General features: G+C 46.6%; 1 protein-coding gene across 1 annotated transcript; it reads left to right on the forward strand.

The window, feature by feature from the left end:
* Positions 1-1304: 1304 nt before the first annotated feature.
* ZNF652 (zinc finger protein 652) lies at positions 1305-57942 on the forward strand. The gene is given in 7 exon segments (XM_028521903.2): positions 1305-1612; positions 41265-42425; positions 45091-45238; positions 45560-45675; positions 46117-46261; positions 56932-57203; positions 57205-57942. Coding segments are annotated over 6 exon segments (1821 nt in total). The 5' UTR covers positions 1305-1612; positions 41265-41525; the 3' UTR covers positions 57445-57942.
* The last annotated feature ends 13721 nt before the right edge of the window (positions 57943-71663 follow it).

Below are 71663 nucleotides of genomic sequence, written 5' to 3' on the forward strand. Positions count from 1 at the left end.
TGTCATAAAAACCAAGCATCTGGTTTTGGAAGGAAACTTGAATCCCTTTATTTATAAAGTTTCAATCTCTTCCCTAATCTTGTCCCAGACTCAGATCATTTTTACATCCTACAGTAATTTTTTTTTAGTAGGGAGTGCTATTTTTGGGAGAAGTGGCTGCATCTGTATTAAAAATGTATAGAGAGGTCAGCCTTAGTGCAAGAACACTTGTTAAGTGTGCTTTAATAATGGAAGGAGGATAAGGAGTTGCAATTAGGATAAGCTTTGGAAAACATCAAGGAAGTGTGGATAATGGCGAGAAAAAGTCGTCCAGAGCCTTCAAGTTGCTGTCTTGGGTCTTGTCCCCCCTTGCCTCCTTCATTTCCCCTCTCTGTACTCCAAATGCTTTCAGTTATGGCCACCCTCTCTTGGCTCTGAACTTGGATAAACGCTACCTCGTTAGCTAAGAGTACCACTAATTATATTAGTGATTAATAGCTAATTAGTCATAGAGCTGTAATATTTACAATGGAGGCTTCCTTTCTTGCAGCAGCTCTGCGTGTCAAACGAACACATCCCCTTCCCTATTCCTGGCCACCGAACAAGCGTGGCTCTCAAATTGCTTTTCAGACCACTCTGGTTATCTCCAAATTCTTCCAGTTTTGACTAGCTGTCTCATTCACCTGGCCAGTGACCACACTGCTTGTGTTTTGCCTGCTTTATTTTCGTCCTGTCACTCGCACAGCCCCCCGGTAAGGAGGTGGCCACAGTCAAGACTTTTTTTCTACTCTATTTCATGAACTAAAGGCTCTTTTACTTCTAAATCTCACTTGGGCCCACTTTTCTACTTTGCCCCCCCCCCCTCCCTTCACTTCACCTTTGCCTAACCCCCACCCACAGTCTCGTTTCGTGAAGTCTCACACCCCTCGCCCAAAGCTCCCTCCCACTCGACATTTTGGCTTCCTTTCAGCAACCACGCCCCCAGACCCTGGGAAAGCGGTGCGCACGCGCAGTCCACGCCTTTACCTGTACGCTCCGGAGTGGGCGGAGTGGGGGAGGGCGGGGGTGGGGCGGGAGTCGGCGGTTATCTGGGCGGTGGAGCGCTCTCAATGTGGCAGGAGAGAGAAAAGGTGCACCGGGGCCAGCCCCAGGGGCTGCGCATGCGCCCGCCGCGCCCAGTGGCCGGGATGCCAGGGGGGCGGGCGGAGGGAGGTGTCGGGATCCCTGTAGGGCGGGGGGGCCGGCGAGGGAAGGGGCCGCGGGCACGCGCGCGCTCGCCGCCGCTCTCCCTTCCTCCCTGCCCCCCTCTCCGCACACACATCCACACGCGCACACCCCCTCCCCTCCCTCCCCGCGCGCCGCCCGCCCCGCCGGCCCCGCTCGCCCTCGCGCGCTCGGAAGGGAGTCGCGAGACGTCGGAGCGGCGGCCACGTAGCGCTGCGGCGGCGGCGGCGGCGGCGGCGGCGGCCGAGGCCGGGTCTGCAGAGCGGCCCTGAGTACAGACGTTGGGCGGGGGGGAGGGGCCGGCCCGGCCGGCGGTTGTTACTCGAGCACCGCGGCTACAGGCCCCCCGCCGCAGGATGGACCGCCGAGGCGGCGGTCGGGGCGGCGGAGGCGGAGGCGGCCGGCCCGGGTGAGTAGGGGCCCCAACCCCCCACGCACGCACCACAGTCGCGGTTTCGCCGTCTGCAGCCGCCCGCCTGGCCGGCCGGGATTCTGGGCACCGGGTTAACCCTTCGCGGAGGCAGCTGCGTGCACTAGGCCGAAGCAGCCCCCATCCTGCTGAGAGGCCGGGGCAGCTACGCTCTTCTGGCTCTTCGCTCGGGCCGGGGGCGCCTGCTTCTGCCCCTTCGCTCCCTCCCTCCTGGACCTAGGCTGGGCTGCAGTTTTGGAGTCTGCTGGCCCCGAGGCCTGAGGGGAGTCTGGGTTTGCATTGGTTAGCGGGCCAAGGGGAGGTTTGCACTAGTCCTCTTGCGAACATTCTACTGCCCAGCAGCTGGTGGCTTGCACCTACTGCCTCCCCCGCCCTGCGGTTGCGTCCAAATCTCCAACCTCCGGGGAGTATTGTGCCGCCCGAGATAAAATGCATATAGTATACAGCCGCACAACACTCACCCCAGATGGTAACGCAGACCTTTCTTCATTCCCCACCTCTTCCTCCCCTCCAATCAGGCTTTATAAAGATTCTTAGATGGGAGACGCCGAAGGTAGTGACACCCCTGTTACATGGGCACATAACATGTTCATTGTCGAAGGATATCTCCTGTAGAAATGATAAATGCCCCTGCCTCACCCTCCAAGTCTGCCTTGACAATTTAAGATCCCATATACTCTTTTTTGAAGAGGGCTAGTCTTTGATCACATCTAGTACATCCCTCCCCCACAACGCACACACACTCTCTCTTCCTGATTGCTGAGCAGCCACTGTCATCGCGATCCATTGTCAGGAGTGGCTTGTGCCAATCAAAGGAATGTGCTTTTGCCTTTGGAGAAGGGTGATTTCCACAACCATGTCCCTGCGTGAGTCTATCTTTGACTGTCCCCATGCTCAAGGATCATTATTATAGTGTTTCTCTTATATACAGCTCCTGTAGACCCTCAGTGATACCTGAGTGATGCTTTCCCCAGTTAATTAGATACATGTGGTGTGTGGGAATTTCTTTTATTTTGTTGTAATGTTCAACATCTACTGTCAGGGCACAGTAAATAAATAAGGTACTATTTTGTGAAGAATGTGTATTTTTTCCCCAGAGATGACCAGGCTAGTATTGTTCTGGGAATGGTAACTAGCGCATGCTTTGTTGACAACCTGTGTATGCTTAGGGAATGAAGGGCTGCTGTGGCTGGTGTGTGTGTGTGTGTGTGTATGTGTGTGTGTGCGTGCGCGCGCGCACCGAGTGCAGGTGCTGTTCCCATGTAAAGCTGATTTGAGAGTGGCGAGCTGCACTGTGATCCTCAGAGCGGGCCGGCAGCTTGGTTGGTTGTGTCAGGACTGTGCACATGTATTCAGCTAGATACTGCTTTTAGTATAATTTTGTTTAAAATGTTTACTGCTGAGTTTTAGTGAACCTGGAAATGTCTCCTTCCTTGTTCCTTAACCTTTCTTTGGGATCATTGAAGCCTTTGGGGCCCTCTTAGTGAAGTAGACACATAATTTTGTATGTAATTACAGTCGTCTTGAAGCTAGTCCAGGGACCTCAGGTGAAGATCTGTATTATGCAAAAGTGAAAGGAACTTGAGTTTTGTAGGGGGTTTTTTGTTTGTTTGTTTTTGCATGTTTGTTTTCCGTAAGGGTTGGCATTACTTTGGTCCTGAGCAATAAGCAACAAAGCTGATTATATACTCACGGGTGTCCTTCCTTGTGTTTTGTTATTTTATTACAGTGAGTTAGATATTTATAAGGCATCATTTCTGTCTTATTTCAGAAAAATTAAGACTGGAGTCAAAGTAATTTGTCTAAATTTGATCAATTGATAATGTATGTTCCTTGCACTGTAATCTAAAGGTAGCAGGTCTCACCAGCAAAGTCAGTGGTCTGTTTCATGATGCCAGTCCAGAACCTTTATATGTTGGTGGAGGTTGATCTGATCTTTTCAGAGAAGGCTTTATCATTCCTATAGTAGAGCACCTGCTCCATGAAGATGTTTTCAACTGTATTAAATATAATTTTATATCTTTATTCAGGGTGGCATTGCCATCAGAATCATCCATTTTTAAATTTTGTTTTAATGGAAAGGTTTTAATTATACTTAGGGGGTTCAACCTCCACATTTAAAATATAGAACTAGGGATGAACATTTTGCACCCTTCTGTCAATAAGCAAGGGACAATTGTCAGCTACTCTTGTTTACAACACTCTGCACTGAGACTGCATTTTGATCATATTTCAATCAAAAGACATTTATTCCAGCTTTGTGATAGTGTTGTGATGGGTAATGACATTTAAAAAGCCCCATCTCTAGCTCTCCAGGAGCTTGCGATTTTGACAATATTTTTTTTCTTGAATCCTTTTCACCCTGACTGGTGTGGTTCATTGGGTTGAGCGTCGTCATGCAAAGCAAAAGGTAGCTGGTTGGGTTCCTGGTCCCTGCACATGCCTGGGTGGCAGGTTCCGACCCTGGTCGGGGGTTCCGTTCCTGGTCGGGGTGCGGTTGGGCGAGGATGAGAGGCAACCAATCGAAGTTTCTCTTCCTCTCTTTCTCCCTCCCCACCGCCTCTAAAAATAAATAAAAATTTTTGAAAATCTTTTGAGACCTTAATTTTTTTTTTTTTGCCTTTTGGGGGTCCTGAGAAGCTAAGGAATTCGTGATATTAACAGCTTTTTGGAAGGAAACGGAGCCTTGGAATCTTGCATAGAACCTGTTCCACATAGCTGAAGAGTAGCATTTATTCTAATAATTACGCAGTGTACCCTAAGAAGTTTGAAAGCATGCTGAGATGGCAAATATTGCATTTTTATTACCTAATAAACATGCTTGAAGTGGCTTATATTACAGGTTTTAGTTTGTGTTCATGTCATGCGTCAAGTTTTACTGTCAGAAATTATTTGCCTATCCCGAACGCAAACCATTTCAAAGTTGCAAATATGTCACTTTTCTTTGTCAGCACAGTACAGTGACAGATCATTAAAATCTCGGGACAGTGTGCTTCCTTGTTTTTTAATATGGCAGAACCTCTTCTAACCAGCCACTTACCTAGCTCGACACCCACGCACCACAGAGCAGCTGATCGTGTAACACGTATGGCATTCTTCCCTCTGCCAGATTCGGGGCTCGGAAGCTGGAAAACAATTGCATAGCAGCGAAACACTTACAGAGCAGGGGTGCCAGCAGCCCGCTCATTAATACAAACAGCTCGCTGTAGTTTCTTCAGCACTCTTCCTCAGACACCCTTCCCTGAGGAGGTTTCAGATCAGCAGCTCCTACTCAAGGGAAGCAGCACCTACTCTCTGCAGCCATGGCCCGGAGCTGTGATTCATGACACCCAGAGCGTTTTCATTTCTGCTCTAGGTATGGGAAATAATCTGGTTGTGTGGTAAGAGAATACTTTTCAAGTCTGCAGAAAAAAAAAAGTTGATTAGTAATGCTACTGATGTGATTGTGTTTTTCATGTCTGAAGGCTATGGGAGAAGTCAGCTGTAAGAGTGAACTGTTAAAAGGGTTAAAAGGCCCTTTTAACTAAAAGGGTTTTAGATAATTTGACCAAAAATGTGAACGTACTCTCGAGTTTCATTTCCCTTGTTCTAAAAAGTCAGTGGAGAGACAGCCAACAATGTAACAACAGCAACAACAAACCCCCCCCCCCCACCTGTGGATTATCTTGTATTTGGAACCACAGCCTTCAGAACTCGCTATCCTAAAGGAGGTGACGGCGTTTCCTTGCTGGGTCTGGCGCCACGGTTTCAGGTATGATGATTTTCTCATCTGCTTGTCACTGCTTCCGTCAGCGCTGGAATTGACTTGGATGGAGGTGCACTGGTGTTGTAGTTAGTGAGCCGAAGGGACAGCAGGGAGATGCTTCTTTGGAGCCAGGCAGAGCTGGGTTTGAATCCCAGCTCCACCATTTCCTGGCACTGTGGCCTTGGGCAAGGCACCCTGACCTCTCTGGCCTTAGTGCCCCCCTCAGCAGAGTGGAGTTTGTTAGGATGAGAGAGAGAGAATACGCACAGACTTGTAGTGCAGTCGCTGGCACCTGCGTTAAGGGAGTATTCAGGAATCAATAGATGGTGGGACATGCTGATGCGGAGCAGTCGCTACAGATCATTTTTGGCTCTTAAGATTTAGAAGTCTCGTTGCTGCACTCTGCATACTTTCATTTGTGCAGATTTGGGATGAAAAAATTGCAAATATTTATCTTGGAGCATACCTAAGCCTTGCAGGTGCAGGGTGCTTATTGGAACTTTGATTTGTTGCTCTATGACGGACTGAACTCGGTGGAGACGTTAAAACTTGGCTTCAGATTCTGTAGTGTTACCCACCGGCTGTGCTTGTTTTAAGCCTATTCAGAGCTTATACGGTAAAAGGGGTGTTTTAGGACATTAATGTATCTCAATGAGTTCTGTGTCCAGTGTCAAATCACATGCAAAGCCTTGTGCAAATTTTCATGGTTAATGCAAGCCGTGAAGTGGTTGGTAGAAACAGTGAAGACATCAGATGCTTATTGTAGTTCCTCTGCTTGTTTACGTAGCAGTTATCTTTGATTTTTACAAACACTTGTGAACCTTTTCTCTTAAAGAATTCCTACTGCCCTTCTGAGGTTTTGATTATAAACTGTTATTAGTGCTAGCTATAGGTTTGAGCGTCTTAGGCATTTTTGCTTTGTTGGGAAAAGGAAAGAAAAGCAAGGTCCCCTTACCTATGAAATTTTATCAGCTCTCCACTTTCAGCCTTTTTCTACAGATTGTGTGCGTGGTTCCTAGCCTTGTTTTTAGCTAAAAAGGCAGTTTTTATGGTAAATTATGACATCATTTTTAAAAAACAGCTTAAGAGATTGATTACTTTGAAAAGTAGATTCAAGGGCATGTTTAGAGTTTTGTTCGGTGCACACAGCTTTTAAAAATGGGATTTCTTGGGTTCTATAGAAATAAATTATTCTGTCATTTTTGCAGAATACTATTGTGACAAATCCGTGAGTCCGCAAGAGTTACCTGGAGACTTTTCAGATAAATTAGACACATCAGTGATACATCAAGATTTTCCTCAAGGGAATCTGCTAATCCTTATTTTCATTTATTATTGAGCTGCTTCTAGGGGCTTGCCTGCCCATCAGTGGAATCAGTCACTAGTATTGGATTGCTGATAAAGGACTGGCAAATAATGATCTTAGCCTCTCTCACCTTAGATTTTGCAGAACACTTGAAAAAATTCAGTCTTAGCCAGAATGTTTAATAATAACAGCACTTGTGTTAGGTGAGCCCAGACTGGGCAAACAGATAAAATTTAGATGATTGAGCTACATATTTTTTTCTCAACTGTAATACATTTTTAATGTAAACTTTTCTTGGGAGGAGGGGTGCTTTTTTTTAACTATTCTTTTTTCTGGTTTACTAGAGTGAAATGGCCTAGTAGAGGGCTAGATACTTTGGTCAGTTTCTTGATAAACCAGTCAGTGTGGTGAGAAGGGATGTTGGACAAGAACAGGAATGGAAATGATGCAAAGAACAACTCTGTAGTCAGATTTTTTCGAGTCTTCACTATGCATATGGCATCAGAGGGTTATGGCTCTAACGTGGATTTCACAAAGTTGTATAGTGCTGGGTGATTCCTTTTTGTCTTCAATGCTAGTGAAAGATACAGTCTTTAACATACTTATACTTTCCAGCTTTGAAGTTGGGTTGAGTTTTGGGGATTCATTGGGTTATCAATTCTTAATTACACTGTGATTTACAAAATGAGACTTACACCTAGACCCTTACAAATTGCTTTCACCCTTTTGAATGTATTATTCTAATGTATCTAAAGTATTATCAGTGGCCTGTGGACATTGAAACACATGGTAAAGTGTATTTGTTTTTTGAGGGGTGGCAAGGAGTGTGTTGGTGTTTGTAATTATATGGATAAATCTGTATTTTTTTCTTCAACTCCTCCTCCGACTGTGACCCAGATGCTCAGGGACTTTTCCTGTATTAACGTAATATTAGGGCTGGAGTTTGAAAGTCCTTCTTGTAATGAGCCCTACGATTTCCTCCCTCCCTCCCTTCCTTCCTTCCTTCCTTCCTCTCCCTTCCTCCCTCTCTTTACATATAAAGTAATTTAAATTAACTCAGCAAAAGTTTGGAAAAAACATAAATGCCTATCAGTATGGTTAAATAAATTAGGGTATATTCATGAAACAGAACAAATTTTATATAGCTGCAAAAAGAATGAAACTTTCTTTTTTTAATCCTTATCTGAGGATCATGTTCACTGATTTATAGAAAGAGGGGATGGGAGGGGGAGAGCGAGGGAGAGAAACATCAATGTGAGAGAGAAAACACTGACCTAGTGCCTCCTGCTCACACCCCAACCGGACTGAACCCCGGAAACCTAGGCATGTGCCCTGACCGGGAATTGAACCTGTGACCCTTTGATTTACCTTATGATGCTCCAACCAACTGAGCCACACTAGCCAGAGTTTAGGAAACTCTTTATATATTGCTGTGGAAAATCTCAAAGCTATATTGTTAATGAAAGTAACAAGGCATGTAACAGTAGGTAGAATGTGTTACTGTCTGTATACAAGTTTGGGTGGGAGAGTGATTCTATTTGTGGGTTTTCTTACATATCATAAAATAACTGGAGGAAACTAATAATCCATTTTCTAAAAAAACTAGTATTTTCATTTGGGGGAGTGAACTGGATAACTGAGGGAGTTTGGGTGGAGGGAGATGCTTTGCTGTTTTTTTTTTAAGCAAAATTTTAATTAAAGTCGACAACATAGAAAAGTAGGGAAATCGTAGGTACAACAGAAAATCATAGAATCTTTTCTCTGTAATCAGATTACACAGATTATTTCTAGACCAAGAAATAGATTAGTGTTCCAGAAGCCCCTCCTGTCCTCTCCCAGTTACTGCTGTCCCGGAGGTGCCACTGTTCTGAGTTCTGCCGTCGGAGATACTTCTGCTTGTGTTTGTGAGTTTCATACAAGTGGAGTACAGTGTGTAGTAGTCACTTGTGTGTGTGCTTTCCTTAGCACAAAATTATGTTTATGAAAGTTACCCATGTTGTATAAAGCAGTAGTTCATTTTCATGTAATATTCCATTGTGTGCATATCTTGTCACTTATTTGCTCATTCTGCTGTTGACGGACATTCGGATTGTTCCTGGCTTGGGCCAGTGGGAGGAGTGCTGCGCTCTTTGCTGTGTGTTCTTCTGCAGTTAAGGCTTTTAACCCATGTGAACGTATACCTGTTGGATTTTTTTTTTATTTTAAAAATATCACCCAATGGATCCATAGGAAAATTGTAATGTCCTATTTTAAATTAAATATTAAGGTGCTGAGTGGGGCAAAATCATTTCAAAACATTCCTCTTTTACATTCTCAAAGACCCGGCTTGAGTTTTCATGATGTCAAGAGAGTTTCCAAGCCAACCTAGGAGAAAACTGTGTTCTTTTATCCCTAAATAAAGAGGAGTTACATACGATGGAAGATGTCTTAAAAATTATTACAACTCTTGAAAATTTGTTTTGTAACTCAATTTATTTTACTGTCTCATTTCATAATATTGAAGTCACAATTCTTCCTGAATTGCTAATTATTAAAAATATATTTTACTTAATGGGATTCTTGTAACTGCTGAATATTTAAACTCTTTGGAAACCCAAGGTTTAAAATAAACAGCAACATGAAAAGTTAAATATAGTTAACTTTCTTTTTAATATTTAGAAATGTGGTACCCGTGCACTTTATTTATTTATTTATTATCCTCACCTGAGGACATTTTTTCAGTGCTTTGAGAGAAAGAGAGAAAGAAACATCGATTGGTTGCCTCCTGTGTACACCCTGACTGGGGATCGAACCCCCAACCCAGATCTGTGCCCTGGTGAGTGATTGAACCCACAGCCTCTTGGTGTATGGGACAATGCTCCAACCAAGTGAGCCACACAGGCCAGGGCCTGTACCCATGCACTTTAATAAGTGCTGGGGCATCATCATTTCTATTAAAAACTGCATTTGATCATTTTTTTCTCCAAACATGGAAATAATTAAAATATAAACCTGTAAAACAGTGGTTCTCATCCAAGCGCAGTTTTGCCTCCGGGGGACATTTGGCAATGTCTGACACATCTTTGATTGTCACAAGCGAGGTCGGGTGGGTGCCGTTGGCACCTGGTGGGTGGAGGCCAGGCATGTTGGTACATGTCCTCCAGTGCACGGGGCAGCCCCTCACAGCAAAGAATTGTCTGGTCTAAACTGCCAGCTGTGCTGAGGTTGAGAGACCTTTCTGTAAAGCAGCCACTCACTAAACTGATGATACTGGGCGGGTAGCAATTTCAGCGCTTTGCTAGGTTTTAGTACACGAAACTCTCTAGAGAAGAAATAAGCTAGGTAATTTTCTGAATAATAATAGGATATTAAATATGAAGACTGATTTTAGTGTAAGTTTTAGTGGACAGTCATCTTTTTCTTAATAAGCTATTTATAGTTTCCTAATGGGTAATGCCAGATTATCTTGGAATATAGCTGTTATCTAAAAGGTTATTCACAAAGAGAAAACATGGAGTCTTCATATATATATTACATAGCAAAGACATCTGGGGGGTAAAGTTTTTCAAAAGCAGATACATGTTTACTTTTAAGACCGACAAAATATTTTTAAAGTTTATATAGTATGGTAACCTAAAAATTTTAATATTGCTAAGTGAGAAAATGTTTAACTTACATTTCGAAAATACATACATGATAGAAAAATGATCTAATTTCAAATGGTAATTCCTTCTTGTCCTGTTGTAGTAAAGAATATATACATTTCTGCATCTGCTCTAACTGGTCAGGTATTATCACAAAATCCAAAAGATTGCTTTGGCTTCAAGCTTCTCCTCAAACTTTTGGTCACTTCAAACTGAAAGTTAGGTTTTTTCTTTTCTTTAAAGATGACTTATGTCTCTAAGGGCAGGTGGTACACTGAGTGCTCAAAGACATGTCCACAATTTTTACTGGCATGTCCCCTGGAGCAAGGGATATAAAGGAAAGAATAAACAAATGGAACTTCATCAAAATAAAAAGCTTCTTCATTGCTAAAGAGAACATCAGCAAAATAAAAAGGGAACCAACCGTATGGGAAAATATATTTGCCAATGATAGCTTGGACAAGGGTTTGATCTCCAAAATATATAAAGAACTCACATGTCTCCACTCCAGGAAGACAAACAATCCAATTAAAAAATGGGCCAAGGACCTGAACAGACGCTTCTCCAAGGAGGACATGCAGAGGACCCAGACACATATGAAAGGCTGTTCAGCATCACTAGCCATCTGAGAGATGCAAACTAAAACCACACTGAGATACCACTTCACATGAGTCAGAACGGGGCCATCGTAAACAAATCAACCAAGAACAAGTGCTGTTGAGGATGTGGAGAAAAGGGAACCCCAGTGCACTGTTCGTGGGAACGCAGGCTGGTGCAGCCACTGTGGAAAACAGCATGGAATTCCCCCCCAAAACTAAAAATGGAACTGCCCTTTGACCTGGCAATTTCACTCCAGGGATTATACCCTAAGAATCCTGAATCACCAATTCAAAAGAACCTATGCACCCCAATGTTCATAGCAGTGTTATTTACAATAGCCAAGTGCTGGAAGCAACCTAAGTGCCCATCAGTAAATGAGCAGATCAAAAAACTCGGGTACATTTACACAATGGAATACTACGCAGCGGAAAGAAAGAAGGAGCTCCTACCCTTTGCAACAGCATGGATGGATCTGGAGAGCATTATGCTAAGCAAAACAAGCCAGGCAGTGAAAGACAAATACCATATGATCTCACCTGTAAGTGGAACCTAATCAACAAAGCAAACGAGCAAGCAAAATATAACCAGAGACATTGAGATTAAGAGCAAACCGACAGTAAGCAGAGGGGAGGGGGGGATAGGGATAATCGGGCAAGAAGGGGAAGGGTCGTCAAGGAACATGTGTAATGAACCCAAGGACAAAGCCAAAGGGGAAGGACTGAGGGTGGGAGCTGGGGGTGGGTGGGATGGGGGAAAGTGGTGGTAGGAAAATGGAGACAACTGTACTTGAACAATAATTTAAAAAAAAATAAAAGACATGTCGACAAACGCCACCTGATGTGGGCTTGGACTGCTCTAAATCTAGAACTGTTCTTTTCGTGTAGTGCCATTTCTTAAACGCCGACTGGAATCCACAGTAGGAAGCACCGCGTGAGTGTCCACATGTGTTCACTCCCAGTCACACCCCACCCGCATCTGAAACAGAAGTCTCATGAAACAGTACTTACCCTTCCTGTCTGTGTGGCGGTCTTTTAAAAATTATTATCCTATTTCATTTTTTTAAATTGGGATAGGCAGCTTGAAAATCACTGGCCCATATAGCACCTAACAAAAAGTATTTTCTTGAAGTAGATGCTGAGCAAATTGTTACTAGATTAAATGGGGGTAGGCAGGAGCGATAAAATTAAAATTGGTGCTTAGAAGTATGGGTTTGAAGTAGAAAGCTAAGAAATGGGGCAGAAAGAAGATCATACTTACGACCTTACTCCATATAGAGGGATAATTCTTTTTTAAAAAATTTCTAATTTACTTTTTGAGAGAGAGGAAGGAAGTGAGAAAGAGAGGGAGAGCAACATCAGTTGGCTGCCTCTCGTGCCCCAAACTGAGGACCTGGCCTGTAGCCCAGGCATGTGCCGTGACTGGGAATCGAACCAGCAACCTTTTGCTTTGCAGGCCAGCATCCAAGCCATTGAGCCACACCAGCCGAGGCTAGAGGGATAATTCTTGAAGAACTAAAACTCTGGAAGAGTTACGATTGAGCCCTCATTTTGCCTAGCATTTAAGCTATGGTCTTAGTCTGAGAGGTAGCACACCTACTATTGTTTATTAATGCAGACATGCACACACACACTGTCTGTTTATTCATTAGGTTAGGCCGAACTGAGAGGGTTAATAAATATATAGAAAGATCTTCAAATCTCTAGTGTAATCTCTTTTATCACAGTCTGGTGTAAAGAATAATTTACTTGTGTAGAGTGGTTCCAGAATAAAAATACAGCAATAACGGAGTAGTGAATGTTTGTTTATTTGTCAGAATCAGGCTGCGGGCCTGGGCTGTGTTCCAGGGACGACTCCTCAGCAAAGCAGCCGTCAGAACCTGGTTCTCCAGGGCAGAGTTTAGAAGTTACTTCGTTGGGGTTGCCTTTCATTTCTGTAGCCAAAGTTGTTATATTCTGTGTATATTTCTGTATTTTTTTTTATTTATTGAACAAACCTTTACCATTTAATCCTCATATAAACCTTTGCGGTATATATTATCACCGCAAGAGAAATCAAGACAAAGTGTAATTGACCAAGCTCAACGTGTACTTTTCTTGGCATGAGGTTTTGTAAGAAAAAAAAAACACCATTAAATAATTTTATTTTGCTAGTGGAAGAATTTATTTCAAAAAACAGAATTGCCCTGACTGGTGTGCCGCAGTTGGTTGGGTGCTGCCCCACAAGGCGAGAGTTCGCCAGTTCGATTCCAGTCAGGGCACATGCCCGGGGTGCAGGTTGGGTCCCTGGTTGGAGCGAGTGCGAGAGGCACCTGACTGATGTTTCTCTCTCACATTGGTGTTTGTCTCCCTCCCTCCCTCCCTTCCCCTCTCTCTAAAAGATAAATAAATAAAATCTTTTAAAAAGACAGTTTAAAGTTCATAATTATTGCTGGCTTTTAGGAACCAGAGACTGAGTTGGTTACTTGTTTTCATTTTTAAATTAATGTACAGTGAACTTGACATTTCTGTGTGCACGCACTTCTGTAAATGGCAGTGCATGTGCAGATTCATGTCCCTGCCACCACAGCCAGGATACAGAGCGGTTCCATCCTCCGAAAGCACCCCTCCCGCAGTTCCTTTGCATCCCCACTCGCCCCACCCTCCAACTCGGGCAGCCCTTGTCCATCGCTGTAGTTTTGTCTTTTGGAGACTGTTCTATAAATGGCATCATGCAGTATGTAATCTTTGAGACTCACCTGTTTTACTCATCACAATCCCTTTGAGATTCATCGAAGTTTTTGTGTGTATCAGAACCTTGTTCCTTTTTATTGCCAAGTAATATTCCATTGTGTAGCTGTACCACAAATTGCTATCCATTCACCAGGGGAAAGACATTTGGAGTATTTCCAGATTTTGGTAATTATGAACAGAGGCACTGTGAACATTTATGAGCAGGGTTTGAGGTGAATTTAAGTTTCCTTTTCTCTAGAGGGAATACCTAGGTGTGGGACTGCTGGGCCATATGGTGGGTCCGTTTCACTTTATAAGCAGCTGCCAGGCTGTTTTCCAGAAGGAGTGTGTTCTGTCGCATTCCCGCCAAAAATTTGAAAGTTCTAGCTGTCAGCACTTGGTGTTGTCAATATTGTTTATTTAAGCCATTCTAATAGGTAAAGAGGAATAATTCATTTTGAGCCTTATGACCAGAATCTGGGTGGGAGGCTCAGCTCTGCCACTGACCTCGCTGTTGACCTTAGAAGAGCCATTTCACTTTCCTGAGCCTCCTGTTTTTTTTCTCTCTCTCATATAATAGGGAATATTGAATATGTTGTAAGTTCTCATTCAGTTCCCAAATGCATTGATATGGAAAGATCCTGGGCAAGAGGACAGATTTGTGTTTTCTTGTGTAAAAAAAATCTATCAACTGATCTCAGCTAAAGGACAAACTCTAGCACTATGCATAATCACATAGAGGAGCCATAGAAGATAATTTCATTTGTAACTACAGTTTGTTCTTTGGAGCCGCACATAGTAACACTGGGATGGTGCGCGTCATCTGTAAGCTAAAAAAATGTAGCTGGTGTTGTAGTCAGTACTGACAGCCTGTGGTCTGGCTAATGTCTGATGTTGTTATAATAAAACTTAGCTTTTGAGGGTTAAAGTTTATAGCAAAAACTTTAGTAAAGTTTACTAAAACTTATAGTAAAGTAAAACTTATAGTAAAGTTCAGTAAACTTTACTGTAAACTTACTATAGTAAAGTTTGATAGCAAATATTTTGCCATTTTTTGTCATGAATAAGAGATCACTTTTTTAAAAATTACAGATTCCAGTACTTGTTCTTAATTTCTTATTTGATTGCGTGCGAGACAAATTGTTCCTTGATAGCATTACAAAATGAAAACTTTACTAATTTTCTAAAAAATTATGCATGTTTATTTAAAGCTATTTAAGGATTACAGGAAAATATAAAGAAAAAAATAAAAGTGTCTCCTTCTCCACCTGTATCTCTCCCTATCCTGGGCCTGAGGTTTCTTTCAACCTGAGTGTACATGCGCACACACGTGTGTGCATGGTCACACATCATGAGAGCGCATGATCTCATTCTCACATGTTCTATAGTCTTTTTTAAAATGTGGACATATTATTATGTGAGTTCATATAAATCTGTGGCCTAATTTATTTATTTTTTAAAAGATTTTATTTATTCATTTTTAGAGAGAGGGAGAGAAACATCAATGTGTGGTTGTCTCTCATGCGTCCGACACTGGGGACCTGGCCCACAACCCAGGCATGTGCCCTTACTGGGAATCAAACCAGAGACCCTTTGGTTTGCAGGCCGGCGCTCAATCCACTGAGCCACACCAGCCAGGGCTATCGCATAATTTAGATGTCAGTGTCTATGCACCATTATTTATGTTTCAAGTTTTTTGTTATAATAGTGCTAGATAGTACTCTGTTTAAGGACTTGGAAGAAAAAGAGTAATTATTGTAAGCTTGTTTACTTTTTCATGTAAGATATAAATGAAAATGTTGCTTTTATCAAAAATGAAAGCAAAGATGTTTTAGTTAACAAGGGGATACCTGTTACTCTAAAGAGAAAAGTGTTATTTTACCCCCAAATAAATAAATAAATAAACAGTACTAAATGAATGCCTTTGTATACACATCTTTTTCTACTTACGGCAAGACCTTCTAATGTCATTATCTTCTTTGATGGTTGGGTCCAAAAATATCCACACCTCACACCTAGGAAGATAGTGCTGAGCTGCTCTAAGAAAGGTTACTCCGTATTCACGCAGCATTGTAAGCTGTGGTTGGCCGTTCAGTTAATGTCAGAGGTCAGTCAAGGTATCTTGGCATTAGCCAATTTGGGTTTTAAGTCATAAAAAATATCTACACATGTTTGTTTATGGATCCTGCTGAAAAACCCAGCCCATTTGCTAACTGATAGTCTTTACTGAGTAAATCTGAGAATGTTTAAAAACATCACAGCTTAAACAAACAAAATTCGTTTTTAAAAATCTCATTTCTGAGAATAAACTGGTACAGTAGCCTGCTTTTTTTGATTCAAAGAAAATCTTTTAAGGAAAGTGATTATAACTTGGTTTGTTTGTGTTATCCCAGTAAGTTCTCTTTTTCTAAGTTTTTTTTAAAAAGTTAAAATTTTGGAATCATTTAAGATTTACAGAAAATTTGTGAAGAGAGTACCCGTATCTCTCTCCCTCATGCAATTTCCTTTATTGTTCAAGTCTTACATAACCACGTTAAAGTTACATAAACAAAGAAACCAACGTTGGTACATTGCCATCAACTCCAGGTTTGGTGCAGATTTCACTAGATTCCAACTAATATTCTTTCTATTTGGAGTCATCTTAAATCAAGCTTTTAAACTTAAATAAGTGGATATCTGCTCACAGGTTAATTTCAGTCATACATACATATGCACCACATGTAATATATCTGATCCCTGTGTTCAGAGTTACCGTGGACATCCGTATCTTCGAGGGTTATCCTTCGACATTGATAGACAGGTCTGCCCACGGCCACTTGAGGGCCGAGTGGAAGACGTTTTTCCGCACCCTTTTTGTATTCCGTGCAGAAGCATGATTTACAACATTGGTGAGTGCCGCTCTTGCACAGTGTCCCCTTTTCAGTACAGTCCCAAGTCACTGTCATAGGAGCACGTGGGCAGTAGCCACCTTTCGTCGACTAGGAAGTTAACTTGTCTGTTCATTGACAGTAATAGTCAGGAGTCTCCTATGCCGGACGCTTTCTGTCTGTAATGTCTTGCTCTGAGAGAAGTTAAGGATTAAGTGGTTCTTGAAGACAAGAAAGGTGCTGGTCTTGAGGCAAAATACCGTTATAGGTAGGGCAGTGCTTTGGTGTCTTTTACTCCACGTTTGTTTGCTAATGCAAAGAATCCCTTCTGAGGCAAACCTTGGCATCCAAACTCACTATATTAATTTGAATCGTTGCTTGAAAAGGAAGAGGAGAAAGAAATTGGCAACATGGAGTGGATTTTTAAAAATCACTTTCCTCCCAGCTTAAATGGAACTCTTGAGTGTTCCTTCCATTAGCATACCACATTTTTTTAAAGAAAAAAATCCTCTTAAGCATTCTAAGAAATAAAAATGGCGATTAAGGAAAGCTTCAAGGAGATGCATTTGAGCTAGGTCTTGAAAGATGGCTGGCATTTTGTAGTTTGGGGGGGGCGGTGGCGGTGCTCTGGGTAGGAGAGAATGACGTGGTCCAAGGTGCGGTGGCGGAGAAGGTCACGGTGCGTTTGGGAGACAGCCTGAGGAGGACGGGAGCCCTGATGGAACAGCCCGGTCGGGCCCGGATGGTGCAGGGAGGAGTTGTGCCTCATTCCAAGGCTATGGAGAGCAACAAAGGGTTTGTAGACAGGGAGTTACACGAGCCAGATTCTTTAGTAGTTGAGAAGATCCCTGCGTGAAGCGGTTTGAACGAGGGAGGCAGAAGGGCTCTTACAATCTGTATGTGAAGCGAATGGGGCCTGACCTAGGAGGCGTGAGCCATTGGAACAGGGAGGACAGGGCGATTTTTAAAAACAGGACTTGTTGGTTTATTGGATATTGGGGTAAGGCAGCCAGGGCAGCCAAGCAAGAACGTGGGGTTTGGAAGCGCCTCAGTCTGAGACCACGGCTGCTGCATTTGGATCTTCCACAGGGACCAGAGAGTGAGAACTCAAAGTCAGTGGCATCTAAGACTTGAGGAAAAATAGGGTGCATTCTTTTGTTTTGTTTTTAATTGTTGTTCAAGTGCAGTTGTCTCCATTTTCCTGCGAGGACTTTGCCCCATCCCACCGACCCCCACCTCCCACCCTCAATCCTTACCCCCTTCGGCTTTGTCCTTGGGTCCAGTATACATGTTCCTTGACGACCCTTCCCCTTCTTGCCCTGTTATCCCCATCCCCCCCCCGCCCTGTGCTTACTGTCAGTTTGTTCTTAAAATCAATGTCTCTGGTTATATTTTGCTTGCTTGTTTGTTGTGTTGATTAGGTTCCTATTTCAGAAACAATAAAAGGTATAGCTTAGCTTTGAAGACACATAATATTTGCTGGCTCAGGATGAAGGGAGCAGACAAGGGAAAGAAAAAGGTGGGTTTTTTAAAAAAATCCTCACTCTAGGACATTTTTTTCATTGCTTTCAGAGAGAGAGGAAAGGAGAGAGAGAAACATCGATGCGAGAGAGAAGCATGACGGGTTACCTCCCTCACGCACCTGGACCAGGGTTCGAACCTGCAACCTGGGTGTGTGCCCTGACCGGGAATCGAACCTGCAACCTTTTGGTTATGGGACGATGCTCCAACCAACTGAGCTACACCGGCCAGGGCAGAAGGTGGGTTTTCATTTAATAGTGAGAGCTGTGGTTATGGCCTATGCCTACATCTGATTCTCCTACAGTGAAATGCTTCCAACCATTGTACTCACAGTAACGCTACCATAACACCGACTGACTATACAGAGAATCCTGGCCACCTTGTAGTAGTACAGCACATTTAGGGAACCACCTAAAACAATCCTCTGCTCATCCTTAAGCCTCTCTGCGGACACTCGTATACTTTGGATAACAGTCTCTTGGCTGGACCTGCACATACGAAGGTGGCAGGACATGGTGGGTAGTACAAGTATGGCATCCAGAGAGCACATGCAAAGCAGCTTTAGTACCAGCTCCTACTAAAACACTGGCTGTGCTTTTGAGGGTATAGATGTAAAACCTTCCCTGTAGCGAGATCTGCCTCGAAAGTTCCATGTGAAGAGAAAAGCGGTGTTGGTTCAGTTTTATTGTTCTGTCCTTGAAAAATTCAATGACAGTTACTGTCTGGAACTCAGTGGTGGCTACTGTCTAAGAAAATTGGGTTCTAATCTTGACTGAGTAATAGTCTTACTAGGCAACTTGTTTTGCTTCTGTTTAATTTTTGTATACCTTTTTAGCACTATGTGTTAACATATCCGGAATTAAAGTTTTATTAAATCAGAAACATACCATATTGCTTACAGTATAGTTTTTAGAAATAGGAAATTTAAGTTGTATAAAGAGATAATTAAGTGTAGTCACAATGTGGGAGAGAAAGGGCTAATGCGGATCTAATTGTAGTTGTTAGAAAATACTTCTCCATTGTCAAGCTATAATGTTCTATATGTTTCTGAATTATATTACTTTTGGTCTTTCAAAGCATATAATACTACTTTTGGAAAAAACCTTTTTATGTTGTAGAGATTCTCAAATATAAAAAAAATAAAGAGAAAAGTATGGTGAACCTAATATACCCATCTACCAGCTTCAACACTTGTTAATTTATGGGCCAACCCCTCTCCACTGCCCTCCCTCCACTTGCTTCGAAGCAATTCTAGATGTCATATATTATTATAAGACGTCTTAAAAAAAAAACAAGCACAATACCGTTATTGCACTAAAACACTTCCTGGGCATCACTCAGTGTTCAGCCAGTGCGTATACTTCCCAGTCAACTTGAGATTGTTTTTTCAACATTCGGACACAAGCTGGAATGTCAAATTAGGGTGTAAAGAAGAGTGGTTGGTTAGTATGTCTTTAAACCTATGAGTTCTCTTTTCTTCTCTCTCTCTTTCTGTTTTTCTCCGTGCAGTTTTTTTTGTTGAGGAATCCAGACAGTTTGTTGTATGGTTTCCCATAGTCTGGATTTGGCTGATGGCGTCCACGCAGTTTCATGTAACATGTTCCTCAATTCCTTTTACTTCCTGTGAGTTCACTTTTAGACCAACAGACTTGGACAGGTTAAGGTGTAACCTTTCTTGTGGGTGTTAGACAAGACTACGTAGTAGGTAGCAGCGTGTAGTTCTACCGGGAGGCGGTGCTGACTGCTTCCCTTTGGGTACTGGTGTCAGCCACCTTTGCCTGTGTCTGTTAATTCATTGGGGTTGCAGAATGATGTCTGATGCTATATTTTTTTCTTCAGTTATTAGCTGGAATACTTCTATAAAAAGGACTTCCCCTCAACAAGTATTTAGTTTCCATAAGGTACAGATCTAATTGGGATGGCAGACTAAATGCTTGATTCTTGCCCTTCACTTAACTAGTTTTCCAGAGAATGAGTTGGTTCTTTCAGCATCCTGGAAAGTGACCGGCGGGTGTAAGCACGTGTGATGGGTTTTAACCCACGGCTGGTGCCAACCCTGTGCATATGCAGTTGCCCTATCTTTGTCCATTAGGGCTCATCAGTCTGGCTCCTGAGCCTTTTTTGACTCAACCCTGGTCGTCTTTGCTGGCGCCCTTGCTCCCTAGTGTGACAGCCAGTTCCAGACCCGCCTTGCACACTCCCGGCCCCTGTGTCCCCTTAGTGGGGACATCTAGAAACCCCGGTGTGTTGTCAGTGCTGAGCTAGACAGAGGCCAGAACGTTGAGGTGTAGTTTTTTAAAAGAATCGTGTGCTCTCAACAAGCGTACAATCTTTAAAGATTTTATTCTTCTATTCATTTGATTTATTTGTGTACATTTTAATGTGATAAAATCAGATTTTGATTTCCTCTTGATGAAAGGAAATGTTCTATTTCACGGTATAACCAATATATGTCAAAATGAGATGGATGTCTAAAATAAGTTGTTTTTTATAATTTAAGAAAACTTCATGTGTGTTAAAAATGAGTAAAACGGGTTTAAAAAGATGAAGCCTCGCAATGACAGGTGCTCTGCACACATGCAGCCCGGGAGGGACGGCAGGGACAGCGGGTTCTCACACAGGCGGCAGCTGCAGGGTCCGGCCAGAGTGAGGCCTGAATGCCACCAAGTGTGGGGGGCGTGGGGAACATGAGTGCCTCCCATGGGGCAGACAGCAGTTTGAGCATTTCACCTAAAATGTTATATGCTGTGCTTGAGTGTGGTATTGTTGTGTTACAGAATTGCACGCTTATGATTTTGTAATAAAAAGTGGGGGCGTTATTTGTGCCGGACCCTGTATCTAATTTGTTGTCTGGCCTGGAGGATGTGTGGGAGGGACATTGCTAGTTACTCCGGGGAAAATGGGTAAAAACCATGACTTTGCCCAAAGGAGGACATGTGGGCACCCTATTTAAAAACGAATTGGCAGTACTGTAAGTCCCTGAGGCCACAGGTTTTATCTGTCCTGTTCACAGTTATGTCTGTGGCACTTCGCATATAATAGGTGCTCCATAAATTTGTTGACTGTTACTAAAGGTCTAATGATATTTTAAGGTTGGGTGTAGATTTTGTGTTTTTCATGCTTAGTTACATTATATTTGTGCTTTTTAAAAACTTCCTTTTATTCACCCTTGCATCCAAATGATCTTGTCCAATGAATCTGAATGGGTTTGATAGATTCATTTATTTTTTAAGTTTAGGATTAGTGGTTTTGTTTACTACAGAAATGATCCATGTTAGTTGTGAGCACATTAGAAAACCTAGATAACCTCCTTACTGTAAACCCTCACCTGCACTGCCCTGCCCATGCAAAGTTGCCTGACTTCTGGTTGGATTTGATTTTAAGGGAGAAAAGAGAATTGCAGTTACATACTCCACTAGCTTTTGGTCTCCCACGGTTCTTGTAACTTGCTTTTCAACCAGTGGGCCTTAGTTTCCTCCCTTGATGAAAGAGACCAATACTTATTTGATAGGAACTTTGTGATTCTTAGGTGAGTGCCCCCCACCCCCAGGGAGGAGCTGGGAAGGGAAGGAGTGATTACTTGAACTGCGGTTCTGTGATCAAACCATTTTTGGTTTCCCTGGCCACATTTCTTAGATTTTGCCAAAGTGGTGAAGAAAAAGTATGAAAATTCTTTGGTTCTGGTATTACAGTAAAAACCCACAGTACTAATTTAAATCTTTTCTTCGCCATAAATAGATGAAGGGAGTAAGACTCAGTCACATGGTCCCAGGCTGCTGACGAGGAGCCCGGGTTGGGCCCGTTGCCTTGGTTTTCTCAACTGCTCACTGGGTTCTGTCGTGACCAGAGTCATTTATAAAACAAAACAAAAATAAACAAACAAGTGAATGGACTAATATTCAGGTTTTTGACTGATTACATCTATTTAGAGCATCCTGTTGTAAAGAGCTGTGGTTTTCTTTAGATTAAGAAAGGCATTGTAGCTGAGGGGAGGGAGTATAAGGGGACTCAGTGGTAATGGAAAAATATATAATAAAGATTAAACCACAAACGTAAAGAAAAGAAAACCATTGTAAAAAAAAAAAAAGCTTCCAAATTGGAAAGGAAGAGAAGTAAAACTGTCATTATTTGCAAACCCTAAAGATTCCACCAAGTCCTGGCTGGTGTGGCTCAGTGGATTGAGTGCCAGCCTGTGAACCAAGGATCACCAGTTCGATTCCCAGTCAGGGCACATGCCTGGGTTGCAGACCAGGTCCTCAGTAGGGGGTGTGTGTGAGGCAACCACACATTGATGTTTCTCTCCCTCTCTCCTTCCCTTCTCCTCTCTCTAAAAATAAATAAAATCTTTTAAAAAAAGATTCCACAAAAAAAAACTAGAACTCATAAATGAATTCAGTAGAGTAGCAGGATACAAAATAAATATCCAGAAATCAGTTGCATTTTTATACACTACTAACGATCTGTCAGAAAGGGAAACTAAGAAAACAGTCCCATTTACAACTGCATAAAAAATACCTTCAAATAAATTTAACCAAGGATGTAAAAGATCTGCACTTGGAAAATTATAAGACATTGAGTAAAGAAATTGAAGATGAAAATAAGTGGGAGCATATACTATGTTTATAGATAGGAATAATTAATATCATTAAAATGTCCATACTATCCAAAGCAATCTATAGGTTCATTGCAATTCCTGTCAAGATACCAAAGATGTATTTCACAGAACTAGAACAAACATTCCAAATTTATGTGGAATCACAGGAGACCCTAAATAGCCACAGCAATCTTGAGAAAGAAGAACAAAGTTGGAGGAATCATGCTACCTGATACCAAGCTATAATTACAAGGCAAAAGTAATCAGGACAGCATGGTACTGGCATAAAAACATAGATTAATGGAACAGGACAGAGACCCCAGAAATAAACCCACCCCTTTATGGCAATTAATATTTGACAAAGGAGGCAAGAACATACAATGGGGTAAAGATAGCCTGTTCAATAAATGGCGTTGGGCAAGTTGGACAAATACATAACAAAAAAGATAAAATTAGACCACCTTCTTAGACCACACACAAGAATAAACTCAAAGTGGATCAAAGACTTAAATGTAAGGCTTGAAACCACAAAAACCCTGGAAGAAAACATCGGCAGTAAAATCTTGGACATTTCTCATAGCAATATTTTTTCTAATATATCTCCTCAGGCAAGGGAAGCAAAAGAAAAATAAACAAATGGGACTACATCAAACTAAAAAGTTTTTGTGCAGCAAAGGAGACCATCACCAAAATGAAAAGACAGCCCACAGAATGGGAGAATATATTTGGCAATGGTATATCTGAAAAGCGGTTAATATCCAAAATTTGTAAAGAACTTATACAACTCAACACCAAAAAAACCAAATAATCCAATTTAAAAATGGGCAAAGGACCTGAACAGACACTTCTCCAAAGAGGACATACAGATGACCAATAGACTTATGAAAAGATGCTCAATGTCACTAATCATGGGGGAGATACAAATTAAAACCACAATGAGATACCTCCCCACACTTGTCAGAATGGCCATCATCAATAAATCAAACAGCTAGTGCTGGTGAGGATGGGGAGAAAAGGGAACCCTAGTGCTCTGCCAGTGGGAATGCAGACTGGTGCGGCCGCTGTGGAAAACAGTGTGGAGTTTCCTCAAAAAATTAAAAATGGATCTGCTTTCTGACCCAGAGATTCCATTTCTGGGACTACATCTGCAGAAACCCATAACACTGATATGAAAGAATATATGCATCCCTATGTACATTGCAGAGTTATCTATAAAAGCCAAGATTTGGAGGCTGCCAGAGGGACCCATCAGTAAATGAGTGGACAAAAAAGTTGTGGTACATTTCAGTGAAGTGCTGCTCGGCCATAAAGAAGAAGGAGATACTGGTTTTAGTGACAGCGTGGGTGGGCCTGGGTGGTGGTGTGCTGGTCGAAGCGGGCCGGTCAGAGAAAGGCAGGCAGCCTGTGATTGACTGATGCGTGGGATCGAATGGACAAAATAGGGAGACTTCCGGCAAGATGGAGGAATAGGTGGACGCACCGTACCTCCTCGCACAACCAAGAATAGAACAACAATAATTTACAGGCATAATTTCACTCAGAACTGTCAGAGGATTTATCTGAATGGAAGTCGGGCAGCCAAGAAGTTGAAGTAGACCCGTACATCCAGACTGGTAGGGGACGACGAGCCGGGAGGGCGCGGGGCTGGCGCGGGTCGGCGGCGCACGGAGGTCAGGGGAAATTTGGCACAAAATCGGCGCGACAGCCATCTGGGGTGCAAGAACACAGTGGTGATCCCTGAGTACGCAAACTGCGGCTGGGGGACACAGTGGGGCGGCGATTGTGGACCAGGGCAGAGCTCGAGGCCCATGATCCCAAGCAAGGAAGTGTCTGAGCCCAGGAGAACGGAACTGCCGCCATCGTTCCCTCTCGTCCCCGCTCCCGCCCCCACATATAACGTCACAATCTAGCGACTGGGGCGCCCAGCCCCGGTGAACACCTAAGGCTCCGCCCCCCACTGTAACAAGAGCCGCCAGACCGGAAAAGGGAAAAAAAAATAATAATAATAATAGGAGAGACAAGGAAAGACATAAGACATGTTTCCAGCAGAACAGATCAGCCCCCCAGGACTCATCCTTTTGAGCGACCAAGAAATAGCCAATCTATCAGATGCGCAGTTCAAAACACTGGTGATCAGAAAGCTCGTGGAATTGGTTGACTTTGGGCACAATTTAGATGAAAGGATGCAGGTTACCATAAAAGAGATGCAGGAAGATACTCGGAGGAGAGCCAATAGTGAAAGGAAGGAATCTGAGTCTCAAAACAATACAGTGGACCAGAAGGAAGATAGAATCAACCAAGCAGGAAAGCATGATGAAATAAGAATTCAAAAAATCGAGGAAAAGCTTAAGACCATCGAGGACACCTTTAAACGTTCCAACATCCGAATCATAGGGGTACCAGAAGGGGAGGAGCAACAAGTGGAAAAGTTATTTGAACAAATAATAAAGGAGAACTTCCCCAATCTGGCAAAGGGAACAGTCTTCCAAGAAATCCAAGAAGCTCAGAGAGCCCCAAAGAATTTGGACCCAAGAAGAAACACACCAAGGCACATCATAATTACATTAGCCAAGGTAAAAACAAAGGAGAGAATCCTAGAAGCCGCAAGAGGTAAGGGGACAGTAACCTACAAAGGAGTTCCCATCAGACTGTCAGCTGATTTCTCCAAAGAGACCTTACAGGCAAGAAGGGGCTGGAAAGAAATATTCCAAGTCATGAAAGACAAGGACCTCTATCCCAGATTGCTCTATCCAGCAAAGCTCTCATTTAGAATGGAAGGGAAGATAAAGTGCTTCTCAGATAAGGTCAAATTAAAGGAGTTCATCATCACCAAGCCCTTATTTTATGAAATGCTAAAGGGACTTATCTAAGAAAAGAAGATAAAGAAAAGACATGTATAGTAAAAGGACAGCAAACTCACAATTATTAACAACCACACCTAAAGCAAAACCAAAAGAAACTAAGCAAACAACTAGAACAGGAACAGAACCATAGAAATGGAGAGCACATGGAGGGCTAGCAACAGTGGGGTGGGAGGAGGAAAGAGGGGAAAAAGGTATAGAGAATAAGTAGCATAGAGTGTAGGTTGAAAATAGATAGGGGGAGGGGAAGAATAGTACAGGAAATGCAGAAGCTAAAGAACTCACAAGTGTGACACATGGACATGAACTAAAGGGGGGGAACGTGGGTGGGAGAGGGGGTACAGGGTGGAGGGCAGTGAAGGAGGAAATGGGACAACTGTAATAGCATAATCAATAAAATATATTAAAAAAATAAAAAAAATACACAAAATAGAAACAGGCTCATCGATACAGAAAACAGACTGACAGCTGTTAGAGGGGAGAGGGGAGGGGGAGCTGGGTGAGAAGGGTGCGGGGATTACACAAAAAACAAACTCAAAGACGCAGACAACAGGATGGTGATTACCAGAGGGAAAGGTGGGTGGGGGGAGGTAGAAGAGCGTGGGGGGGAATAGATGGTGCCAGAAGGAGACTTGACTTTGGGTGGTGAACACACAATACAACATGCAGATGATATATTATAGAATCTTACGCCTGAAACCTACATAGTTTATTAACGAATGTCACCCCACTAACTTCAGTAAAAAAATTGTTTTAAGCATTGAAAAAACTCATCTCCCCACAGAAACGTTTTCTCCATCTGCTCCTCTGTCTGCAAGCCAGGAGTCTGTTCACTTCCTCTCGGGCTCAGTGCCTTTTCTCTTTATAGGCTCATTTTTTGGACATTCCAGTGCAGAGAAAATACAAATATCTGAAGTGTGTATTGTTGCTAGTTAATTTATTTTATACCCTAAAAGTAACTTCTCTGGAGTTTATGGGAAGATAGTGTGTTGAAATAGGTTGTCCGAAAAGTAACTTCTCTGGAGTTTATGGGAAGATGGTGTGTTGAAACAGGTTGTCCGTTCAGAAATGTGGTTGCTTAGGAGTGTTGTGTTACTGAAAGGAGCACTGCCATCCTCCATTCAGTGCAGAGATCCGTATTTGGGGAGAAGGCAGTTAATAATTCTACGTGGAAGAAACTGGTATATTCGAACATCTTCTGTCCATGTCCCCTGTTCAGGTTATATTCTTGAAAATTGTTGTGCCAGGGAGCAAACGGCCGAGAATGATTGTGTGTGATGCCGAGGGTTTGTTTGTTTTTTTCCCCTCCCAGATTGTTCAGTTGCCGCATGGTCTTTAGTTCAGCCTTGAGTTAGGCTTTTAGTGTTAGGTGGCAGTAATTAGCAGGTGCTTGCCGATAGGGTACGTGCATTTGTGTGTGTGTCCCTAAGGTCCAAGCCTTTCTCCCCCGAAGCCGAGGAGTTCAGACGCACTGGAGCACGAAGAGGTATTGATTCGCCGCGCCCTGCCCTCGCTTTACCTGTTATCTGGCGCTTAATGAAAAAATCTCGCCCAAAGGTTGCAGATCCCTTGAGGGCAGCAAACACAATATTCAAAGTGAAACTAGGTTACTGCTTCTGCAACGTGCCGTGGTTGGTATCAAAAGCTGTTTTGGTCTTGACTTTGAAATTATCCCTTTTTCTTTGAAGTGGTTATATTTTAATTTGGAGTGGTTTTAAATTTTAGAATTTCCTGAAGTGAACATAAAAATGTTTTAATATTTTCTCAGGTGGTTGCTGTACACACGTTTATACAACAGAAAGCTCTGTCTCCAGACAGCCTGTTTCTTCAGCAAGACCAAAGGGGGAAAAGTGCTTCAGATCTGAGGACGTGCTGACGGCTTGAAAGTGCTTTAGGAGGCTGTTCCGAGTGGTTTGGGGTAGCTGTGTCACGGGCACCCTTGACTTGTGGAGTATGTGGGCCTTTGTGGGGTAGTACTCTGAGTTTGTGTGGTTTTTTTATTTTTATTTTTTATAATTTTTTTTAATTTTATTTTTCAATTTACTATTTTTTTCTTAAGATTTTATTTATTTATTTTTAGAGAGGGAAGGGAGAGAGATAGAGAGAGAGAGAGAAACATCAATGTGCGGTTGCTGGGGGTTATGGCCTGCAACCCAGGCATGTACCCTGGCTGGGAATCGAACCTGGGACACTTTGGTTCCCAGCCTGCGCTCCATCCACTGTGAGTTTGTGTTTTTAATATGGGGATCATCTTTATGGTGTAACCGACAGAAAATTAGGCACTTTTCATTTACTACTACTACTTTTTGAAATGTATCTTTTTTCTTTTGGTTGATATGTTCTGAAATGATACAGAGCTTAATATTGTGGCTTTATCATACCTTTTCTTCTGTATACAGTTTTTTAAAGCTTAATGACTAACCTGCTGTAATTCCAAAAATGCTTCCTTGTAATGGAGTTCTTTTATGATGAGAAGTGTTCCTTCCCATCAGCGTTTGTACATATTCAAGTCTCTCCCATCTGTAAAAATCAGCCCTGAATGGTGTGGCTCAGTGGTTTGGGCCTTGTCCCACAAATCGAAGGGTTTCCAGTTCAATTCCCAGTCAGGGGACGTACCTAGGTCATGGGCCAGGTCCCTGGGCCAGGTGCATGCGAGGGGCAGCTGATTGATGTTTCTCTTGCACATTGATGTTTTTCTCCCCCTTCCTCCCTCCTTCCCCCCACCAAAGATGAATACATAAAATCTTTTTAAAAAATTCATACTCGGGCCTTTTCTCTGTTTTGAGTCCTATTCCAGTTTCTGTTCCTCAGCTGCCATTCCCTCCTCGTCACACTGCGGCCTGCAGGTTGAGTGGGCCTCACAGCTAGTGAGTGAGGGCTCCAGTGCTCAGCCCGGGTCTGAGCCTTGAACCATCCCGCTCACTCAAGACTGCTGTTTTTCCGGGCAGGAGGAGTCTTGTAGAAGGAGAAGGGGCCTTCGTGTTGTGGAATGATGATTCAGTCAGTAAATCCAGTGACTACTTTTCTGCCTTAGCGTTTTAGCAGCATTTGATACAATTGAGTAGTTCTTTCTTGTTTTTTTTTTTTTTTTTTTTTTAATCTCTTAGCACTGCAGTTTAGTGTTTCCATTTTATCTTCCCTCTTTTTTCTTGGCTTTCTCCCCTGCCCTTAGGGTACCCGAGAGCTTTCTTTTCTCTACTTATCCTGTCTTCCCAACCCCCAAATTTAAAGTCTTTCTATAACCAATTGACTATTTGACATCTCAACTTAGATGCCTGATTTGCATCTCACATGTGAGGTAACTGTGTGAATTAGGGTGCCGTGGGACAACGACAGAAGATCCAATTCACAATAATTTGAAAATAAGAAAAATTTACCTTTGTAAGTAACAAGGCGCCTCAGTCTAGGACGGACTCAGTCTGTGGTGTAGCCACATCGCCAGGACCACGTTCTCCCCACCTTCCCGCTCTGCCACCTTGGGCGTGTCTGCTTGGTCCTTTGGCCACGGATGCAGGACGGGTACACGGCTCCAGGTGTCATGTCCAGGCAAGATGACATCCAGCAGAGGGTGACAATTACTGCTTCCTTACGCTTTTTAAGAGTTTGGAAATCTTTCTCGGAAGCCTTCCCAGCTGACTTCCACTTACATCTTACTGTCCGAAGTATGGTCGTGGGCCCCCTTGCAGAGCAGTCATTGACCACGGGAATGGGGGCCCATAAACAATTTTCACACAAAAATAGAACGGAATGAGGTAATGCAGAGGCAGGAGCAGTAGAGAGGAAAGTGCTAGGGGCTGGGGAGTTTCTGAAAGAGTAAGTGGCTGTCGAAGTGAATGCGGAGAGATGGCGAGATTCCGTTTTTAGGGACGGGGCCAAGGGCCGAGGGGCAGCACCACTGATGACCAGTGGAGACAGGCGTGGGGCGCGCTCAGGGAGCACCGAGCGGCCAGCGGCTGGCGTGCAGGGTTCGTGGAGGGACGAGGAGGGAGGTGAGTTAGGAAGGGTCAAGTGTGTGGTCTCGTCGTGAAGATGGTCTGGATTTATTTTTTTGGCAGTGGTTGCCACTGTAAAGGAACTTAACAATATTTAGCGAAAAAGTTATCTAGACACTGCAAAGATGGAAGAAGTAGATACTATCTCTGAATACAAGGCCGATTGTTTTAACAGTAGTAAAAAATTGTGTCTTCTCCTCTCTCCCACCTGTGTTTTACTATTAGCTGTAGGAATGGGAATTTAAATTGTCCAGGTCGTCTTTGAGCCTTCGCTTTCTTTATCATTCACCTGTGGTGAGTAAATCTGTTGACTTCCCCATTCCTGGCTCTCTGGGCCACCTTCAGTGACGCCTGTATTTCTCAGCTCTCCAGTCAGATGCCTCTGTTCTCCGTCCCTGCTCTTTACGTTTGTACCTTCGTCACCTACTGATCCTCCGTAAATGTCCTGTGACGAGGCCTGCGTCGTCCTCACCACCCCTTGAATGCGGTGCTGTGCTCCTTCACCATGGCAGCCTCACTCACAAGGCCTTTCCCCCTGCCTTCCAGGCCCCCTGCCCCCGGGGGCCAGCTCCGGCCATGCTCTGCGCCGGGCCTCCCACAGCCCATCCGCTCTACGTCCTTCTTGTCTTTTTAAGTAATTATATGGCACTTTAAAAAAATACCTTTTGTTTTATTTGACAGTTCTGAATTGTGTGTGTGTGTGTGTGTGTGTGTGTGTGTACTTCTTGCCCCCCAAACAGATTTTAGGCTTGTGAAGGTTAGAGCCAACACAGGAAATATTTGAAGGTGTACGTAAGCCCTTCCCTTACGTTAGACCCCTTGGTACGTTGCACATAGGGGACGGTCAAAGCTAGTGGACAAAGAGGAGCATGCAGGAGTTGGACAGGAGACTCTTAGCATCCCTTCGACCTACAGACTTCACCTGTATAATCAGAAGACAACTAAAAATCTGTTTCTCTCTCTGGAGGAAGAAAAGGCACCTGGGCGTTCGCAGAGAAGCCCCCGCGTTTGCGCAGCGGCGGTTTCGGCCGAGTCCTGCCTCTCCCGAGCCTGAACGCCAGGTGCATTGCATAGGCTGATTGGCTGTATCTCGGCGTGGTTAGGGTGACAGCCTAGACCCCGGTCATCAGCCTCTTTTCTGTGCTCAGCTGTTGTTCTCAACAGGGACGGAGGAGCCATTGGGTGGTTTGCGGGCGCCCACCTGAAGACACGTCTGTCCGCTGTGCTTTTCGCACCCGCAGGGTAGTTGGGTGCTCCTGCCTTGAATTTCGACACAGTCTTGGCATTGTTGCCTGGATTTGCTTCACTCAGCCTACAGCTTACGTTTGTTTTTTAAAAAGGGGCTGTTAAAAAAGCAAAAGTAGCCCTGGCTGGTGTGGCTCAGTGGATTGAGTGCCAGCCTGTGAACTGAAAGGTCCTGGGTTCGATTTCTAGCCAGGGCACATGCCTGGGTTGTGGGCCAGGTCCCCGGCGGGTGCATGTGAGAGGCAACTGATTGATGTATCTCTTGCACATTGATGTTTTTCTCCCTCCCTGTCCCTCTCTTTAAATAAATAAAATCTAAAAAGTGAAAAAGCAAGGGTAGTGGTGGATATGCCAGGTACCAGAGGCTTTGTGTGTGCGTTTCTTTACAAAGCAGTTGGCAGATTTCCTTAAGTGTTTTCTGATGAAGGCGGAGGATTGAATGGAATCATCCGAGGAACAATGTTAAATGTGGTTAAATTTCTCCACCCTGGGAAAGTGTGGTGGGCCAGTGTTTTCTTTGGAAAAACTTATCTGTAGCTCGGGCAGGTGGCGGTCTTGATCCTACCCAATGTCACACTTATTTCAAGACTGTGGGTAATACAGCCCCTTGGACCCGGGCTCCCCCAGCCTGAGATCCATGAGCTAAAATTCATGTTTGAAAAGTCGAATGGAAGTTACAGCAAAACAGGTCAGCCTAACCAAAAAGTTACGACAGGCTATTTTTTATATTTGGCTAGTAAAAAATAAAAATGTATGACCTGAATGCAAAGTCTTACAGTTCTTTAAAACAGTGCTCCATGGGAACATGGCTGAGGGGGTGGGGGAGTGGAGAAGGGTGTACAGGACGGTTCTTAACATTGAAAGGGTGGGAGTGACTGGGCGGCCACAGGCGGCCAGACAAATGAGGCCAGAGGACAGAAACAAGGCATCTGCACACGCAGTAAGTGTCAGGGGTGGAAGGGGACCCCTTCAGTGTGCGGGAGGGCAGGCAAGCTGGTGGCTCAGAAGGCAGAGTCACCTGCCCAGCAGCACGGAGGAGCCCCAAGTGGGGCCCGTCTGGACCCCCGGCCCTCAGCACGGGGGAGCTCTTGTTTTCCACGCCGTGTCATGGCATCACGGCTGCTAGAGCCCGGTTGGTATGGAGTCTGTGGCCTAGTCAGTGGTCAGTAATGTCATATTTATATAAAAAATGATTTTTAGACAATTTTATTGTATCGACCACCTTTGGGTGATTAGTATCCGAATAGTTTATTTCATTTTATTTGTTTATTTTTATTGAGCTATAATTCATCTACCATGTGATTTTCCATTTTAAAGTGTTCAGTTCAGTGGCTTTTAGTATTTTCAGAAGGCTCTGCATCCATCACCGACATCTGTTTCCAAAACATGTTCATCACCCCGGAAGGAACTCGGGGGCCTGTTAGCAGCCCCTCCCTGCACCCAGCTCCCGTCCATACGGATTCAGTCTGTCTCCGCAGGTTCGAGCACTCTGCTCATTTCATACACATGGAATCATACAACGTGTGGCCTTTAGTGTCTGGCTTCTTCCACTCAGCATAACGTTTTCATGGTCCATCTGTGCTGCACCGCGTACCAGCGCTCCGTTCCTTCTCACGGCTGCCAACTAACGCTCCGCTGTGTGGCTCCGTCTTCTCTCTGTGCGTCCGTCAGTTCGTGTGGGTTTGGGCTGTTTCCGTCTCTTAGTTACTGTGAGTGGTGCTGCGGCGAGCGTTTATATACAAGTGTTTGTGTGAACGTATGTTTTCAGTTCTCTTGAGTACATACCTGGGAGTGGAATCGCTGGGTCATATGGTAACTATCTGTTAAGCGTTTTGAGGAACTGCCAAACTGTTCTTGAAAGTGGCCGTACCAGTTTATGTTCCCATCAGTCATACGTGAGGCTTCCAGTTTCTCCACATCCAAGCCAGCACTTGCCGTTTTCCCGGGTTTGATTATAGCCATCACTGGGTGTGAAGTAGTATCTTAGTGCGGTCTGGAGTTGCACTTTTCTAATGACGAGATACTGAGCATTTTTCTCCTGTGCATATTGGTGATTTGTATATCTTTTTGGGGAGAAATGCCTATTCAAATGCTTTGCCCGTTTTAAAATTGCACTTTTGTCTTTTTATTGCTGAGCTGGAGGAGTTCTTTGTATATTCTGGATAATAGACCCTTATCACAACTGTGATTTGCAAATGTCTTTTTCCCATTCTGTGGATCGTGTCCTTTGACACACAAAAGTTTTTGATTGATAAAGTTCAGTGTTATTCTGTCTTTAGTGGTTTATAGCCTGTGTTATTGTTTAAGCTAACTCCCTTCCCAGTCTTTTCCTTTCTCCCATCTTCACTGTCTCATGTTCACTATGGAGAAGTGTATGCACCAAATTCTTAAATTATATAGAACTCTGCTCTGCCTTCCATAATCTGTAACTCCTTTAAGGAAAATCTTCTCTGCCTCAGCTGGAGTGGCTCAGTGGATTGAGTCCCTGTGAACCAAAGGGTTGCCAGTTCGATTCCCAGTCAGGGCACATGCCTGGGTTGTGGGCCAGGTCCCCAGCACGTGAGAGGAAACCACACATTGATGTTTCTCTCCCTATCTTTCTTTCTCCCTTCCCCTCTGTCTAAAGTAAATAAATAAGATATTTTTTAAAAAAGAAAATGGACTAATGCATTAAAATAATTGCTTTCCATGAAACTACCTTTGGTCAGGGTAGACTGAGGTCTCCCAGGATTGTCTTTATTGTGGATAGCACCTTCTGGTTGTTTTTGAGGGCATTGCATTTTATTTGAGCATTTGTGTAGCCAGGACTTGGTCAGATTTTAAGGGAAAAGGCAACAGTAATATAAAACTCTTACCTTTTATTTTTTGTATGTTTTCAAAAAAGTTTATTCATTCACTTTTAGAGAGAGGGCAAGGAAGTGACAAAGAGAGGGAGAGAGACATCAGCGTGCAAGAGATACATGGATTATTTGCCTCTCCCTTGCCTCCAACTGGGGACCTGGCCCGCAACCCAGGCCTGTGCCCTGACTGGGAATCCAACCAGTGACCTTTCAGTTCGCAGGCCAGCACTCAATCCAGTGAGCCACACCAGCCAGGGCTCTTTCCTTCTTTTAAAAATAACCCCTTTCTTGAAATTATATTCTCTCCTGTCTGTCGATGACAGAATTGTGATGGTCAGGTCCTCAAGGGTAGCCTGCTTAGTATTTGATTTCTTCTTTGGCCCTAGGGCGCTGTTGGTGAAAGTTAAGGTTGCTCAAGCCAACTGTGTGATGAGTAATGCACATTGGTTTTATTGTCTTATATGGAAATGTGAGGCTGTTGATGCTTGAAGGTAATTAAATAGTACCTGGGAGGAGAACCTCTCCTTTGTCCTCTCCTCCTAGCTTCTCTTGCATATTATTGAGGAAGCACAATGGCAGTGCCATTTAAATGCATGTCTAAAAAAAACGACAGTGAGATTTTATTTTTATGAAAGCTTTGTCTGGAACTGAAGGTGACGGGCATTTCTCAATCCCATTCCTTACAGATAATGGGTTAGGTGGACTGCTTAAAAATAATTTTTGACATTACATTTTATTAGATGAGGTTGCATTAAATTAATTACATTTTCGGTGATAGAGAACACAGCCACCTGAGAACACGGTATGGTGTTCATCTGACATAGGGCCCGTGTCGCGCGTCAGTGGAGGTTCGTCTGTCGTGAAGGTGGCTTTCGCGTGCTGGTGTGGGCAGCGTTTCTGCCGTGTCCCAGGTTGAGCTGGGAGCATCTTTGGGGCTGAAGGATGTTGATCAGCATCCTGCTGATGCTAAGGTAGAGAACCTTTTTCACTGTAAGTTTTCTATCTGTAACTTTCACATTACACACCAAGTTTGAATTTATTTAGATTTCATCCAGTGGAAACTTAACAATTTTGCTGCAAGAAATTGAACTAAAATATAACTTAAACTTGAATCTCTAGTGTGTCAGAGTGGTCGCTGTGCAACGGAAACTGCAGGTGGACCTCACTGAAAGTTGTGATGTATCGGTGGGAATCAGTCTAAGAGGGCGGGTTCCACCAGCCGAGGATAAAACTTAGGCCTTTAAATACTGGCCTGGAATTTTATATTTTTATTTAGTGTTGTGTAGGTATTTTTTTTGTTCAAGGCCTAAGTGCATCTTCTAAAATAATTGCTGTTTACCATTTAGCTCAATAGGAGACAGTCAGTAAACTGCAACTGGGAATTAGAAACCCAGAATTCCAGCCCTTGCTTTACCACCTACCAGCAGTGACAGTGAGACAGTGAGTAAAGGGAGCCTCAGCTGGGCACTAGGGAATGACAGTCCAAGTCACTGCAGGCGGCGACGCTGACCTGAGAGAAACAAAAACCCGTGTGGTTTCGTCCCCGTCTTTTCCACGCAGCGGTTCTTGTGTGCAGTTTGCCTGCCTCCCTTGCCGCCTCTCCCTGCTGCTGCTGCTCTCAGAGCTGCTCCAGCTGCATCTCGTTTCCGAAACTTTCTCTGACACATTCATTCGTCCCCTTTTCCGCACTGCCACTGTACATTACGTGTATAGGTGAGTGTGTGTATCTAAGAAACACTTGTAAGAGTGCTTATGGTTGCAAAGTACTTTGTAAACATTTATGTATAACTCGTTTAATCCCAGTAACAGTCCCACGAGGGAGATGCTGTTATTATCTCCACTGTACAGATGCAGAATGTGTGAGGCGCAGAGAGGTCAAGTAACGTGCCCAAGGCCGCCCGGCTAGGTGTGAGAGCCAGATTTGTAATGCAGCGTGCCGGCTTCAGAGTCCGTGCTCCTCACCCGCCGTCCTGCCGCGCTGTCTTCTGTACTTGTCCTCATCGCACACCTGTGTCGTGGTTCCTGGCGCTCGCGTCTGTCTCCCCAGGCAGACCTTTGCACACCTTGTTGGCTGCGGCTCCTACAGTGCCCAGCACACAGTAGGCACTTAATAAATATTTAGCAAACATATGCTAATTGTGCCTTATACAGCATCATGTAAATGCAGATTATTATCACTGCCACCATATGCGTTTTGTAGATCAGAGTGTAGAATTTACCCAGCTTTTCAGATCTGCAGTTTGTTTTTCTTGGCTCCCCGTTCTCAGGGTGGCAGACCGGGGGTGAGGGTGGGGGGCGTAGAAGATGGGAAAGTTTGAGGGTGGCTCGAACCAAAAGTGAAGTTAAAACTGAGCGCTAGTTATTTACCTCAGGATCAAGCCTGTTTGGTTACACTTTGTCTTGCCATAATATTACGGCTTATTTTATATAAAAGAACAAGATCAGGGCGTCTAAATGATTGCTACACTTGTTAAGATTACGTAGCAGTTCGGCGTCGTGAGGAGTTCATGTCCTATGCCCACTGTACACCGTAAGTGCGCCGAAAGGGCTCTTATTCCAAGATTATTTTGAAGGAAAAGACAGGACATGGTGAGATTTCATTCATTTCAGGCAAGTACTAAGAAAAAAAATAAAGCTCTTAATGTAGATGTGAGTTTTAAATTGAATTTAATTACTAGGTAAGGAAGTTAAGTAATTACTTCATAAGGAGCCTATTTTTAAAAAGTTATTTGAAGTATAGTTCAAATATTTTAAATTTTGTCTTAGTTAATACTGATATGGGATTTAGTATAACATGATTTGTGCTTTTATTTTGTTTTATCTTAATTTCTGGTATATCTTATTTTCCTACTTTTGTCTTTTTCTATTTAAACTTCCTTATTTTAAATCTCCTCTATCTTGCTTAGTTGTATATTTGTTTTATTTACATATATGTATATTTCAAAGATATACTTAAACATAGGCCTTCAGTCGCCTGCCACCATATAATCTGACTGCTAAAGCACAAGTCTGATTATACTAGACTTTCTCTGAAAACCTTTGATGGCTGTGCCTCGCCTTTCATGCCAGCTTCACCTCGGCCTTCAAGGTCGGCCACAGTCCGGCAGAAACTCACCTTTGTGCCGTCTCTCCCTTCCCGGCGCCCTGTATTCTAGCACAGCCGAACAACTGAAACTGTCTTTTGTTCAGGAATATACCCCACTGCGATCTTCTGTCACTAGAAACGACTTTTTCTACCCTGAAGACTGGCTTTCGTTGCTACCAGTCCCAGCTTGCATGCCTTTTAAGCTTTTCTGAAATGTGCTCTTCTTTGTAAAACTCTTCCCAATTTGCTCAACTGGATGTGATTTATCCCTCCTCTAAAGTTTTAGATCTGCATTTTTTTTCACTCATATTAAACATACAGTAGGTATTAAATAATTATTTGACTGCCCAAAGACTTTAAGATTAGTTGGTATTTGGCAAAAGTCACTAACGTCCTTTCCCGATGAGGAAGAAGTGAGTAGCCTTCTGCAAAAGCAGCAGAGCTCTGAACCAAGTGCCAGGCCATTACGAGGACAGGCCCGAACGTCATCTTGTCCACTCTTCCTGGTGGCTGTTACGTTTTTAAAAAGAACTCTGCCAGTATGCATTTATCTGTCCTCCTTGTTTCCCCCAGTTTTTTGGTAGTTTTACTTTGGGCCTGACCTTCACAGATAGTCTGGGCCTGATCTTCACAGATAGTCCTGTGCTTTAACGAGTCTTCGTTCCCCAGGACCAGGAGCTGGCAGGGGCTGGGTAGAGTGAGCCCTGGACACAGGTCGCTGGAAGGGGCTCTGAAGGAGGAAGAGTAAGCACAGGCCTCATGGGTGTGCCTTTCAAGGTCGCCCTTTCAGCTGGAAAAGACTCACCCCAAATATAAGGAGGGTGCATAGGACCATACTCTAACAGGGGGAAAACCTGTTGAATTTGTCAAAAATTAGCTATTAAAATTTTGCAGGGAACAGAATTGTTTTCATTCTTAAACCAAATTTAAATAAACATTCTTGAAGACTCTGTAAACTTATTCTGTAGTTTTGTTGTCCACCTGGGGAGAAAACGGCATTGAAAATGGCATGCTCAGCACTTTACTTTCTATAACATGCATTCATATTTTCTGATTTTTTAAAAATTGTATTTTTAACGCCAGGACTGGTTGCTTCTTTAAAAACCTTTGCTGGCTCCGTCTTGTATGCCAGCATGCCACGTTTTTTCCTAAGTCGTATACATTTATTGTAGCAAGATGTTAAGGACAGACCCACTGTATCTTGGGATTTATTTTGTGAAACAGTAGAAAATGATCTCTAAACACAGATGAACTTGTGTTATTTTAATATCATAAAAGATTACTTTAAACAGCTTTAAATATCAGTGGGGTTGCCCTGACTGATGTGACTCGGTTGAGAGTCATCCTGCAAAACCAAAGGTCACCAGTTTGATCCCCAGTCAGGGCACATGGCTGGGTTGTGGCCTGGTCCCCAGCTGGGGGCGGGTTTGGGGTGTGAGAAGCAACATTGATGTTTCTCTCCCTCCCTTTCTTCCCCCACTAACTTTCAGGTTCTTAGAACTCACTATATTCACCTAGAGAGTCTGCTGAAAAACTAAGTTAAGATGATTTATACTATAATAAGTACGTTAGAACTGAGGGTACACATTAAGAGTTGGATAATGGAACATGGAAGGTTCTAATTTCCCTAATGTGTTTTTTGGTTTTGTAAAGATTACTTAATTTTGCCCCTAGGAGATATTTTGAGTTTTCTGGAAAGAAAAGAAAGATTAGCACCAGAACTCAAAGGGAAAGGTGCCAGAGTCAAATGAAGAAAGTGCAGTGTGGGCAGAGAGCCCAAGTGTGTTTTCAGATGAACAGGCAGACTCCGTCTCCCGCTGTGACAGTGGCGGGTTGGTGCTTCTGTGAGCTTCCCCGACTGGAACAGTGGCGAGATGTCGCTCACAGGCTCGTACAGAATGCACGCACTCAGATGTGTGCGTCATTTAAAGTAGAATGAAACATTGTCATTCTGATTTTTAAAAGAAAAAGTTGTCTTATTTTCTGAGTTGTAAAAAGAATTTATTGATTGGTTTTAGAGATAGAGAGGAAGGGAAAGAGAGAGGGAAGCACTGATTTGTTGTTCTACTTACTCGTGCATTCTTGTGGTTGTTTCTTGTCTGTGTCCTGACTGGGGGTCGAACCTGCAACCTTGGCGTGTATGGACAACACTCAGACCAGCTGAGCTACCTGGCCAGGGCCAGTTTCTGGGTTATTTTTTTAAGATTTTACTTATTTATTTTTAGATAGAAGGGAAGGGAGGGAGAAAGAGAGGGAGAGAAACATCAATGTGTGGTTGCCTCTCACACCACCACCCCTCCCCTGATGGGATCTGGTCTGCAACCCAGGCATGTGTCCCAACTGGGAATTGAACCAGCAGCCCTTTGGTTCGCAGGCTGCTGCTCAATCCACTGAGCCACACCAGCCAGGGCTCAATGGCTTTTAAAACACACTCTGTATAAAAGTAACTTTATTTAACAAATCCACCACCCTCTGAACATGTCCTGTAAGTCACTTCGGTCACTCAGAGACCCAGGTCGCTAGCAACAACACCAGTCGTCCCCTCAAAGACCGCTGGTCCGTGTGGCAGAGGGTCTCCCGTGGTGAGAAGATGCCCTGGCCCTCTGTGCGTCACATCTACTCACGGTGCGCTGGCCAGAGGTGGTCAGAGGGCCCTGCCCAACCGCAGGGGCAGGGGCAGGGGGCAGAAGGTGCGGGTTTCCCACGTGCCCAGAAGTATCTGGGAAGAGCGCATGAATGACTGCCACAGAGAATGTCTCTTCATCTACTTTTCTTTGTCTCCTTTAATTTCATTTATTTCCCGTTAATAGCTTTTGCTGGTTAGTTGAATTTTACTGTCTCTCCTCCCTTGGTTAATTTGAAGTAATTAATGTGAGTAAGTTTTAATAACAGTACTTGTAGTAGTTTACATTATTTCCATGGGTCAGAAGTTTTGGCACATGCAAAATAAAGCTACTAGGATTTTCCTACTTAAAATATGAGGTATGGAACTGTTTGTTGCAAGAAGATATGTCGTTACAGGAATAACTGATTTTAAATTATTTTGGGGGGTGTCATCTGTCATAGCAGAGATAGACCACAAGCTTTGGGGTCAGGCATGCCTGGGGTCAAACATTGCTTTTGTCGTTGAATAGATATGTGATTTTAGACAATTAGGCTCTCAGGGGCATAGTTTTGTCATTAATAAATACAAAAATGTATAACCATATCTATTCAGATAGCAAATAAAACATGGTAGCATTTATCACCACTCCTTTCTGAAATAGCACTAAAATGAGAGTAAAATAATGTATTAGAGAATAAATCCACAAGGAGAAAGGAGAGTGAAAGAGAAGAATAATTTAAAAACCCACCGCTGAGCTGTGTGGTGGTCACCGAGCCGCAGCAGCAGGGGGCCAGCCCCTCGGCAGTGCACTCGGGGGAGCGGGCCCTCAGCCAACGCTGCTCTGCCCCCCCCCGCCCGCCTGCCTGCCGCCAGGCAGCTGCGTGTTCGTGGCGCCACTCACGCGGCTCAGAGGTTAGGGAGTGGGCCGAGCAGCCCTGTGCGGTGTGTCACAGGGCAAATGGTGTGCCTTTCTGATCTTTTTTTTTTTTTTTATTGATGGTTTTATTTTTCTTGGAACCGTATCAACTTGATGGTTACTGTTTCTTAGAATTTAGATTTCTGTGCAACCGACATGTGAAAAGTCACCCAGTTACTCAGTGGATCTAGTGAGCTCTGCGTGGAACAAATGCGAACATGCTTGGCCGCTTTGAAATTACTCCGATAAATCTGAAAACCATAGTGTCTGCAGTAATATCTATATCTAGATTAAAATTACTTAAAACCAGGGCATTTTCTGTCTCCAACAGCTGTGTTGGTTAACTTTTGTTTTGCTGGCCCGCAGTGCCTGCCCCGCTGCCACCTGTGCTCGCTGGGCTCTCCCTAGGGTGGGCGGTGGTGTCCGACTGCGGACAAAGCCGGCCAGCTCGCTGCCCCGGTGTGCTCCATGCGAGACACGTGTGATAAGATGTAAACTCCTTGCAGACAGGGACCGTATATTTTGGCATATCAGTATGCCCCCTAGCATCTAGGATAATGAATGCTCTGCAACAGGAGCTGTGCATTTAGTTATCAAATATATACCGAACACCTACTAAGTGCTAGGTGCTGTGCTAGGCTCTGAGGATATCTGAGTGAAGGGATAGTGACTCCTGCTGTCTTAGAATTGACTTAGAATCTAATTCTAACAACGTGTGTGTTGAAGGGGCCTGGACCACACAGGTTTGAAACCACTTCGGGCCACGTGACCGGAGTCCCAGCAGTAACGGGGAGTGAAGGGACCTGGCGGCACCGAGGGCCCCTGGGAACCTAGCGCCCAGTGGAGACGATGAACTGTAGGGCCTGCTTGTTTGTGTGTTTATTCAGTTATTTGTTAACTCACATTTTAAGATAAAGATCAGTTATATAGGTTAAAGAAATTTTGTTGAATTCATGTAACTCAGTAAAATAATGGCCCACGCTGAACCATGTAAGCAAGGTAAAGAATCGTGTGTGTAAAGAGTTTAATCATTTTAAGGTGTGTTTGTTGTATGGCATACGTGCATGCTGTACAAAGGAAGTAGTGGTGTCTGACCTTTTTTCTTCTCTGCTTTCCTTTGTAGATAAGATGCTCCAAGCCACCCGCAGCTGTCTTCAAAAGGAAAATCACTAGTGCTCTGCTCTCGCCGTAACACCAAGCCTTTTCACTTGCGCTTTGGTGCTGCAGCACTGGAAGGATTGCTCGCAGGTCCCTGGGTACCTTTTTTGTCGTTCGGATGGTTCTTTGTGGATGGAAAAAGATTTGAGTATTGATAATTGCCCTGTTTTAAAGCTATTTCATTTCTCTACAGTCTGAACTGCTTAACAGATTGGGCCACTTCCCAATGAGCCACACAGCCAGCCCCTGCCAGGAGCTGGCCGAGAACTGCGCTGCGCATGCAGCAGGAATGGCACAGGAAGACGGCTGTCGTGGTCAAGCGCCGTCTGCCTTTTATCATGGTGCCAGCCAGGAACTCGACCTGTCCACCAAAGTGTACAAGAGGGAGTCGGGAAGTCCTTACTCTGCCTTAGTGGACGCCAAGATGAGCAAACCGCACCTGCACGACACCGAGGAACAGCCCTATTTCAGGGAGACAAGGGCCGTGTCTGACGCGCACGCCGTTAAAGAAGACCGGGAGAACTCTGATGACACCGAAGAGGAGGAGGAGGAAGTCTCTTACAAAAGGGAGCAGATCATAGTGGAGGTAAACCTTAATAATCAAACATTAAATGTGTCTAAAGGGGAAAAGGGTGTCTCTTCCCAGTCCAAAGAGACTCCTGCTCTTAAGACAAGCAGTGAGGAGGAAGAGGAAGAGAGTGAGGAAGAGCCCACAGACGACAGCAGCGACTACGGCGAGAACGAGAGGCAGAAGAAAAAGGAGAAGGCGGCGGCGAAGGTCAGCGTCGCCCAGAGGAGGACGCGGAGGGCGGCCTCTGTAGCCGCAGCCGCCGCTTCCCCCGCTCCCCGAGCTACGAGAGGCCGTAGGAAGAGCGTAGAGCCACCTAAGCGTAAGAAGCGGGCTGCAAAGGAGCCCAAAGCGCCAGTCCAGAAAGCTAAGTGTGAAGAGAAAGAGACTCTGACCTGTGAGAAGTGCCCCAGGGTGTTTAATACTCGCTGGTACCTGGAAAAGCACATGAACGTTACTCACAGGCGCATGCAGATTTGCGATAAGTGTGGCAAGAAGTTTGTCCTGGAGAGTGAGCTGTCCCTTCACCAGCAAACAGACTGTGAAAAAAACATTCAGGTAGGTTTCATCACCGAGAGGGCACGCTTTCCAGAATAGAACCTGGCTGTTCAGACTCACCTGGTATTTTTGCCCAAGAGAATAAAATGCAATAGAGGCTGAAGGGACAGATTTCACCAGTTTCTCTCTTTAAAAACTCCCGCGTTGGTCTTTTCAAAACCCAAGCGTAACATTTCATTTCAAAAGCATTAAACGTAACTGATGCTGGACTAGTGGGAACCCAGGCACACTGGAAGGGGGATCTGTGGTGGGTGCTCGCCCAGGAGGTAGAGTCAGCGCCGACCGCGCACTGAGTCGCAGTTGTAGGGCACGTGTTGTGTCCATTCTGGCACCTTCTCTGTCAAGGTGGGAAACACTGAGCAAAGTTCAGGAGTAGAGCGGTCCCTCCCTAGGCTTAAAGGGATGCCAGGTCCTAGTGCAGCCGATGGGGACCAAACCCATAATGACTCGGATGGAGGAACTGGAAGATCTCCAGCAGTGAGTGTGCTCTTACCAGTGGAGAGACGCCAACACTAAATTTGTCAAGAGGCTGAGCCCGCGGGAGTGTGCAGACTTTAAACAGAGGCCAGGCGGGTTGACAGTGTTGCCCACCTGGCAGTGAGGTTACGTAATGCTACTGTGCCATATTGTTAAGGTAACAAAACATGGTGTGCAAACCAGGCCGGTGCCTTCAGAGGACTGTACTGTGATAGGGTGAGAGGTGTGCTGATTACATTGTGTTGAGTGGATTACATTATGTGGAGCCGTATTGGTTTGCACATATGGAATGCATGTTGGTGAATGCTTATGAAAGGTAAGTCTATTAATGTCTCCGTAAAATATGTGAAATAGACATCTTTTGTACCATATTTAAGCCAAATTTCCTTTAAAAGGTGCAATTGAGTGCCTCTTATTTTTCACATCTCCTCTTGCTTTTAACCAACCACTGAGTTCATTGCTTTACTTTAAAGAGTACATTGCTAAACACTCACTGTTGTTGGACTCGTCAGTGGTGGTCTGGTCTCCCCGACGCGGGGCAACCAGGAGGAGGCTGAGTCACCTCGCCCATCCCTTCCAGGGGCTGCCACGGCCTTGCAGGGTGAGGAGGCGGCTGCAGCAGCTCAGGCCAGGGGCAGTGTGGTGCGGTGCTGCACCCTAGGGGCCAGAGTGGGTGTTGTGTGGCTCTCTTGAAGAGCTTTCTGGAGTGGTGGGGGTTTTTTAAACTTAAATTCATTAACTTACAGAAAAGAAAGCATTTAATCTTTTTTTGTGTGACTTTCCTTACTCTTCCCCACCGTAATATGTTTCAGCGTGGGTTTAGGTTTTTGGATGCTGCTAAGTGAGCTCTCTTTACATCCCTTAGGGACACTGCTTTGTTGTTAGCTATGGATCCTAATCATGATGACCTAGGAACAAGTACAAATTAAAACCATGCCCCACCAAATGGTTTATAGGGATTGTCTGTCCTTTTATCGAGCACTGTGCAGCCAGAGGCTTGTGCTTTAACTCTTCGCAGAGGCCTCGTTGCCTGGAGTAACAGCGGTGTTAGAGGATCTTTATTTATTTATGGCGAAGACCGACTTGTTCCCTAAGTGTCCCAGAGTCTGGTGGACACCTAGAACTTTCTACTATTGTTTTGCTTCCACCAGAGCATTTTACTTTCGTACACTTTATGCCCGATAGTCTGGACTGTCAGTGATTCACAGTACACGGAACCAGGCCGTGTTGCGTGCATTTCCTGCAGGGCAGCGACTTTGAGCCCTTTCGTCTCGTGGCACATACACACTGGTTACTGAAATGCTACGGCACGCCAAAAAAATGTATCTCTTGCCGTTATAAAAAAATAACCATCGAGTGTGATTCATTCACATGCGATGGCTGTTGTTGTATTGCTGCTGTCATTTGTTTAATTGGGCAGTCTGCGGGAAAAGAGGCCAGTGTCCCTGACCAGACAGTCAGGTATAGCTCGTTTTAAAAATTCTCGCGGCGCACAGGTTGGAAATCGCTGCTCTGGGCCCTCGGACGAGACATCTGGAGCTGGGCTGGGAAGGGGAAGGGGGAGAATGGCGCCGACAGTGGAGAGGTTCCATTAAACCCCGCCTGTGGGAAATGTTCAATAGAGCAAACCAGATTTGGAAAACTGTAATAAGATCTCAATAATTGGTGTTAACGAAGGCTCCAGATACATTCTCTAAGGTACACAGACATTGCTATACTTCTGCAGATCTATAACCTTTAACGTGTATTTTGCTCTCTCTTGTTTTTATTTATGCTAATTTTAACTTACATTGTATTTTCTGGTAAACACCTGTTAGTGACCCACAAGTAGGAGGCAGCCACTTTAGGTAATTCATACATTTAAAAAAAACTTGGAGGTTCTTTTTTATAGGCACAACACAAACTTGATACAATCAATCAGTTCTCTGATATTAGTGGGACTTCCCGTTTCTTCTTGTCTTACGTCTTGCCCTTGCCGTTCTCCTCCCGGTGCGTCTCTGAAAGGTGCCTCCTGGAACACGACACGCAGACACTGGTGCCGGGACCCAGACTCCGTGGAAGAAAAGCGCTGGTCGGGGCTCTGGCCTGGAGCCGCGGGTCGAAAGTGCAGTGTGTCACCTGCCGGTAGGCAGGCACGGCTTTCTGCGAGCCCTTAGGAGTAAAGATTGTTTTTATTTATCCCGCTCAGTGTGTTTCCTGTAACAAATCATTCAAGAAACTCTGGTCCCTTCACGAGCACATCAAGATCGTCCACGGATATGCAGAGAAGAAATTCTCCTGTGAGATCTGCGAGAAGAAATTCTACACCATGGCTCACGTGCGGAAACACATGGTCGGTAAGTTTTGTCTCGCGCCTGTAACTTGCCCTCGCCCTTCGGGGTGTGCCGGGCTCTGGATCGGGCCGGCTGCGAGGCCGCCGTGCTGTAGTCACTTCTGGCTTGTCGGGACTGAAGGCAGCACGTCCTCCGTGGGTAGCGCCGGGCCGGACGGGCCGCCGTCCACACCCAGCCTCGGCTCGCACTGCCTCGCCGTCCCGGCCTCACGGCGCGAGTGTGGGGAGTTGAGACGGCACGACGCCCGTGCACCAGGACGCCTGTTCTGTTCCGTGTGAGCTTTCGGGTGAACTTACTTTGAATATGGTGCATTCTGTGTTGCAGCACACACAAAAGACATGCCTTTTACATGTGAAACCTGTGGAAAGTCATTCAAACGCAGCATGTCCCTCAAGGTGCACTCCCTGCAGCATTCTGGAGAGAAGCCCTTCAGATGTGAGGTGAGGAGTGTGCGCCCCCAGGCCCCGGCCTGGAGGCCGACTGTGGGTGAGACCAGGGGTGGGGTTGGGGGGGGCGCCAGGCTGCGTTTCTGCAGGGTCTCCAGCCTCGGGCTCTGAGTGTCGCTTGTTCTCTCACTGCTCGGTAGAGAAGTGTCCTTTTAAACACACTGTTAGCTTCTTTGGATTGAGTTAAATTGGGAGTAACACAGGAGTTGTTTTTCTTTTAGTGACTTGCAGGAGTCGGGTATATGTCAGTGGTTGTTGAATGAAAATTTCCCTTTTATTGATGACACAGCCACGGGTTACAGCAGAGGGAAGTAGTTGACAAAAGCAGGTTGTGTCTCGAGTGTGAAAAGCAAACCCGCCCCAGAGGCCGCGGAGGGTGGGCTCAGGTGACGCCGTCTCACGTGGCGTTCAGACGTGCCCACTGTGTCCGTGCAGAACTGTGACGAGAGGTTCCAGTACAAGTACCAGCTCCGCTCCCACATGAGCATCCACATCGGGCACAAGCAGTTCATGTGCCAGTGGTGCGGCAAGGACTTCAACATGAAGCAGTACTTCGACGAGCACATGAAGACGCACACTGGTGAGCTCGCCATGTGGGGGGGCGGGGCTGCGTCGCCGGGACTCGTGGACGGCCCCTGTGGGTCTGCCCACGCAAAGTCTGAACCGCCAGCTTTCATTCCAAGTGGAAATTTCACGTACGTGAACCTGAAATGCAAAAATGTAGGCTTATAATACTGAATAATTGGGCTCTGATAACTCTGTTTTTAAAAAGATTATTCGTCAGTGCCTTTTAACAGCAGGTTCGTTCAAGAGAATGGATTCTGGGGGCACGGGGTCTACTGAAATGGCACGACACTTGTTCTGTGTATATCTTTTCTGAGGAAAGGGTTCTGGGCCTTTAAAAATAGAGGACACTGACCGCTTCAAATAGAAGATCCTCTCAATAGTCTTAAAAGTTCGATTGGTTTAATTTACCAAAATTCGCTGCTTCTCAGGAACACATCCATCCAATGAGGTTAAGTAATATAACTACATTGTGTTCTCAGGGTACGTTCTGCCCAGCGTGGGTTCGGACCTGGGATGCGTCTGACTGTCCCGCTGCCAGGGAACTCGCTAAAGTAGTAGCTCCCCTGGAAAACGCCGTCATTGTTTCTTAGTCTGAACTTGACGTTCTGGGGTCAGCTGTCTTTGCACAAACTGAACAATATGAAGCATTTCTTAGGTCTTTAAATAAAATCTAATACGATTCTAGGCTCTGTTAGTCTACAGCAGTGACTTTTCAAACAGTGTGCCACAAGAATTTTTAAAACATGTAATATCTGTTTAGTCAGGGGCATGGACCTCTGTTCCCTTAGATTGTCAAATAAAAAGTGACGACAGCCAACACAAGCTGTGTGGTGTGAATGAATCAAAATTATACCTGTTTTATTTTTTGGTGCACTGCTGCAGAATTTTAGCAACAAATGCATGTGTGCCATGGTGTGAGAAAGGCTGGAACCGCCGGTCTGCAGAGGAGCAGAGCTGGAAGGAACCTCAAGGCGTCGTGTTGCTTGGCCTGATGTCCTTTTTGCTTCACTAGGGTGAGGCGTTTCTGCCCACGACTGCGTCTCCTTAGGGTCCATTTCTCTGTGTAAGTCCAAAGAAAAATGCCTGCTTGCTGGGCTTCCTTCCCACTCAGAGCAGAGCACCCTCAGATTTTAAGAATTAGGCTAGAATGCAGGGGTGTCAAACTCATTTTCACCAGGGGCCACATTAGCCTCGCGGTTGCCTTCAAAGGGCCGAATGAAACTTGAGGACTGTGCACATGTAACTGCTCCTTAACAAGGAGCTAGGAGCTCAGTGCTGCCGCCAGGTGGGAACTCGGTGCTGGGCCGGATAAAATAAGGTGGAGGGCCTTGTGTTTGCCACCTGTGGGCTAGATGACGAGTTTACTTAAGTAAATTACACCTCCAAAGATAATGATAATTTTGAAGCCTAAATGGAGAGCAGACTATATAGAATATTCAACAAATTCTCTTTTAATTTGATGGCTCTTGGAGAGGCTGTAAGTTTTGAGTCACTTCTAGGACTTGGGTTTGGTTATTCCGCAGGAAACTATGGAACTAGACAGAAAATAGGTTTCTGAAGATGGTGGTTGTGTCACGGTCACGCACAGCGCCCGGCACGTGGCGGTGCCTGGCAGCCCCTGCCGGGCCAGAGGGGACCTGCAGCCGCCGAGGCCTCTGCCCCGCACCCCCCTCGCGTCTCTTCGTGTCTGCCCGCGTGTCTTCCTTCCGTCCCTCCCTCTCCTGCTCCCCGGCCTTTCTTGCTTTTTCTTCCCTTTGCCTTTCTTTTTTCTTCAGACCCCTAAATGTCCACAGCATGACAGTCTGCATATTTTGTGATTAATGTATTTGTTGAATAAAATTTTATGTTAAGTATTCTTGGACCAGCGAGGCAAGCTGAACGTTGCCTGTTTCTTCTAAAGTCACTTAAATTTTTACCTTTCTCATTAAGAGAGTAATACATACCTATTCAACTATATTTGAAAATATGAAAATTGAAAACAACCTGGCTGGCGTAGCTCAGTGGATTGAGCGAGGGCTGCAAACCACAGCATCGCAGGTTCGATTCCCAGTCAGGGCACATGCCTGGGTTGCAGGCCATGGCCCCCAGCAACTGCACATTGATGTTTCTCTGTCTCTCTTTCTCTCTCCCTTCCCTCTCTAAAAATAAATAGATAAAATCTTAAAAAAAAAAAGAAAATTGAAAACAAAATTAAAATGTACCATAATATTATCATTAATAGAGCACTATTGTTAATGATTTGGCCAGCCCTGGCCAGGTAGCTCAGTTGGTTAGAGTGTCGTCCTGATACGCCAAGGTTGTGAGTTTGATCCCCAGTCAGGGCACATCCAAGAATCAACCAGTGAATGCGTAAATAAGTGGACAATAAATCGATGTTTCTCTCTCTTCCTCTCTCTTTCTCTCCCTCCTTCCCCCCTCCTCTCTTAAAATATCAATCAATAAATGAACATTTTGGCATACATTCCTAAGAATTCTTTAGTTTCTTAGTGTAGATACGGATGGACACTGTAAGGGTGCATGTGCTCATGCGTGTAGTGATAGGACAGAGTTGGGGTCTTTCCACTCTGCTGTGACCTGCTCTTCATTGCACTGCATTGTGTCATTCCCAGCAGTAGATAGTCACCATCATTATCAGGCACGTGTATGCCAGGCACTGTCTTAAATGCTTACACACATTGTTCCACTTGGCCGATATAATCAGATTTTTACAATAATCCTATAAAGTAAAGCATATCATCTCCACTTATTTAGCCAGTTCCCATTTAGACATTTAGATGATTTGTTTCCAGCTTTTCTACTGTTATAAATAATACTGTGATAAATAGCATTATTTAGGGTAAATTTCTAGAAATGGGATTATGAGGGCAAAGGGGTAAGCACATTTTTTAAGACTTGGTGGTGTGTTGCAAAATAGCCGGGTCCTTACCGTGCGGGAAAACACCCAGTTCTTCAGCCCATTCCAGAGCTGAATAAATCCCTGCTGATCAGACAGGTGAGAAATGGTTTCTGTTGTATTACCTTGCACTTAATTCATTACTAAGTAAGATTGAACATTTTCTCATATGCTCGTTGGGTATCAGTATATTTTCTTTTCTGAGTTTCTTGTGCCTTTTCTGTATTCCGCTTTCTCTTACAGTGTTTGACTGTCTCATTGTTTATGGTAGCTCTTTATATACATTTATATATACTGGACCGTGTTTGACAGCAACATTAAAGTTCTTTCCCCTGGTTCGCCATCTGCCTTTTAATATTGTGTGTAACGCTCACACTGGGAAAGCAGCTGTGTGGTGCAGCCAGACAGGCCTGGCTGTGCCCCCCGAGAGCGGTGCGGCCGAAAGCAAGTTCCAGCGGCCCTGCAGGCCTCTGGCTCCTCGGGAAGGGTGAGTGAGGGTGAGTGAGGGCGACAGCAGTGCCTGAGGAGACACGGGCAGAAGGGTTAGCTGTAAGGGAGAGAAGGGACAGCTCTCTCGTGCCTGGGTGGCACCACATTAGACTCTGTTCTGGGGGCGCGGAGACCACTGGAGGAGCCCACATTGACTGGGCCGCAGTTAAAGAGAAGTGAGGCGGGTCTTCTGCGGGGACCACGCCCCGCCCTCAGGCAGGGCCTCCCAGGGTGCAGTGCGGCGGCTGAGTTCCCCCCAGAGTGGCTGCGGCTCCTCCGGGACCAGGCACGGCACTAAGGGCCTAGGGACCCAGGGTTGAATTCAGACTCGATTTTTGTTCCCAAGGAGCTTCCAGTTCAGTGACCGCGACAGTAGTGACAATGGCGACAGTGGCAGTGGGGTTAGAATGCAGCGAGTGTCCACTGTGTGCCAGGCACCTGTCTCCTGTTTTCAGCTTATCACGACAACCTGTCATCACTGTCTTCATTTTTTCAGATGAGGAGACTGAGTCTTGGACATTAAATAATTTGTCCAAGGCAGTCTGAGTGCAGAGCCACATACGTAATGACTCTGATACAGATTTGATGTAGCAAGCAATAAAATGGAGAGAATCACAGGGCATCATGAGGGTGGAAAGCACATCCCTGAGCCTGGTTTTCGGCTTCCAGAAGTTGGTGCGCTCAAGCAGATCAGGGATTGGTGTGTGCTGAATAGTCTTAATGATACAGAAATAAAATTGCTGATTTATTTGCAGTGAAAAGGCGGAGTGTCAGTGGTTTAAACTCTTATGTTCTTTGGTAAGCATATTCCTTACCTAAAGAATAATTTATACTAGAAGCTAAATTATAATCAAAAGGCCGTCGGGGACAGAGAATTAGAACAAAGAAAGGTAATTGAATGAACTGAATGGTGAGTGCCACACCTCACTGAATCCAAGAGGCAGTCAGTGTTAGGACAGACTTGGTGTATTCACCACAGGAAGTCCTGCAGTGACACGGTGGGTGTGGGGTGTACGTCAGTTTCATAGACATTCCTGTGTGGGGGGAAGTGTCTGTCCTAGCATTAATAAGCATGGGTGAGAATCTGCTAACCGAGGCTACTATATAATGAACAAGACTGAAATAGTCCCTGGGTTCGCAGAGCTTATAGCCAGGTCGGGCTGACAGACAAGCTAGGCATAGCAGAGGGTTGGGGACGGAAGTATAGTAAGTGCATGGAACGCAGTGGGGTCGGCTAGAGTTTGATGCATTGGGGGGGCAGGGAGTGTGGTAAGACATGATATGGGAGAGCAGTAAGCAAGACCAGATTCATTCCCTCCCTCTTTCCCTCCTTCTCTCTCTCTCTCTCTCTCTCTCTCTCTCTCTCTCTCCCTCTCTCACACACACACACACACACTCATACACACACAAAGCCATAAGCTGTGTAAAAAGTTTGGACTTTATTCTAAAGACAGTGAGAATTTCGGGGAGGCTTTAAGCACAGTCATCTGAGAGCCACAGTGTGGAGAGTGGACGAAAGGTGGGGGGCAAGAAGAGAGACGGTGAGGCCAGCCGGGTGGATATTGGCTGCGATTGGGTGAGTGATTGTGATGGAGGGGACTGTAGGAATAGCAGTGGGCGAAATCAAAGTGACAGACGAGGTACAGCCCAACGAACTTGGAGACGGGTTGGATGTCGGTGGTGTGGGAAGGAAGGGTCGAGTGTTAGTTCCATATTTGGAGCTTACATACCGTCTGTCAAAACAGAGTAGTGCAGGGAGGAGAGGTTTGCTGGTAGGATAATGAATTTAATTTTTCACTTGTTAGTCGTGAGGTGTCTGTGGGATGTTCAGGTGGAAATACCCAGTAGGCTGTTTGTAAAATGGGTTTAAAGCTTGGGAGGACAGACGTCTGGTGCGGCTCACAGGGGTCCATACAGGCCAGCGGGATGCCGGTATCTGCTGGCCGGCTCGCTCTTTCCTCTGAGCCGTGCAGAAGACAGCTCACCGGATTCTTGCTCTTTTCTGTCTTCCCTGCAGATTCTCTGTCTTCATTCTTGTGTTCCTTCTGCAGGCTGCTGTTTGCTGCAGCCTGGGTGGCTCTGTCACATGTGAGAGTGATGTCACATCTTCAGATGCATCGCTAGAGATACACACATGCTCTTCTGGTCCCGTGGATGGAATCAGTTGTTAGTGTATCTTCCGGCCACCCACTGACCAACTGTCCCTTAAAGTGGGACATCGTGCAGGTGGTTGGCTTCAGATACTTCATTTTGGCTTCCTGATTTCAGCCTCACTGGAATCACACCGCGGGGTTTCAGAGGAGTCTTGACGTCAGTCCTTAGCACAGTCAGGAGATGGGCTTCATGCATAGTGAGAAGTAGAGGGAGCAGGATCGTGGGCTTATGTCTGGAACAACAAATGTGGAAAATTTGGTAGAACGTTAAGGAATGAAAATAAAAGATTATAAAGCAGTAAAAATTACCCATTTAATTTGAATCTGTGGGTTTGTGGCAGGAGAGTTCTAACAGTTTTTGGTGTTTCTGTGGCATATCACTTACCCTGGAAGTCTATAGTGAGAGGTGGTTGGTGAGGCCCAGGACCAGAGCAGTGTGAGCACGTAACGAAGTCAGAAGCCAGTCAATTTGCATTAAATGCACGCTGTCTGTGAGTAAAGGGTCTGCTGCACCCAGGAAGTGTTAGAGAATCAAGTAATTCGAAGACTAGGGAGCGAGGACTACTAACTCTGGAGGATCCAGAACGAGCGGGTCCTGGAGTTGGGTAGGCTATGAAGCAGGATTGTTTTAATATATTTTGTAGTACAAGTACATCATATTACTTTAGAAAACCAGAATGTGCATATGAGTTTAAAAATACATAAGATATCACTCATAATCCCATCACCTAGAGACAGTCACTGGTGACATCTGTTGTATTTCTTTCCATATTTTTTCTATATGTACTTTTTGTTTAAAGCAGGTAATAGTCCTGACCGGCGTGGCTCAGTGGGTTGGGCATTGTCCCACAACCCAGAGGGTTGCCAGTTCAGTTCCTAGTTGGGGTACATATCTGGGTTGCGGGTTTGATCCCTGGTTGGTGGTGTGCAAGAGGGAACTGATGGATGTTTCTCTAATACATCGATGTTTCTCTCTTACTCTTTCTCCCTCCCTTCCCCTCTTTCTAGAAATAAATAAAATCGCCCTGGCTGGTGTGGTTTAGTGGATAGAGCGCCAGCCTGCTCACCAAAGGATCACCAGTTTGATTCCCAGACAGGGCACATGCCTGGGTTAAGGGCCAGGTCCCCGGTAGGGGGCGCATGAGAGGCAACCACACATTGATGTTTCTCTCCCTCTCTTTCTCCTTCCCTTCCCCCTCTCTCTAAAAATAAATAAGTAATCTAATAAATAATAAATTAAATCATTTTTTAAAATTTTAAGTAGATAATTGTACTTTTCACAACTTACTTGTTTTACTTAGTATACTATAATCTTTTTTAAATATATTTTATTGATTATGCTATTACAGTTGTCCCATTTTCCCCCCTTCACTCCCCTCCACCCTGTGTACCCTCTCCCACCCACATCCTCCCCTTTAGTCATGTCCATGTGTCATACTTATAATTTCTTTAGCTTCTACATTTCCCATACTATTCTTACCCTCCCCCTATCTATTTTCAGCCTACATTTATGCTACTTATTCTCTGTACCTTTTCTCCCCTCTCTCTTCCTCCCACTCCCTGTTGCTAACTCTCCATGTGATCTCCATTTCTGTGGTTCTGTTCCTGTTCTAGTTGTTTGCTTAGTTTCTTTTGGTTTTGCTTTAGGTGTGGTTGTTAATAATTGTGAGTTTGCTGTCCTTTTACTATACATATTTTTTTCTTTATCTTCTTTTCTTAGATAAGTCCTTTTAACATTTCATAAAATAAGGGCTAGGTGATGATGAACTCCTTTAAGTTGACCTTATCTGAGAAGCACTTTATCTGCCCTTCCATTCTAAATGAGAGCTTTGCTGGATAGAGCAATCTGGGATGTAGGTCCTTGTCTTTCATGACTTGGAATATTTCTTTCCAGCCCCTTCTTGCCTGTAAGGTCTCTTGAGAAATCAGTTGACAGTCCGGTGGGAACTCCTTTGTAGGTTACTGTCCCCTTATCTCTTGTTGCTTCTAGGATTCTCTCCTTCATTTTTACCTTGGCTAATGTAATTATGATGTGCCTTGGTGTGTTTCTTCTTGGGTCCAACTTCTTTGGGGCTCTCTGAGCTTCCTGGATTTCTTGGAAGTCTATTTCCTTTGCCAGAGTGGGGAAGTTCTCCTTTATTATTTGTTCAAATATGTGCTCAATCTGTTGCTTTTCCTCTTCCCCTTCTGGTACCCCTATAATTCGGATGTTGGAACGTTTAAAGACGTCCTGGAGGTTCCTAAGTTTCTCCTTGTTTTTTTGAATTCTTATTTCTTCATTCTCTCCTGTTTGGTTGTTTTTTTCTTTCTTCTGGTCCACTCTGTTGTTTTGAGTCCCAGTTTCCTTCCCTTCACTATTGGTTTTCCGTGCATCTTCCTTCATCTCTTTTATGATAACCTGCATTTTTTCATGTAATTTGCGCCCAAAACCAACCAATTCCATGAGCTTCCTGATCACCAGTGTTTTGAACTGTGCATCTGATAGACTGGCTATTTCTTGGTCGCTCAAAAGGATGAGTCCTGGGCGACTGATCCATTCTTCTGTTGGAGACATGACTCTCTCTCCTTTTTTTTTTTCCCGTCTGGTTGCTCTTGTTCCAGTGAGGGGCAGAGCCTTAGGTGTTCACCTGGGCTGGGCACCCCAGTCCAGTGACGTTGTGACGTTGTATGTGGAGGCGGGGGTGGGAGCAGGAGGGAACAATGGTGGTATCTCCGTTCTCCTGGGATCTCAGTCCCTTCTCTGGGATCCTGGGTTGCGCGCTCTGCCCTGGTCCACAATCACTGCCTCACCGGGTCTGCTAGCTGCCGCTCTCGTACTCAGGGTCCACCGCTGCGTCCCAGAAGGCTTACATGCTCCCAGTTGCCTTATGCACCCAGTTCTCCCCAATTCCGTGCACCATGACCCGCGCCCGTTCCTCCTCTCAGCCCCTCCTACCGGTCTGGATGAACAGGTCTACTTCAACTTCTTGGCTGTCCAACTTCCATTCAGATAAATTCTCTGTCAGTTCTGGGTGTTATTCTGCCTCTAAATTGTTCTGATCTTGGTTGTGCATGGAGGTACGGTGTGTCCACCTATGCCTCCATCTTGCCAGGAGTCCCCAGTATACTATAATCTTAATAGATTATAGATTTTATGTCAGTAATTATATTTCTATACTTTTTTAAAAGATTTTTATTTATTTTTAGAGAGGGAAGGGAGGGAGATAGAGAGAGAGAGAGAGAAACATCAATGTGCGGTTGCTGGGGACCATGGCCTGCAATCCAGGCATGTACCCTGGCTGGGAATCGAACCTGTGACACTTTGGTTCACAGCCCGAGCTCAATCCACTGAGCTACGCCAGCCAGGTATTTCTATACTTGTATAATATTGTTTTTAATGGCACTTTCCCTCAGGTGGGTATATCATAATTGATTAAAATCCCACTCAACATGGAATGTGAAGGACGTGGACGGAGGAGCAGGAACACAGGCTGGGCTCCTCTGGGAAGGTGGCCGGGAGCCACAGGGAGGGCGCGGCATGGCGGCAGCCGGGGGTGGGGGGGCTGGAGGAGGAGAGAGGGGTGGCAGGCGGAAAGTGGAGCCGGCGACCATGGAGCACATGGTCCTCCTGGCCGTTCAGCCCCCTCCCTCGGGGACGGGAGGGAAGTGCTGGTGTGGATGCAGGGGGGCAGCAGGAGAGGGCTTTGAAGGCGGAGAGACGAAACGAGGCCTGCGTGCGGGTGCAGCCATGTTTGCTCCTGGTGCGGGAGCATCCTGGAGTGGAGGGGAGTGAAGGAGAGAACTTTCCGTGGTGTGTGCAGGGGCGCGCAAAGCAGCGGGGCGGGAAGGGCCAGCAACTGCCTCTGGAGCTGGAGTGCAGCTGTAAGTGCCGGCCCTGCACCAGCTATGGACCCGTGGGCGGGTCTCTTCATTTCCGCACAGCGAAACAGGAATGACAGAAGCCTACGCACAGGCCTGTCGGTCTGCTGGCGTGTCACCGCGAGGGACACTGGGGCTGACAGATGTAAACCGAGAGCCGTGCCGAGGGCTTAGTGAGACCCGACACGCAGGAGCATTTACGTGGAGTAGAGTAGGGCTGCTGTGGGTAAGAAGGGGGGCAGCAGTTGAAGTGACAGCAGACTCGCTCGTGGCAGGAGTCACTGGGAGGTACCAGCTGCACACTCTGAGCTTGGATGAGGAACTGATAGGTACAACCACGTCGCTGCCGAGGCCCAGGTGGCCCAGGCATTCCGTCCCCACCTCAGCTTCCGTGTGACGCGGTCGATGGACTTGAACTGTCATTGTGTTTCCCTCAGTAGCCTGGGTCGAGAGGCAGGCAGACACGGCAGGGCCCTAAGCAGTGAGTCCAAAGGAGAGTTAGGAAGCTTAGAAATGGAGCTCTCAGACCCCCAACCTGACTTCTCCCCGGTGCCCTTAGAACCAACTGTGGGGTCCTGTTTCCTGTTTGACTCCTTGGCTCAGTATTTCTCAACCAGGAGCAGTGGTGCACCCACACCCCCATCCCTCCCCGTGTTGCAGACACTTGGAAATGGTGTGGGGACATTTCTGATTGTCAGAGTCCACGGGGGCCTGGAGCAGGCTGACACTGGGACGCCGAGTGCTCCTCGGAGGGTCCAGTGGCACTGCCACGGGGGCCACTGCCCTGCCGGTGCGCGCTGTGGGCTGAGCACAGCCAGCCTCCCCCAGGTCCAGCACTAAAGAGTAAGGCCCACGCTAAGGATTCAGCACAAGTGGACGCCAAGAGACACATTTCCTCACAGGACGTTACCAGCAAAACCTCACTTTTGGATGCAGAGTCAGACGTCGCTGCCAGATCGCAGCAACTTGCCTGGACCTAGAGGAGAGAGTCGTCTGTGGCGGTGGCTCCCCGAGCCCAGAAAGGCCACATGAGCGGTCCTTCCTGTAGGGGTGAGGGGTTGCTGCTGTGGACGCCTTTTCTTTTGAACCAAACCCAGGTGGTAGGATGATAAGTTGTGTGCGAGTTTGACTCATTTCTGCTTGTTGGCTAAGCCCCCACTTAGGGAGACTGTCAGAACACAGTGTGCCGTAAGGGAGAGGAGTGGCCGTCTTTCTTAACCCGAGGAGTAGCTTGAACACCTAATCACCACCAAGGAGCTAATCGTTTTTGTGTGTCTCTGTCCCTCTCAGGAGAGAAACCCTTTATCTGTGAAATCTGTGGCAAGAGCTTCACCAGCCGCCCCAACATGAAGCGGCACCGCCGCACGCACACCGGCGAGAAGCCCTACCCGTGCGACGTGTGCGGCCAGCGGTTCCGCTTCTCCAACATGCTCAAGGCCCACAAGGAGAAGTGCTTCCGGGTCACCAGCCCCGTGAACGTGCCGCCCGCCGTCCAGATCCCACTCACGACCTCCCCCGCCGCCCCCGTGCCGTCCGCAGTGAACACCCCCACCACCCCCGCCCCCCCCGATGAACATGAACCCCGTGAGCACTCTTCCCCCGCGGCCCATCCCCCACCCCTTCTCGCACCTGCACATCCACCCGCACCCCCATCACCCCCACCACCTGCCCATCCCCCCCGTGCCTCACCTGCCCCCGCCCCCGGCGCTCTTTAAGAGCGAGCCTTTAAACCACAGAGGCCAGGGCGAGGACAGCTTTCTGCGGCACCTGGCAGAGAAGAACAGTCCGGCACAGCATCACTAACGGCCGTCTCCTCACGTGCGTTCTCCGCGAGCCGGGCGCCCACGTGCGAGCGCGCAGAGGGAGCTGGTGAGCGTGTCTGTGGCCGGCAGCCCCTCCGCGGCCTCCACCAGGAGCTCTGCCGCCGTCCCCGGGGAATCAGCACCCCCCTGGGCGGGCGAGACCACCCCGAGCTCATGGAGGGGACTGCCACCTAAACCAGGGGAACCACCAAACCGAAGCCCAACTTGCTTGCATTTTCTGGTGACTTTTATAAATTTCAAGTACTCGGACTTGTGGAATTTTATAATTTCATATCAGCCGATGAGGTATGCTTGCTTTTATATCCTGGACTTCTCCTCAAAGAGGGGACAGGCCTGGTTTCCTTTGTACTAATCGGGAAGGCTGTGAGGTTAGCCCAGAGCATTAATTGTATCACTGTGTATCGTAATGAATTCTTTTCAGCTTTCGGTGCTCGCCACGGAGCCGAGCTCGCCCGTCTCACCGCATATCAAGCATTATTGAGAAAGCTGGAAGTTTTCTCCTTTGTGTAGCTCTCCTAACGCACTCTTTATTTTACTACAGAAATTATTTTAGAGTTTTTGTATAGACTTCTTTAGTAGTCTGTTTCTAAAATGAAATGTATTTCAATAAGCGGTGTAATTTTTTCAGTGTAGCTGGACCTATGTTGTAAACTAGAAAAAAATTTTTTATAATCATCAAAATGTGATTCTTAAAGATGCATATAACTTCTATAGTTCAAAGTTATTCTTACACCCGTACAACTCAAAGGTGCTGCAGAGATTAGGGGTGCATGCGAGAGGGTCTCCGGACCAGGTCACTCGAGAGCGAGGTTCGGCTCGCAGATCTCAGCGTCAGTCCTGGGCGGTTTTTTAATCTCTGCCTAACACTCAAGTGTCCTCTGGGCTCCCCGACACGCTCCCGCCCTCCGTGTCTCATGTTCGCAGAGCGCAGGGGGACCCCCCCCAGGGAAGCCGCCAGGGGCTTGCAGGTGTCGCAAGTCCGAGTCGAGCCCTCGCTGTCGGGAGGAGGAAGTGGCGGAGACCGTCTCCCCCGGCCACGGCCGTCTCTCACTTCCCCTGGAACCGCGCTCGTGCTCAGCCCCTGTGGGATGACACATCGGAGTCCCATAGCACACTTCTTGTTTCGAGGTTGCTTTATTTTTCTAGAACCGTTAGGGAAACCAGTACACTAAAGTCGCAGACGCGGCGTCGCTGATAGTGGCTGAGAAACCTGGGTGGTAGCGCAGGTCAGCGTTGTCCCTGGTGGGCCGCAGGCCCGTCCCACCGCTGGGTGGGCCCACCACTCCGAGCTCCAGGCCAGCACGGTTGAGACGTGTGGCGAGGGGAGGAAAACCGCGTCGCGTTGCCGTGTCCTCTGCAAACACTCCTGTGGTCGCAGCGGGCACAGGTGGCGAGGGCGGCGTCGCCGGGGCCGGACCGTCCGGCGGGGAGCATCTTTGAGCTCGGAGAACTTCGAGCGAGCACGGGCAGCCAGGGGCTTATTAAAGGGGAGGCAGAACTGAAGGGCTAACATACTCCTGTGTTCTACTGATCAAATTTATCCAGCCTCAGTATAGCTAAACATTTCGTATTTTTTTTCACCTCAGAGAACTGAATTCCAAAGCTGGATCTACTTACTTTCTCTCTCTCCCTGTCTCGATTTTTTTAAATCTTGAATTTTTTTTTTTCATTTTTCCCCCTCAGGCTCTTAAATCATTGCCTGAATCAGAACCCTGGCTTTTATTTATTTTTATTTTTAATATTAAATATGCAGACATACGTTAAGCACCTTTCTGGCCGATAAGCTCTGTGGCAGGCGAAAACGGAACGCTTTCCACTGAGGTTAAGTCCCTGTTTTTGAAATACTGCATTCTCTGTTAGCTTTCTGGTTCCACCTGTCCATTTTTTCCTTCTGATACTGCCTTTGTTTTCTATAATGAGCATAGAAAAATTTTGGGATGAGGCAGAAAAGTATCTGAAAACACAACATTCCCCGCTGATTTGGATGTAATTTCTAAAGAAGGGTACTTTAAATGTGTGGGTGCGTTCTTGGGGCGCCGAGGCACCCAGACCAACCAACGAGGAGGGCCGACCCCCTGCGTGCGATGGCCGACCTTGAGGGCCGCCTCCCGCTGCTCCCGCTCTGCTCCTGACCCCACGGCGACGACCACCAGGCCGCGGGCCTCCGCCTGCGTGCAGACCTGCCGTCCTCTCGGAGCCGAGCCGGTCCCATCAACATTAGTTTTTAAAGATGTTAATTGGTTGTACCTTATTTTGTCCTAGATAAATTTGTGTATAGGGCAGCAGTTCTGATTTCTGGACCTGAGACCTCCGAAGCAACTATCTTGTGAGGTGTACTGTAATTATACACTGGACAATTCAGGTGGTCGTCTTCGGTGGTTTTGGGTCAAGCGAATATAGCCATAAGAAATCGTCTGCCACATGCTTGGGAAAACCAGTCTTAAGCAAATAATCACCACCACTCTTCACAGAAGGAAAAAAAAATTTTTAAATCAACATTGTCACACAATACAGTTCTAAGCGAAGGGTATTGTGGGGCATTCTGGAAACTTCCAGTTTTTTTCTATATATAAGTATGCCTCTTCCCACTTGGGAGTTGTGGTCTTGAGGGAAACGCCCAGAAGGTAATTGACTCCTTATCAGTGTCCTGTTCCGTGTGAGTAGCGAAATGCATGAAGAGTGTTCACAACTTCAGTGCTTCTGAACACAAGGACTGCGGGGTTCAGCCTTAAAGTACATGCACGTCGGGGCCCCGGATCTGACGGGGCCTCCCCTAAGGTCGAAGTTCTCTCCCACCCGCAGCATGAGCACCCCGGGGCTTTAAAACTGGCTCCTGTTTGCTGTCTGTTGATGGAAAAGAACTGCGGAGGCTTGGGTTCTCAGCCACTATCTGTACTGAACCGCGTCTTTCCAAGGCCACGGTGGCCGCCTCGGCGCATCACCCAGAGATCAGATCAAGGCCGTTTCTAGTCACTTAGCTGTATTGTCTTCAAAGGCTTGTGTCGTTGCTAGGGTTAAGACCTACTTGAGGAGAATTCCCAAGGGCTTTCTTGCGTTGGTGCTGCTTTTCCTCCTTTTTCTATGCTTGTCTCATAGGTTTGTCATTGAAATATAAAGTCTTTCTCAGCCTTCAGGAAAGGCTGCTTGCTGCTCGCTCTCGCTAAGTCAGGTGGGCTCCCACCGCGGCAGGCCTCCCGTCCCGAGAACAGAAGGTGAGCAGGTGAGAGGCGTGCGGCCTCCCTCCTGTCCGCGTCTGTCTGTGATCTGACTGTCACTTTCAGCAAACGGGGAGGCCACCGCGTAAACCTTGACGGGGGTCCGAAGAAACCTTTGCACACCAGTTCCGTGAGCTTGTCCAGCCTGCCCTTTCCACTCACACTTCTCTGTTGACGACCAGCCCCGACAGCGCCATGGGCGTGCCGTCTGGTGTGGGCGCGCTGTCTCCGTTCGCGCAACGCCGGTCGGAACCACCTCTCCTTGCGGTCGGTCGTGCACTCCCTCTGCTTGGCTTGTCCCTCCTGGACTGACCGAAGGGAAGACACTCTGAAGAGACACTTGGGATATTTGAGTTTTCTACTCCTGACAGTTTTTTCAGTCTTTGTTGAGTTGGGTGTGTATGTTTAATTTTTATTTCACTGGACGTTTGACATTTTGAGAAGATCAAGCAGAAAAAGAAATCCATTGCAGGTGTGTATATATTTACCCCATCTTGCACATTTCAGTTAGTGGGACACAGATGGTGGTGGGTTTTGTTGTAAGAAAAAAAAATAATGAAAGAAAACTAAAGTCAGAGAAACCTTTCTATTTGAGCTACTGTACAGAAGAGGCATCTTTTCTTGCATCGCCGATGCACACGATGAACGTTCCGACGCTGTTCTAGACGGTAGGGGAAGTATTGAATGAAGAGGGGGTTAGGTTACGTTGAAGGGTTTCATCAGCTGTGTACCATTACAAAAATAAACTGACTTGGAACTCTTCAGACTGTCAAGCCTAGCAAATAAATAATTGTTTTTTTTTCCCCTTTGCCTAAACCAATATAAGAAATTTCCCGAAAGGTCATTTTTTTCAGGAACCAGAGGTCACTAGCCATTAGAGCTAGTGGCATCCTTATGCACTGGCAGTGGCCCACTGACCTGCTCCCGACACCTGCAGCATTTAGGACAGGCAACGATGACCCTCCGGCCCAGACACTACCTCGTTAAAGCAAGCCAGAGACCCTCTCTACACTTCTATGGAAGCCATAACAGTTGCCATCAATGTATCCACTTTCATACTTCTATACTTTTATACTCCAGACTTTTTATACACTTTATGATCAGATCTTTTTGTCTTAGAGGATAGATTTTGCACGATGCAAAGGAAAATCCAACTCCTTGGTTGTCGCAACTTTGAAGCTTCAGGTTGAGTAAATTTGAATAAAGAACCAGATAATGTACGGTGTATCAAGTTCCTTATTGAAGTCAGAACTATTTTGCAGAGTTGCCTATTGGGAAGACAGACTTCTCTTTCTTATTCCCTACGTGGAAGGTATATTGTTGTAAGAAACTGCTTGTAAAGCGGAGTCCCACAGTCACTCTGTGTGTTTCTCGATAAGACCTGTATTGTCACGTCGCTCCTGCGGTTTTTATTTCCGTGCGGCAGATGCAGGAGCGTGCACCCCTCCCTCCGGCCCTCCCTCACCCCGCCGCAGCGCCAGCCTCTCTCGCTCTGTTCCTGAGTGCCTTCAGAACGCCAGCATCCTGGAACGCCCTTTTCCTGGTCTAACTCCTACCTCTGACTCTCTCCTTCTCCATGAGTACTGGGGCTCACCCTTGTTCCCGTGGGTTTGGCTCGGCAGAAGAGCCGAAACCTCAGGACAGAGAATTTTGAACGGATCTGTGTGGTTTCCCCATGTCATGTTTAGATTGCATTTTTAACCTGTATTTATATCTTACTTCTTCACAAAGTACATCTCTCGTGATGAGATCTTTTATCCTCCCCTTACTTTTCATTGTCCTTTCGTTCCCCAGAAACTAGATGCTCTTCTAAAATGCGAGGTCGTCGAGCATCTCCTTTGAGTATCTTTTGCTCCTCCCAGCCTTCCCGAATGCCTCCCGTTGCCGCGCCTGCTGCTGTGGCTACGCCCTGGTCCTCAGTGTCCCATCTCTTCCAGAAACGTGTTGCGAGGTTGTACCCGCGACTTCATTTTAATCTAAAGTCCCATGTTGATTTCGGCCCTGCCCATCCCTGTCCTCCAGCCCCTCAACAGTTCCATTGCTTCCTTTTCTACTTGCGCTCCTCTGATGAATTTTTGAAGTACGATTGACAGGTCATATATGAAGGACGTGGTAAAGGGGGTCGACAGTGTGTTCTCCATGTGACACGAGCACCTTATTAATAAAGCATTTCAGCATCGGCCGATCTTCCAGTCAGGACTGGGGGGGTCTGTGCTGTGCACAGGCCTCTCGCTCCTTTCAGTTGTCCCTCAAAACTGGAAATGCTTTAAAATGAGGAAATCGGATTGAGTTGTTTGTTTGTTTGTTTGTGGAAGCGAAGGGAAGCTATTGAGTATTTTGGTCTTAGTCAAGATCTTTCCTTTTGACTTAAGATGTCATGCCTCTTTCCTTCAAACTAATAATACTAATACTCAGGTTTCAAGACTAAAATCCACACGAAGTGGCGCGCTCAGAAGGCAGCTGTTAGTAGCTCTTACTCCTTTCTGTCCGGCGACGGTGTGTTTTGGGGGGACAGTGCAAAACCGTGAGAACTGGTTTACGTTCGACAGCGAGTAAGTTCAAGACGCCGGAAGTCTCTCGCTGCCTGTGTGGAATGGGAAGGCTGGTTTGCACAGTGCCAGAGATCCATTTCTGCAGAGGGAAGTAACAAGGGTTTCTTGTTGTTTTCATACTTTCCGCTTTTATTTGCCTCAGTAGTCCCCCTATTACTGACCCAGAAGCCTGCCTCTTTTAGGGAGGAACTGGCTCCCTGAAGTAACCACTTTAAAATGTGCGGTCACAGGCAGGATGCGTGGAGAGCCACGGTGGGTTCACGCTCGGAGAAGCCACATCCCAGAGACAGTGCTGGCGCGTTCCATGTCTTCCACGGTGGGAACTGTGTGGAGCAAGTATCGAAGGGCACTCGCCCCTGAGCAGTGTCCCCTCCGCTGTCGAGTCCCAGGGTCCCTTCACACCAGGGGAGCGTCTCTGATGAGACCGGGGATGTTGCGCATTACTTGAAAACTCTTTGGGGGGGCGTGTAGGAAAAGGGGGGCAAGAAGAGCCAGAAGCTGAATTTTGTTTAACTTCAGGAGGAAATCTGATACTTGCATTGCTGGTTTTGACCAACCAAAGAGCCTGTCTCTGTACCCAACGTGCCAAAGAATCAGGTGGTTTCTTAACACCCAGCTCCTCCGAGGGGACACACCTTCCGCCCTGCCTGTCCTTTGCAGGGGAGAGGGGCCGCGTGGTCAGAAGGGCAGAGATGCCAGCTCACGTCCTGCCTAGGCCTCCAGGCTCGGTTTGGTTGCATTTGCAAGTTGGTGGGAAATACTGTTTTAGAATCGAACCCTCCCAGAAATATCTGTGCTTGACTATTCAACTCGTTAAGATTTTTCAAAACTGAAAAGAAAGCACAAAACTGTGTGGCACCATGTTGCTGTTTGCTTCTACAGTTGTACCCCCAAGGACATATGTACAGCCTCTGAAAATCAGATGAGCCCTTCCGATATATGCATTCATTCATTGCTCCACATGAACTGTGATTGTTTCATCGGCAGTACTGGCTTTGTCCACCAGGGGGCGACAAATTACTTCAGCTTCTCTATTCTAAGCCTTCTAAAGAAAGAACTCGCTTTAAGTCTCCTATAGAATATCCTCTTTTGACTCAATGTTTATTTATAGGTCTTGGTTTTTAAGACATTCTCCCTTATTACTATGTCCAGTAGTTGCTCAAATTTCATGATGCAAACAAAGGTTGGTGTGTGGGTCAGAGGTCCTTGTGGGTCAGGGATGTTAATTAGCCTTTTAAAATAATGGTGCCGGAGCCCTGGACAGTGTGGCTCAGTTGGTCAGGTGTCTTTCTGCAAAGTGAAAAGGTCGCCAGTTCGATTCCCAGTCAGGGCACATGCCTAGGTTGCAGGTTCAGTTCCCAGTTGGGGCGTGTACAAGAGGCAACTGACTGATGATGTTTCTCTCTCACATCAATGTTTCTCTCCCTTTCTTTCTCCCTCCCTCAAATAAATAAAATATTTAAAATAATGGTGCCCAAATTGACCTTCCCACAGGAGATGCTTTCTGTGCTAAAGCAGGGAAGCGACCCTCCTCCTTCCAAATCCCGCTACCAGCAGGACCGAGACGTCCCTGAGAGAGACGAGGGCGGGGGGGCGGGGGGGGTTGGCTCTGGAGGGCGGATGGGCACGTGCTTTCCGCCGGGTCTGCTCCAGACGGATGTCCGTCACCCCAGGGGGCAAGTCCCAGAGCCAGGGGGGCCCCTGAAGCAGCCACCCTTCCAGGTTAGGGGTGGGTCTGTGCTCCCTCTCCGTCACGCTCCCTGGGGCTCCCAACCCTCCAAGCCCTCTGGCCGCCAGTGCCCTCCCCGCCCCTCGCAGCAGCGTCTTCACAGCGAGCAGGTCGGTGCTCAGCCGTTTCCCCTGCGGAGCCGGGAGGCGTCTGCACCTGGCATGGCCTTCCTGGCACCTACCTGTCTGTCTGTCTGTCTGTCTCCCTGTCCCCGGCCAAATCTGACCCTGAGCAACAGGGAGATGGAGGTGTCCACTTGCAACTCTACCGTGTGACAGACGGAAAGGTGAAACTGAAGCTGTGATTGGTTTAGGTGACAGGTGGCCAGGTGTAACTTGTCCCGTTTTATTTTTGTTTTCCCCGAAAGTACTGAGATCACTTGCACTTTTCCTCATTTCTTATAGAAAAGAAAATCCAGTTTGCTTGCCAGAAGTTGTTTAGTGTTAGGTTTACAAAGCTTGTTGTTGAATGTGGAACATTTGTCCAAAGGAGTTTGACAAAACAGAAGCTGCTTGGTCCCTGTTCTGCCTGCTAGGTCATAAGGGTGAAGGCCATGTGGCTGGGGTGCTTGTGTCAAGTTCAGAAGGGGGCAGTGTCCCTCTCCTACCTCTGCCAAGACGCAACTGAAGGTCAAGTGGATTCGTGTAGGGCAGGTACTTCTTATGCTGCAAAGAAGTTTAGAAGATTGGGGATGTGACAGATAGGAAGGACAGGATTTCTTCAGATGGGAGAGCTACTGGGGAGAGGAGAGCTGGCTGGCCCCAGGGAGCTGCGGCGAGGGGGACAGAGCTGCCCTCCAGACCCCCGCGCTCGCTGGCCTGGCTTCCCTGCGCCATCGTTCTTCTCTGCCAGCGTCCTGTCAGGCCCCCCATGTGCTGATCCCCCCCCTTGCGTTAACTATACCAATATTATTTTTTTAGCAATTGAAATGCACTTTTTTTATTTCAACTCAATCATGATTTTAAGTATAAAAAATTTATAGACTGTTAAAACTACTTTTTTGTGTATTTTTAACCACTCGATGTAGCATTGTCTATTTTATTCTTGTGAGACTCTGGTACAGGTGTGCCGCTTCACGATGTTTCCGAGATGCTGGGCCTTTGGATGTGTACGGTAACCAACTTAATGTTCAAAGTAAAAAAAAAAAAAAAAGTAGCCATATCTGTTGTCTTTCTTCACTCCGTTTCTTCCTCATCCTCCATTGGCATCGTTTTGGGGTCTCCTTGTTCAATGAATTTCTTTTTTCTGTAAAATGCACAACCCTCGTCTGCTGCTACCAGTTGTCTCCAGCCCTGGTAACGGCCGCACAGCCTGCACGCCCCGCGGACCTGGCGGAGGACGGCGTGTCTCCTGCGCTGCCGTCCAGCCACTCGCTGGGGTCAGGTCTCTTCCCTGGGCGCTGCCCGGCCCCGTGCAGACTGGTCCCGGTAATACTGCTCCGTCCAGCTGAGCGATGACCTGAACATATCCTAGAAAACAGTATTTGAAAAAAAAAAAAAAAGATCCCGCTTGGGTTCTGAACCAGTTTGGAGAAAAATAAGCACAGATGGAAAGAGCTCACAAAGTACATTCAGTGAAAAGCAGTGACTGTAAAATAGTCACTCAGGGTGAGGTTCCATGTCTCCGCTTGTTTGTTTATTCCCCAAGTGCTCACCGAGCGCCCAGTCCGTGCCGGGCGCTGATCCAGCCCCCGGGGACCCAGCTGTGAGCCCGGCAGAGGCCCTGCTCTCAGGGAGCCTCCATCCCAGTGGACCCAGTGGAGGAAACGCCGAGGTAAACAGATGGCCGGCCGTCTGCTGCGGGGTCAGGCGGCGAGGTCAGCGGTGGGCCTGCCCTCGGAGCTGTCGCCGACGCCCACATGCAGGGACCGATGGGCTGTTCTCAGTGGCAAGTCTCTCCAGCTCAGGAGCCACCCTATTTTGTTCCGTGCGAGGACTCCAGTGAGGGAGCTGAGTGTTGAGGAAGGAAACCACATTGTTCGGGGTCCTCCTTGTTTCAGGCTTCTCCTGACGAGCCAGCGAGACTGCCCGGGTCCTGGGGTTGCCGTTCTCACTCTCTGTCGTCCTGTAGCTCCGACTACGTACCTCCCGGTGCTAACACATGCTCTGGCGGATACGTTGTAGGTGCTCCCCCACCCCGATGCCTGCTGAATCCGTGGTGTTCAAACTTTGGGACCCATAGTGAGACACGTATTTTCCCATTACTTGATTTTCCAGTATAGATATTTTACGAGCTTATTTATTAGGTAAGCGAATTAAAGATTCAAGAAAATACCTTTGTGCTACACTTTGATACTTCCCATTTTTTAAAAAATGCTGATCATGAGCTAAATTAATTTTGAAGTCCACTGAGAAGTCCTGCCTGAACTGTTTTGTGAGAGTCAGGCTGTGTGAGGTGGATCTCCCAACACAGCTCTGTTGCTGGCTGCATCTGAGCCCACAGCTCCTCGCGCAGATTGGCCACAGCCTGTCCAGCGCCTATGGCGACCTTCCAGGCGTAGCCCCGCTGCAGCCCTTCCTGGGGCACCGTAACCCACTGCCAGCACCAAAGTAGCCAGAGCTGCTTCCTTGCAGTTTATTTTTATTTTTTATTTTTTATTGTGTTTTTTTCCATGACCATTTATCCCCTTATACCTTCTTCCAGCACACACCCCCCCTACTTCCTTGCAATTTAAACACAAACTCCCTTTTCCAGTTCCCCACAGTAAGTGGCAATAATGATGACCCTCGATGAGTCACACCTCCTCGTGTTCACACACACCCCCCCCCCCCCCCCCCCCGCCCCTTGCCTCTCCTCCCACTAAGTTCCCAGGAAGCGGCATGGCCATTTTCAATTCCCTAGAATCTGGGCTGGTCCTGTGACTTCCCGGACTGCGTGACTGGCAGAAATCACGTGCTCATTCCGGAGCCCATTCCTAAAGATGCCGTGCGGCTTCTGCCTCTCTTCCTGGAACGCGGCTGCCCGGTGCAGAAGCTCAGGTCAGACCGCCATGTGGTGGGGGACTGCCCGGGGACGTCCCTCCGAGGCCACAGACTTGGGGCTGAGGACGTCTCGGCCCTTCGGCTCAGCTGGCCTCCCAACTAAATGCACACTCGGACCCAGGTGACACCAGCAGGACAACTGCCCAGCCAACCTAAAGAAGTAATTAGAAATAAAGTATTGTTCTAAGTCACTAAAGACTTGGGGTGCTTTGTTACACAGCAATAGATAATTTGAAACAGCCCTCGGGTTCGGTCCAACCCTCGGGTTCGGTCTGACGGTTACTGAGAGCTTCTACCTTTGCACACTCCCTTCTGCAAGAAGCTTACCATTTAGGCTGTAGCTGATAGCTCTGGCCCCTTTGTTCCCAGGTCCCGGTAAGACGGGCCGGTCGGCCAGGACCAGCGGAACAGGGAAACTGAGACAGCTGGCCAAGCAGTGCCCAGCCGCCTCGTCAATGTAGATTCCACGCAGCCTGCAGCCCTGCAAGAAATCCCGGCCTCCCTGAACCAAGGACGCCTCGCACTTCTCCTCCCCAGCCAGAGGGTGCGTAGCTCCAGGGACCTCCCTCAGGGAGAGAGCGAGCCCAAATTCAGTTAATGACATTTGCCAACCACACCCCACACCCAAGGACAGTTGAGATTAAGGAAATAAATCCCGTTTTGGCACATCAGCATACAACTGATGAATATTCTATTGAGACCCTTCCCTAATGCCTCCCCTTAGCCCCCAGCCTTTAAAACCCCTCAACATTGCAAAGGTCCCCCCATGCTCTCCACCCCCAGGAGTAAGACTATATATTATCTCTCCCTTCCTCCTCCGCCCCCACAGGCCTGCATCTCCCAAACTCAAAAGGGCCCTACAAGGCCCGCAACCAGGGAGCGATGGGCATCAGTAACCCCCTGACCCTGTCGCCAAGACCCCCTTTTCTCTGACTTCTTAGTGAGCTAACGCAGCCCTGCCTAGGCTCTCCTTGCTGCCACCGTGCCGAGCCCTTCCGTCCCCCCCCCCCCCCCCCCCCCCGCCCCGTCCCCAGCTATAGTAAACATTCTCCACACGTCGCCAGGACTCGTGTCGTGAAATCTCTCCCGCACAAAGCCGAGAGCCCACGCACTACAGGCCGGCCCTAGGCACGGTCCCCCCGACTCAGGACCAGGTCCCCTCCTTCCTGGTAACCCCTGTCACCTGCAGTCCCAGTCCAGGAAGGACGATCTCATGTCCGCCGCTGATTCCGCCAGTAACACCACCGTTTCAGAAGGCCTTTCCACCCAGTCTTCTGACCTGCTCACCCTCCTGTGTTCCCAGCTTGGTTCCGGAACTTTCTGAGTTAGGAAATGCCCGGTTTCAGAGCCCTGTGACATGGCCCACAGCCCTGCACCTAAAGCAGAGTCAAACCCTGTCTGGCTCCGTATTCTGTGACAGCTTTGAGCTGCCCAAGACGAGGCTGAGGGAGACAGCACAGTAAGGGGCCAGAGACACGCGGGCTTGTCCCCAGACACACCCGGACCCCTCCTCCCTCTCCTGCACAGCGGTCGTGTGGCTGCGGGCACGTTATGCCGCCACTCCAAGCCCGTCTCCACACCTGCAAAAGAGGGTGTGGATAGCGACTCCCCCGAGGCCACTGTGAGAACTAAATACAGCAGCGCAGGGAACACGCTCGGTTCGGTCTGTGTCACATGGTGTTGGTGACAGGCGGCTCTGCGATGGCCCAGTGCTCTTCACCTCCTGGTTTTCACCCCTCGTATCCCCTCTCCCCTTTAGTTGGGCTGGATTCAGCTGGTGACTTGCTTCTGAGGAGTAGACAGTGACAGAAGGGATGCAATGTCATTTCCAAGAATAGTTGAGTGTGGTCTCTCGCTGTCCAGTTACCAGCTGCCACGTCACAAAAACAGTAAGAGGCAGCCTGAGGGGAACCTGACCAGGAACTGAAGCCTGCCGGCAACCGTGGAAGTGAACTTGAATGTGGATCTTCTGGGGCCTGCCCACAGCCGCGTGGGTGAGCTTGGAAGGGGGCTGTCCAGTCCCAGAGAGTCTCAAGATGACTGGAGCCCAAACCAGTAGCTTATAACAACCCAGGAGGGAGCCGGAGCCAGAGACACTGTCTAAGATGAGCTCAGCTTCATGACCAGTGGAGATGGTGGGATAATACCGTCCGTGTTGTTTTAAGCTGCTGAGTTTGGGGGTGATTCGTCCTGCAGCAACAGACAATCCACACAGAGTACAAACAAAAGCTCTCAGGAGACCCGGAGAACAGTCACCACGGCGGGTGCTGGCTGTGCCGCCCAGAGTCGCCCCTCCAGGGTTGAGGCACTTGTTCTCCCAGCTGCTCCAGAGTGTGTGCCAGCCGCGTCCCTCTCCAGGAATTGCTCTCCGCCGAAGGGAGCCACCTCCCCCGAAGCCACATCTCCTACCCTCCCCGGGGGCAGCCCACATCCAGTGACTGGTTGGTGCAGAGGTGTAACGACCAGGACCTGTGGCTGCAAGGTGGGACAGTCTCCAAGAGCCACCCTCTCCTGAAGGCACTGTGAGATCAGCTGAGGCTTTCGATGTGAATGCATCACATCCCACCTCCGCGCTCACCTCGACCCCTGGCCCATCCTGCTCCCGTAAAGACGCCAGGTTGTGAGTCTCAAGACTTGCGTCAGTTCCTAGGGAACTGATCTAGCAACACGTTTGGTGCCAGGAGTGGTTCAGGGAAGCAGACCCTAAGGGAAGGTTTTGGACCCTTGCTGGGCACTGGTGATGAAGACCCCCAACACGGGTGGTAAGGGGAACAGACCCCCTACTCGTGCTGAACTGGTACAATTGTGGTGAACCACGGAAGGGAATGCACTTAGGGTGGGGGTGGCAATGTCACAGGCTTTTGAGATGTTGGGGAAGTACTAATTATTTTTTTTAAGATCTTATGTATTTCCTTTTAGAGAGAGAAAGAAAGGGAGAGAGAAATGAAGCTATCACCGACTGGCAGTGACCACAGAATGCTGCGGATGACTCATCGACACATGAGAAAAACATACACAGAGACAACCAGGTCCTGTGGGGAAGTAGGAACGGAATGGCCACTCTCTCTAGCGGGGAGCACCCCGTTCCCCCCACCAGAGAAGCTTTTTATTGGTTTCGTTTGCATAAGAATTCAGCTAAAGTTCATTACTCATTGCCAGGAAGTAAGGATCAAACAATAGATAACAAGCAAGTCTGAGGGCCTATTTTGAGTCAGGGTCAAAGAGCTGTAAAACTTTGAGGAACAAACTTACTTCTTCCTTGGACCCTTATCATTCAACTGAGAGCATTCTAAACAAAGCAGGCTTCACAGGATTTTACATGTTCTTTCTTAGGCCTGATTATCCGGGGAACCTGACCTTTCCAGCACAGGGCGGCACCACCCTGTCATTGTTTCAGGCTTAGGTAGAGCAAGGGAAGGAAGGCAGCCAAGAGAGATTTTCTGGCAGACAATGAGGACTCAGGCTATGTCAAAGCTGAGGGGCGGGGGTCCATCACCCCCTTTTACTGTAGCCCCCAAAGTCCTTCCTTGAGGGCCTCCCACGTGATCATGCCTGTCTTAGATCATTCCCCCCTTGGGGAATCTTACCCGTCATTGGCTAGCCGACCAAGCATTGGGGGCCAGGCAGGGTGAAGTAAAAGGAGCAGAAGTGGCGCTCCTTCCAGGGAGATAAGCTTTCGTCTCCTTGCTGGCTTACGGTCCAAGGTCGTTCCCTCAGCCTTA

Source organism: Phyllostomus discolor, chromosome 8 (genome assembly GCF_004126475.2).
Source record: "Phyllostomus discolor isolate MPI-MPIP mPhyDis1 chromosome 8, mPhyDis1.pri.v3, whole genome shotgun sequence".
NCBI lineage: Eukaryota > Metazoa > Chordata > Mammalia > Chiroptera > Phyllostomidae > Phyllostomus > Phyllostomus discolor.